This window comes from Schistocerca nitens, chromosome 4 (assembly GCF_023898315.1).
Source record: "Schistocerca nitens isolate TAMUIC-IGC-003100 chromosome 4, iqSchNite1.1, whole genome shotgun sequence".
Classification (NCBI taxonomy): Eukaryota; Metazoa; Arthropoda; class Insecta; order Orthoptera; family Acrididae; genus Schistocerca; species Schistocerca nitens.
In genome coordinates, this window is record NC_064617.1 from 869,620,979 (window position 1) to 869,687,421 (window position 66,443).

A 66,443-nucleotide genomic window follows, 5' to 3' on the forward strand; every position below is an offset into this window, starting at 1 on the left:
AACAAGAAAAGCAATCTTGCATAGAGGTCAAAGAGTTTATAACGCTGTCAATAATAATCACTGGTACAACTTTGAAATAAATAATAAAATAGATTTTCCTGAGTTCAAGCTTAAACATTAATTTAAATGTGCAGGATATAAGTATTTAAGTACAGAATAACTCATTTTTATGAATGTGTATCAAAATTATTTGTATCAAACTAAAAAGATCGATGCCTACTGGGATTGTACAGTTCTTTTTATATTATTGGCTTGATTCATCACAGTACTCATGTCTGACACTTTTGTTCACAGAATAGAAAAGTTGCATGTATGTTATGTATGTTTCTCAGTTTCCTATGGAAACATTTACAATAACTGTATTGTTGCACACTTGTCACAAGCCCAAAGGCAAATATATTTCTTGACATGAGATGAATTTTACATCACAAAAAGAAATATATTTCTCAAAGTGAAATAAATTTTCCCTATCTTAATTGTTCACATTCTGCTAAGGACATTCTGTTAAGGCATGGATGGGAACATCTTTTTTCACATTCCTAGACAGTTATCAACTGCCTTACACCCAAAAATCAAGAACAACAATGGTAACAGAAATCATAACCACTCACCATTACACATAGAGAGAATGATGGAGATAGGTGTAGGGCAACAACTAATGAATACAGAGGTCAGGAGGATTACTAAATTGCAGGATGTGTTGTAGTATATAGCAGCCTTCAAAAAGAGTTTGAAAATGTAAAGTGGTGCAAAATCTTTGAAATCTTTAGAAAATTGGATATAAGCTACATCAAAAGATATTCATTTAATGCATGTACAAGAACCAACAGGGAATAATTAGAATGGAAGATCAAAGGAGATGTGTTTGGATGAAAATTGAAGATGGTACATTCTTTCTCTTCTACTGCTCAATCTGTATTTTGGAGAAGCAATGAAGGAAATGAAATAATGGCTGAGAAACAGCATTAACTCCTCAACCATGCTCAATGAACTGGACTCAGGCGGGCTCTCCGATCTCAGTTTGGGCTGCCTGGTGGCACTGTGTGGGGTGCTCTACAAACAGTGTCCGGGACTGTAGTCAACTTTTGGGAGGCTCTACAACATGTATTTAGAGTTTTATATCAGATGCAAGGGTCGTAATACCTAGTGTAAGTGCTATCTAACAGATATTGCTGGCATATCTGTTGTTTGGAGATGACAACGATGACGAGGACTTTAATGACAGTGATACAAAAATGTGAAGTGGCAAAGGCAATGTCGAAGAAGTTGGGAATGCTGACAATTCTTCTGCAAGAACATGATCTGCTAATTATCATGCAGGTAGGATGTGCACAGGTGGGTACCAACAAACTATTGGGAATTCTGTTCTTTTTTGGCAATGTTATTGCTACAAGACGTAGTTCAGAAACCAGATTTTGAAATGTATTACTTGAGGAAAGAAATTCTTGAAGTGCTGGTTTCTCAAAAAGCAATGTCTATCCCTTTGCTCCTTTAGCAGAATCCTTCATGAGACTATCAAAATAAATCAAATGAAATGATTTCATAGTAAATATTCTGCTTCATAAATCTTCAAATTGTTTCAACTTAGAATTATTCAATTTGAGAAAAGTGTACCAAAACACATCAGATTACCCCGTGCTGCAAGAAAACACCACTAAGTGTGGGAATTACTACATGGGTGAGCGTGTCATAGGATTAATATTCAGAGTGAAATCACTGCGAAGATTTGTTGATGTTACCATCCTGAGGAAGAATTACAGAACCTATAGAAGGGAATGAACAGTCTATTAAATGTAGATATTGAATTGAGAGTGAATCAAAGAAAGATGAAAGTCTTGAGGGGCAGCAGAAATGAGACTAGCAACAGAATTAACATAAAAACTGGAAACAATGTAGTAGAGGAAGCGAAGGCATCTACTAGCTTTGAAACAAAGTAAAGGGTCACATAAGAAAGAATCCAGCCAAGGAAAATAGACATTTATTGTCAAGACAAGTCTACTAGTACCAATTACAGGTCTCAATATGAGTAAGAAATTTATGAGAATGTACATCTGGAGAACAGCTTTGTGTGGGAGTGAATCATGGAGTTTGAGAAAACAGGGAAAGAAGAGGAGCAAACTGTTTAAGACGTTGTGTCACAGTAAGATGCTGAAAATTAAGTCTAGTGGTAGAATCATCAAGTAAAGGACTATATGGAAAACATTAGTTACAAGAATAGGCATGATAATAGGAGATGTGTTAAGCATCAGGGAAAGACTCCCATGGAGGTGGAGGAGGAAAATTGGGGCATCAAGAGACCAAGGGAGGTAAGAGAAAGTTTTCAGATTCTGAGAAAATGAAGGTCAGAATTTACAGATTATTATTACTTTGGATAAATGCATCATAATTCATCTTTATATTTTTATCATCACTAACGTTTTTTTCTTTTATCTCTTTCCAAACATATAACATTATTCAACTAATGGTATTGCTACTATCAGCACATTTCTGATAGTGTGCTGCACTTACCACTGTTGGCCTCTAAGTGAAAATGCTGAATTAAAGAAGAAACAATGAGTTCTTCGACATATTTTGGGGAATTCTTACAATATTAATATTATGATAATGTGAGAAAAGAAAGGCAATACCACAGCGAAGCATTTTAGGAAATACTGTAATGGGATGACTGGAGCGGGTGACATAGTCGGGGTTGTACGGCGTGGCTGGGTAGAAGAAGGTGGCTGTTTTTAGCAATCTTCCTCTTTATTGTTGGTTCTTCCAATACATTTTCCGGTAGCTCAGCCCCACCGCTCGTGTTGTGGTGGAGACGTGCTGATGCACGCAGCCCCGGGGAACGAGATGCCACACTTGGTCAACGGCTGCATAGGTGGTAGGAGGTTAGCGGCACAAGACCTGGCCCAGCTCGCCCCCTGCAGACGCAGCGGCTTGTGATGACGCCGGGAGTCGCTGGTGCAGCAGCGGGCAAGGCCCACCGCCAGCCGGTCCTCAGGGACAGCGTCACTGATGACGATGATGTGACAGCAACCAAACGCCCAATCGGTCGAACCAAACGCCGACGCCCACCTCTGATGCCCTCAAATAGTGCAGACCGCTGCTGAATCCACCAGTTACGCGGCAGCGTGTTTATTAGAAGGTTCTCGATAAGTTGGCTAACGCAACCGCGCCACACGCAGCCCGCACCTGTGTAATTCTGCTAATGCTGCATTCTGGGTGTTGACAGCTGCTGAACACGTACACACATACCGGCGCTCGTTGCAAAACTGTGTCACCTGCATTACGCGCTGGCCAGCCTTCGTCCGCTGTCTGTTGTGAGGCTGGCGCATTGCGCACTGAAACACACTAAATCACAATTTTGCACCATATTTCCTAAAAATAACCCCTTGTCCTCTACAATTCCTCCCTCATACGAAAAGAATTCATCCCCAAATTCAACCAAAAAGTCAAAACGAGTACAGTTCACTTCACAAACACCACAAAATGCGATTGATTCACTATTTACACTGTGTTCATTCACTTCTATCCTCAGTCTAACCTTTGTCCATAAACATTACTCAGTGTTCTGCTGCAGTGCCTCACAACTGTTCAGTGATTTTGTCTGGACTCTTATGTTGAAGGTTGGAAGAGCCGGGATTTGAGCTAGTACACTAATCCTACGACTAAGATAAAAATACAGGTGGTGATGGTTGATGATCCAATAAGTAGTAAGCATTGCTTATGCTCATTACGGCACTCATGCACTTGTTGAAAAAGATGTTCCATAGTTATACGTCCATCCTGAGCTGCTAGCATCCGGTCGAAAGAGGTGAGCAAAGTCGGGTCTAATGTGTTATTCGAAAGAGTGACATTTTCTTTCATGACAAATTGCACCGGTTGGTTGGGTACATAGATCAATGTGCATGTTATGTTCATGATAGTAGCTCCAGTAATCACGGCTGGTAAATGGAAAGTTGGCCCTGAAATGTCACACTGTGTGCCGTTAATTAACAGTCCCTGCCCCTGCAATTCTATTCTTTGCGTACTCCCTTGCTTACCCTGCTCGTAACAAACGCAAATGACAACTGTGTTTTCCATTACTGAAAGTACCCAATGTGGACTCACTTGCTGAAAGAACTGCACCGTGCCTGCTATAATTTCCTTAGGGCACTCTGCAACTGGTTCTTGAGAGCAGAATGGAGAATACTCACAAGATTTGGGAACAGTGTGTAACAATTTCGCGGGGCAGATAGTAACTGGACCTGTTCGACAACACAGCAAGTCTTGTGCAGTGAGGAACACATGAGCTTGTCTGTTATGTGCCACTAACAGTATTTACCGTACGGTTAATTGTACGAATTTCTGCAAAATTTCCCACTTCACTGGATACGTATACAAGGCGTAACATTCAAATTTACAATCCTTACTTGTTAATGGTATTATGATATGAATTCTCAGCAGGGTACCCGTCTGCATACTGGTAACAGTGGCCATTTTGTAATACAGAGATAAGTGTTCGTCTGTTAAAGTCATCAGTAGCTCCAGGGATGCGGGCAATTCCAATTGAACTTTCCGTAATCCTTGCCGAAGTTGTTCCGAAGGTAACAGTACTGGGGTTAGGTGCCCGCGCTTTGTGTGCAAAAGCTGATCATAGTATCTGGTATTCCCCCTGTGTGTCATTAAACCTTCACTGATTAGCCATCATGGAATGAAGTTCATTAAATGTATTCTCGAATTTACAGATTTTGTCTTCAACCGCCCAAATATTACAGTCTACCCTTAAGGTCCATTGATGTTCAGACATAATTACGTCCGCTTGTCACGAGAACAAAACACCACTTGATATTGGACGTACCTTCAAGGCTTCAGCTAAATTGCAACAGCAAAACAGAATAAGTATGCTGAGAGATAGTGCTCACCTTCCCTCTTCCCTCTTCAGCGCAACCCATGATGCTGGAACTACTGGTCTTTCCAGAACGTCATGCCTCCTCAGAAAAAAAAGAAAAACAACTCATATTAGCTCTTCCTTTTTATGCGTGGACTAAGAGCATAATAGCATGTCTGATCGCTTCCATAATTAACTTGGTTCTCTTGTTTATCTACTCCTTTCTTATTCTTTTTCTTAGATTCATCTTTCTCTACACTAGACGTTACTGCAGACAATGAAGGAAGTTCCTCAAAATTCCCCTTGAAAGGCCTAATTCGGCTCACATGCACAATAGTAGGGCAAGTTGGAAGCTGTAATTTTACATTCACTGGCTATGTCATCTCGATCACCTGGAAAGGACCTTGATAACGGGATACAAATTTTTTCATTTTGCCTTTTGGCACATACGGATTAGTCATCATCACTCATTGTCCTATATGATATTTGGGTAAAGCCGCCTTTCTATTGTGAACTTTGTCCTGTCTCTCTAATGCTTTAGTATTCATTTTTTTCACCTGCCGCACCCCAGATTGTTTTCAACTTTGTGGATAAATCCTTAACAGCCTAAATATCGGTTCTGGTGGGGCTTGAGCAATTCAAACGGAGATGGCATCTTCCGACTGAACAGTACTTCATATGGAGGCAATCCTGTACTTTCATGCACTTCTGAGTTATACGCCGTGGTTACGAAGTCCAATAGGGTATCCCAATTGTTGTGTTGTGAATTTACATAATAACTTAACATCTTAGCTATTGTACAATGAACTCGCTCAGTCCGAGCATTAGCCTGTGGGTGTAACGCGCTCATTCTCAATTTCTTTACATGCAACAACTTGCATAACTGTTTCATCAAATCGGATATAAAATTTGTCCCTTGATCTGTAATTATAGTTTCATGTGTTCCAAATTTCTATATCCATTGATGTACCATGGCATGAGCCACTGTTTCGGCTCGCTGGTCCGGAATAACTGTCATAGACACATAGCACAAAAAATGATCTATTATTGTTAAAATATAGCGATTACCCACTGGTGTTTGCACAAACGGTCCTAAGACGTCTATGCCAAGTAATTGGAGTCATCTATCCGCTTCTGGTAGTCGTTGCAACACAATTTTCTGATGACTCACTTCCGCCCGTTGAGCACACGGAATGCAATTCTTTACGTACTGATCGACATCTTGCCTATGCGTTGACCACCAATAACTCTGTGCTACCCTCCTTTCCATTGCTCTTTGACCTGAATGACCAGAAAACATTGAATCATGTGCTTGCCTTAAAATTTTGCTTCGCAATTTTTATGGTACGACTATGCGTGGACTGTTCCTAGTTTTACGGTACAATATCCCGTCTCTGGAAGGTAAATCATTGACAATCTGTGTCAGCGGTTTGTGCCTCCACCCATTCGTTCTCATTTATTCCTGTGTATTCCATGGCGCATACTTTACGACTCAGACCATCCGCGTTTCCGTGTGATTTACCCGGTCGATGAATCACTTCAAAATCGTACTCACTAAGACGCAAAGCCCACTTAGTTAATTTACTCATTCAGTCTTTAAGCCCTAGCAACCACTTAAGTGCTGCATGGTCAATAATCACCTTGAAACGTCGTCCATACAAATAACACCAGAAATAGGTTATTCCAAAAATTAATGCCAATAACGCCTTCTCGGTTGTTGAGTAATTTTTTTCTGCATTGTTTAGCTGTCTGGAAGCATATGCTATCAGGTGTTCCTCCCCATCTATTTCCTGAGATAATACAATACCCAAAGAGTCACAAGATAATATAAACTGTTTACTAAAATATGTAAAAGCCAAAACTGGACTAGATGTTAACAAATTTTTTAACTTTTGAAAAGAGTCTTCGCATTCTGCTGACCAGTGAAATTTTGCTCCCTTCTTCAACAACCGTGTGAGGGGCTGTAAAAATTGGCAAGACCTAAATAAGACTGCAACTCTTTTACTTTTGTAGGTTTCGGAAAATTCATTACTGACTCTACAAGTTGTGAGTCCGTGCGGACACCCTCCTGTCCTATAATATGACCTAAATAACGGACTTCTTGCAACAAAAAATGACATTTTTCCATGTGAAGAGTTAACCACGCTGCTTTCAGACGGTCGAAAACTTCGCACAAATGGCGCACATGTTCTTGCACGTCCATTGAGAAAACAATTATCTCGTCCAAATATACCATACACTGATTAGGTTTCAGCCCTCGTAACATGCTGGAGCATTTTTGAGTCTGAAAGGCATTCGCTGATACTGAAAATGACCTTTAGGTGTTGAAAAAGCTGTCTTCGGTCAGTCTTCTGGGGCAAACTCCAATTGGTGGTACCTGCTTCGAAGACCCAAGGTCGTGAAATACCGACACTGACCCAAATTATCCAGAGCTTCAGTGATATTAGGCATTGGGTATGCATCTGATACAGTTTTTTGATTCAGGAAACGATAATCACAACAAAAACGATATGCCTTACCCCATCAGGTGATTTTTTACCCACTATTAGGACAGGAGCGGACCAGGGACTACTACTGGTTTCTATTATCCCATCCCTAAGCTGTTGATTAATAAATTCTTCCATGACAGGCTGTAAACTCTTTGGAAAATGATATGGACTTTTATACACTGGTGCTTCATTCCCAGTGGGGATGTAATGCTGAACTAACGGTGTGGCGGGCAGTGGACCATGAGAATTAAATAACTCTTTATATTCCGTCAAAAGGTTCTCCATGACTTCTCTGTCTTGCCCTTCTAAATGTGCTACTTTAGCCCTCAGTGCAGACCAGCTGACAGACTCTCCCAGCATTGTGTAATCTGCTGTGAAATCCTTATCCAGTTCATCTTCCCCTATTATCTCCAGATTCACTATTACAGTACCCCATGCTAACTGCACCTCTTCAAGGCCAAAATTATCAATACTGACAGGCACAACCTTTTTCCCTTCTATTTCCCACATGTAGGACATGCTACGGTGCGTAAAACACTTCATTTTATCCATCGGCTCATTCTCAGACAAAGATTCAATGACACACAACGAATTTACCGGCACACTAGCTCCAACATCTGCCCAGATTATTTTCCCTGTACCCTTCGGTATAGTATCCCGTGAGTTAACCCTAAGAGACCTCGTATGCAGTTTAGGTGGCCCACCCGATGTCTGGGCGGTTCCTTGTGACAGTAATGGTTTTTCGGCCACAGAACCTAGGCAAAATTGTATTCCATCCAGTTCAACTGTATGCCGTTCCAGGTTAACTTTTGCGTGATGCGCAACTAGCAAATCCAATTCGAGTATGATATCGTAGCTGCTGCCAACAACTGGAAGAACTTCTACCTTCACCTGGAAGTTCCTCATTTCCACTCGGAAGTTTAACACTGCTGATCCGAGTGACTTCACCTGTCCCCCACGCACGCAATTTAACGCCCAGCGTGGTGGTTTTAATTCTACTTTACCAAGTACATTTCTACTCACCACGGACACCTGAGACCCGGTATCCAATAAAAATTTGCACGGTCTGCCCCTCACCAACCCGGTCAGAAAAAAATCTGCACTAGCATTAATCCTTACCGGGGGTGTTAGACAGTGGACACACCACCCCCTGCCCTGTTTAACTGAGGGGGGTGAGGCCCACCTTGCAGTTTCCTATAATGTTTCTGCCAGGACCCATTGCAATTACGCTCCCGATGACCCCAAAGTCTGCATTTCCTGCACAGCACTTCCTTGCAATCACGTCTAATGTGTCCCATCCAACCACGTCTGAAACATTTTATTTCTGCATTAAACACTGCTTTCCTGTCCCACGTCTTTGTTACTGCTTCAACTTCCTCTAACGCCACAGCGATTCCGACTGCCTCATTCAGAGTCTTAGGGAATTCCATCCTAATCTTGTGGGAGTTTTCAGGTTGTATTCCCCGCAAAAATGCGTCTTGTGCCCTCTGCTCAGCTTTCTGCAGAATGGCTTCATTAACCCTATCAGAATCCATTAGCTCATAGGTATTAACATTAATTTTTCGAATTCGATCTACAAAAGCTTCTATTGATTCCCCATTCCTTTGATACATTCTATTCAATTGTTCCCAATAATATCGAGACGTATTTTTCCTCCTATATCCTTCCAGCAACCCTTTTTTGAATACTTAAAATGTCTGAGCATTCCTTAATTCTTCATGGCATGTAACGTATGCTCTGGCATCCCCAGTTACTTTCAACTTAGCCACATGCAAAAGTGTTTCTGCACCCCAATTTCCCAATTTAGCAGCTGTGCTAAGGTTCTCAAAAAAAAATCATAACATCCTCCCCAGCTTTTCCCAAAAAAGGGGTGACCAGAGACACAGCGTTAGTGTCAAGAATTAATGCGTTAACAGGAAACCATTCCTTGCTCGCTTCTTTAAACCGAGCAAGCTCTATCTCTAATTCTGACACTCGCTCAGTTAGCTGCTGAATAGCCACCTTGGCTGACACAGACTGCTCCATCACTACCAGCTATCGAATCAAGACTACAGTAAGCCCAGAAAGAAGAACGGGAAGGGAAGACAGACTATGCTACAGGTTCAGACAAACCATCAAATGAAAAATTGGCACTTATTTGTCATGTTTCAGGAGTTGCTGATCCATTGTTGCCCTTCTCAGGTGCCACATATCCTCATCGATTACCAGCCACCATTTCCTCCAAATCCAGGGAGAAGACCACTACTGTCACCAATTCTAACAGGAGTGTGTGATACGTAGGTTGCCCAACTGACACCACTTGTAATAGGATGACCGGAGCGGGTGATGTGGTCAGGGTTGTAGGGCGTGGCTGGGTAGAAGAATGTGGCTGTTTTTAGCAATCTTCCTCTTTATTGTTGGTTCTTCCAATACGTTTTCCGGTAGCTCAGCCCCACCGCTGGTGTCGTGGTGGAGACGTGCTGATGCATGCAGCCCCGGGGAACGTGACACCGCGCTCGGTCAGCGGCTGCACAGGCGGTAGGAGGTTAGCAGCACGAGGCCCAGCCCAGCTCACCCCTGCAGACGCGGTAGCTCGTGACGACACTAGGAGTCGCAGGTGCAGCGGCGGGCAATGCCCTCTGCCGGCGGGTCCTCAGGAACAGTGTCACTGATGACGACGACGTGACAGCGACCAAACGCCTTATCGGTCGAACTGAATGCCGACACCCACCTCTGATGCCCTCAAATAGTGCAGACCGCTGCTGAATCCGCCAGTTATGCGGCGGCGTGTTTATTAGAAGGTTATCGATGAGTTGGCTAACGCAACCGCGCCACACGTGGCCCGTGCCTGCGTAATTCTGCTAATGCTGCATTCTGGCTGTTGATGGCTGCCACGCATGTACACACATACCGGTGCTCATTGCAAAACTATGTCACCTGCATAACGCGCTGGCCAGCCTTCGTCCGCCGTCTGTTGTGAGGCTGGTGCATCACGCACTGAAACACATAAAATCACTATTTCGCACCATATTTCTTAAAAATAACCCCTTGTCCTCTACAATACTTAAAATAATAGTATATGATAAATAACAATGGTTGTCTTTCTATTTATTAGGGGGCCTTTTACTCTTGATCAGAATCAATAAAATAAATTTGATCTGGTCACTCACAGTTTAGCTTTTCTTCAGCATCACCATTCCCTTCATATTGCTTTTCTTTCTCTTCTTTTCCTTCCTTTCCTGGCTCTCTGCTACATGTTTTTACTCTTTGTAGAATTTGTGGTGAATTTGTGGAGGGGGGGGGGGGGGGGGATGAAAATGAGAAGCTTTTAAAGATCATTGTATTTTGCCAGTTTCATAGGATTTGATATGGTTTTTTGTTGAAGTTCTGGAAATCTTTGAAGTTGTCTGCCCAATTTTTTTGTAGGTTTAAGATCTTTTTTGGCAAGAGGCATGGTTGCACTGAAAGAGGCTTTAAAAAGTAAAGTAAAAGGATTTTTCCAGAATGAAATTTTCACTCTTTAGCAGAGTGTGCACTGATATGAAACTTCTTTACAGATTAAAACTGTGTACCAGACCGAGACTCGAACTCGGGCCCTTTGCTTTTCGCGGGCAAGTGCTCTTCTGACTGAGCTATCCAAGCATGACTCACGAGCCACCCTCATAGCTGTACTTCCACCAGTATCTTGTCTGTGGCTGAATACCTCACTCCTTTCTGTATCGTGTTAAGCCTGAATGGTGAAGTGTGTAATCATCACTCTCTGGAGAGGCAGTGATCAAATCTTTGTCACATCATTTAGATTTATGTCTACATCTACACATATACTCCACAAGCCACCTGGTGGTGTGTTGCAGAGGGTACTTCTGGTACCACTAACTGATCTCACCCCCACCCACTCCCCTCCCCCATTCCACTGACGAATGGTGTTTGGGAAGAACAATTGTTGGCAAGCCTCCGTTTCAGGTCTAATTTCTCAAATATTCTCATCATAGTATTATGTTTGTGAATGTTACTGTTGTGTTACAGCTATGACTGGCTGTTGACAACAATCTTCATAAGAGAATAAATGAACTGTAAAGCCTCAAAAAATAATTAGTCTCCCGTTAATCTGTATTATCATATTTCTAATTTCTGTGATTGTTTGGTGGAATTTAACATATTTGCTGCTGGCAACCTGTTTATTGTCAGAAATACCAGCTTGTTGTATCTTCCCAGATAATTTGTACATACTTGTTCCATTGCACTATTTCCAGTGACGTAGTGATAAACATACTGTGGCTATTAATACCTCTGTTGCCCTTTCATTTTCTTGCATTGATATTTTTATTCTTGTTGTGTATAAATCTTCATGCATTTTTATGAAAGATATTAAGTAAATTTTCTCTCAGATCTACTGATTTGCGACGGCTGTAGTGTATTGTTTTGCTAGGAGCACTCATGTCCACAAAAAACACAACACCTCAAATGACTATAGATAGGCTGTTCATATTCACAGGACATCTACATCAGTATGTACTACAGAAATGATTAGCATTTCAGTCAGCTGGATGCAGCATGTGTCCTGTTGCCTGATGGGCACAGGGTCCGCCATGGGCCCTGATTGATAACTTGTTCCATATGTAATGGCATCGGCACATAAAGGCGTGAATGGCATCCTGTGATATAGTCCTCCATGCTGCATTCATCTGGTTTCAAAATTCATCTATAGTGACTGGTATTGGGTCACAGCACTACACCTGTCATTTCACTGTATCCCGCACATTTTTGATTGGCAACAAGTCTGGTGATCTGGCAGGTCAAGGCAAAAGGCTGACATGCTGTGACACCAAGAAGACGTGTTTGTGCAGCAACATGTGGTCATCCATTGTCTTGGTGAAAAATGATGTCTGGGGCAGCGTGCAGAAAGAGTACGGCTACAGGTCGCAGGATGTCGTTCATGTAGGTCACACTGGTCACAGTGCCCTGAACATACACCAACCATGATTTGTGTTTGTACCCAATAGTACCCCAAACTGTAAGGCCTCAAGTTGGCACTATATGTCTTGTCTGAATGCAGTCACTGTGATGCTGCTCCCGATGTCTGTGGCGAACAAAAACGCAGCCATCATTTTCAAACAAACAGAACCTGGATTCGTCCAAAAACACTGTCTGATGCCATTCCTGTCCTCAGTGATATTCCATACACCATTGCTGTCTAGAATATTTCTGCACAGTCATCAGAAATGGATAAGTGGATGACATGCATGTAACCCAGGCCATAATAAATGGCAACAGACTGTCAACACTGATAGTGTATGATGTGTTATGCTGTTCCACTGTTGCACCAGAGGTCCCACACGAGCAGCAATTTTCCAGATGGATGCATCACGTTCTCTCATGCCAATAATGTGCCCTCTTTCAAACTCACTGATTTCATGGTATGGTTTGTGCATATGCCTGCATGGCTTCCTGCATGTCTTCTCAGGTCACACTGATCCATTACTTTAGGTTTACAGAGACAATGAGAGCTGCAGGCACATTGTACCAGTAGGTGCTGTTGTGCCACAATATTGATGTTGACATTGAACCTGCGATCCGACATGGTTCAAATGCTAATTATTTCTGCAAAACATACTAATGTAAATGTCCTGTGAATAAGATCATCCTGTCTCTAGTCATTCAAGGTGGTCTGTTTTTTCTGAGCAGAAGTGTTTATTTACCATGGAGTTCTGGCTGCCAGATGATTTTATGCTAAAAATGTCTATTCAAAATACTGAAAATCACTGGGGTGCGATAGCGTGAATACAGCTTTGGTCAGCCTGGGTGCCACAGGCAGATAGCTGTGCTAGTAACTTCTTATCACAAACATTCAGATCTCAAATAGTAGACATGAATTCTGGTCATCAGAAGCTAAGAGGATTTTCTGTAAAGTCATTAACATTAAAATTTTATCACTTAACACTTCCGGGCTGAGATGCCGTGGTCCATACATAAGACTCTCCCCTGACGTTTCACCTTCGACTGTGGAAGGCAACCTCTGAGGACAATCAGTGTACTGCAACGAGAGCACAAGTGAGCGCCATATATGTAAGCCATCCAGAGGGCGCTGCTGTCAATCACGTGATGTTAGCTGTGCTATGATCTCTGATATTGCCAACTTTCTCAATTTAAATTAATCAATTATCACACTGTTGCTGCAATGTTGACATCCATGTCTTATCCAGCTTAATTCCTTCATCTTTTCTATTAAAATTTTTTCAGTGTTTGGCAATCTCAATGGCCTCTCTGTACACTCATGCATAATAATGTGATGTATTTGCCATGACGGTTGTCTCACTAAACTTTATTTCATGATCACCTTCCTGAAACACATGTTCCACTACAGCCGATTTATCAATATGTCTGAGACAGCAGTTCCTTTTATGCTCACCCAGACGGGTGTTGATAATGCCTCTTTTTGTTGTGCCTATATAGACCTTTCCACAACTGCACTGAATTTTATAGACACCTAGTGTAGCTAGAGGATGTCGTTTATCTTTTGTGGATCGTAAACATTCTGTTATTTTTGTGGTGGGTCTGAAAACAGTTTCCACATTGTACTTGCTTAAAATTTTTCCAATGCGATCAGTGACCTTACTGATGAATGGTAAGAACACTTTCCCCTTCGGTTGGTGTCAGTCCTCGACAGTCCTGGTTGTCAGTCTAAGGTGTAGTGCACGGTCTATCTCTCTGTTGGAATACCCATTCTTCTTGAATGTCGCTCTAAGGTGTTCAATCTCATCATCTAAGTGAGCTGGTTCACATATTTTGTGTGCCCTGTCTATTAATGTTTTAATCACCCCTCTTTTATGTCATGGGTGGTGATTAGAATCTTTCTGCAGATAACGATCAGTGTGTGTGTCTTTTCCAAAAACCTTATGACCCAATGAGCCATCCCTTCATTTGATTACAGTCACATCTAAGAAGTTCAGGTGACCATCGATTTCCTTTTCCACAGTGAATTGAATTCTTGGATTAATACTATTCAGATGTAACAGGAAGGCATCCAGTTCCTCTTCCCCATGGGTGCATATAACAAATGTATCGTCTACATAGCGATACCTCTGGCTGGTCTTTTTCTAGCTGTTTGCAGCACCCGTTGTTCAAAGTTCTCCATGAACAAGTTAGCCACAGCTGGACTAAGAGGACTTCTCATAGCCACCCCGCCAATCTGTTCATAAAAATAACATTATTATATTGAAAATAAGTTGTTGTAAGGCAATGTCTGAATAATGCCAAAATATCACTAGGAACAATGTCCACTATACATGTGATCACTTCATTCACCGGAATCATGGTAAACGACGACACCACATCAAAACTGACCAGGATATCATTAGGGCCCACAATAATTTCCTTAATAATATTGATGAAGTGATATGAATTTTTTTCACCAACATGAGGTTTCAGCAGTGAGGCAAGGTGTCCAGCTAGTTCATAATTCAGAAAAGACACACACTGATCGTTATCTACAGAAAGATTCTAACCACCACCCAAGATATAAAAGAGGGGTGATTCAAACATTAATAGGCAGGGTGCACAAAATATGTGAACCAGCTCACTTAGATGATGAGACTGAACACCTTAGAGCGACATTCAAGAAGAATGGGTGCTCCAACAGAGAGATAGACCGTGCACTATGCCCTAGACTGATAACCAGGATGGACAAGGACTGACACCAACCCATGGGGAAAGTGTTCTTACCATTCATCAGTAAGGTCACTGATCGCATTGGAAAAATTTTAAGCAAGTACAATGTGGAAACTGTTTTCAGACCCACCACAAAAATAACAGAATGTTTATGATCTGCAAAAGATAAATGACATCCTCTAGCTACACTAGGTGCCTATAAAATTCAGTGCAGTTGTGGAAAGGTCTATATAGGCACAACAAAAAGAAGCATTATCAACACACGCCTGGGTGAATATAAAAGTAACTGCCGCCTCAGACATATTGATAAATTGGCTGTAGCGGAACATGTGTTTCAGGGAGGTGATCATGAAATAAAGTTTAGTGAGACAACCATCACAGCAAAGACATCACATTATTATGGGCAAATGTAAAGAGACACCATTGAGATTGCCAAACGCTGCAAAAATTTTAATAGAAAAGATCAAGGCATTAAGCTGGATAAGATATGGATGTTAACATTGCAGCAACAGCGTGATAATCAATTAATTTCAATTGAGAAAGTTGGCAATATCAGAGATCATAGCACAGCTGACACCACATGATTGACAGTGGCACCCTCTGGATGGCTGATATATACGGCACTCACTTGTGCTCTCGTTGCAGTTCGACAATTGTCCTCGGAGGATGCCTGCCAGAATCGAAAGCAAAATGCCAGGGGAGAGTCTTATGTATGGACCACAGCATCTCAGCCCAGAAGTGTTAAGTGATGACAACACCTGCCACGAAAGCCTTCATTCTATGATTAAAATATTAATTGAAATAATGTGTTTCAGCTTCCTTTTTTTTCACTTATTTCCACACACTACAACATTTCTGCATACTTTAATGCAATAATAGTTTTAATTTTGTCTGTCCAGGACCAAAAAATTCATCCTCTTCATTAATGCTACTTTTCTTTCCTTTGCCACTCACAAAAATTAGTTTTTAATGCCACAAATTAATGCTCACAGTTTCTGATGATATTTTATCCAACACTGGACATGGTGTGTAAGAAACCTGTTATAAAATCTGACTGTGGTCACGGAGTTCCACATTTCTGGTACTGTAAGAGGCAAAGACTTCCACAGTCATCCTAATTATGAACTATCATGTTATCATTTTGCGAGGAGGAATGGAAGAACAAACAGTATTACAAACAAAATACATACTAATAACAGTTTTCTAGTATTTGTGCTGTTTCTAGGCTGACACAACATTGTATAATTTATTGTTAAGCATCACAGATCATGGATAAAAATATGGAAAGACCAAAAACGCAACACAATACCATGCCTAATATGGTGTAGGAAACCAGTTACCATTTAAAACTCCTTCCAATGATCTAAGAATGGATACAAATAGGTCCTCTATGGTTTTCAGTGGAATCCTATACATACCATTCTTTCTGCAAAATAGTGATAATTTCAGGTAATGATGATGGGAGATAGGCAGTGATCACACACTGTTTTCTCCAAATGTAGACCACCAAGGCTCTATGGCTGTGTGCATATACTGTACACTGCTGTGTAAGGCGGGTGACCTTGAGCGGGACTTAGCCGCTGGACGAGGCAGCCGGGTAACATGGGCCCTAGTATTACTAGGCCCGTGTTGCTGGAAAACTCACTTCCGGTTGCGCAACAGGCGCCGCCATTGCGCCGCGGAGTGCACTGACTTCCTGCCACGCCCTTGTTGCTTGATAACAGACTACACAGGCAGCTGCACGCTCAGTCGACTTGTGGCAGCCGCACGAAGCACACAGCCATGCCTTACCATCGTAGAAGATACTACAGGAGGCTAAGGATGCCAGTGTATAAAACCGTGGACACTTTTGGTTTTGTTCCTAATAATGTTGTTCAAGAAGAGCTTCTGAGTGGTCCTATTACATTTGTAGGTTGCAATATATATAGCTTCCAAATTTCTTCGAGGTCGGCGACGTAGGAGCGGTGATCGAAGCGCTGATGGTGTCTGGGGTCGGCAAGTAGCTGTGCGCCGCCATGATGGAGACGGAGGGCGTGAAGCAGCTGGTGACATCTGGTGACAGGAAGTTCTCGAACGACTGCTACCTGGCGTTCGCCCACAAGTACCGCGTGCCCGTGGTAGGGGCGGTGGCGCTGGGCGGCGGGCTCAGCTGGATGACCGACATGGTGGGCAACCCGTTCCCACACGCCTATCTGCCGGAGCCCATGCTGCCCCTCAGCACCGGCATGAGCTTCCTGCAGCGCATGCACAACTCGCTGTTCGGCAACTTCCTCAGGTTCTACCAGCAGATCTATTACCTCCCGTCGTTGGACTCCGTGGTTCGCCAGCATTTCAATGGCCCCAACGTGCCGCCCCTGGCAGACCTGGAGCGCAACACGTCACTCCTGCTGGTGAACACTCACATCAGCATCTATTACCCCCGGCCCCTGGTGCCGAACATAATAGAGGTTGGAGGCATGCAAATCAAGCCTCCGAAGAAGCTACTGCAGGACCTGCAGAAGTTCATGGATGACGCAAAAGATGGAGTCATATTCTTCAGTTTGGGCAGTAATATAAAGTGCTCAGACATTCCCGAGAAACAAAAGGCGGCGATTCTCAGCGTGTTCTCCAAACTGAAGCAGAATGTTCTGTGGAAATTTGATCTGGAAAGTATGTCCAACCAGCCAGCGAACCTAAAACTGAGCAAATGGTTTCCCCAAAATGATCTGCTCAACCACAAGAACATGAAGTCATTCATAATGCACGGTGGGCTGATGAGCATACAGGAGTCGATATCGGACAGTGTGCCGCTGCTGGGGATCCCGGTGTTCGGCGACCAGAACGCCAACCTGGCGAGGGCGGAGGCCGACGGCTTCGGAATGAAACTTAGGGTCAGCGAGCTGACTGAAGAGTCCTTCAGGAGGGCTGTCAACAAACTCCTGACCAACCCCAAGTACAAACAAAACGCGGAGAAACGTTCCGTCCTGTTCCACGACCGGCCAGAGAAGCTGATGGAGACGGCGGTGCACTGGACGGAGTACGTGATATGGCACAAGGGCACATACCACATGAGGTCTGCCTCGCTGGACCTGGCGTGGTACCAGTACCTGCTGCTCGATGTCATCGTGGTGCTGGTGGTGCTGCTGGGGGCGCTGCTGCTGCTTGTGGCGCTCACTGTCAGAGGTCTGTACAGGGCCGCCAGGGCGGCGCTGTGGTCGCAGCCAGCGGGCAAGAACAGGCCCAAGTGGGACTAGGGCCACCATTTCTGTAAACACACACACACGTACACACACATGCTGCAACGAGCTTTACATAACAAATAACAAAGAGGTGCACACTGCATAACACACAAGCAGTGGAGCTAATTTTTATCATTATTTGTATTGTTATTATTACTCATCCATCTCCTACTGTTCAAGAAGCAAAATGTATTGTGTGTATGAATGTGGCCTTTAAGTATGTCTGCTTGTGTCTGTATATGTGTGGATGGATGTGTGTGTGTGTGTGCGCGAGTGTATACCTGTCCTTTTTTCCCCCTAAAGTAAGTCTTTCCACTCCCGGGATTGGAATGACTCCTTACCCTCTCCCTTAAAACCCACATCCTTTTGTCTTTCCCTCTCCTTCCCTCTTTCCTGACAAAGCAACCGTTGGTTGCGAAAGCTGGAATTTTGTGTGTATGTTTGTGTGTCTATCAACATGCCAGCGCTTCCGTTTGGTAAGTTACATCATCTTTGTTTTTAGATATAATTGTCCCATGTGGAATGTTTCCCTCACATGGTACCAGCTACTAGGGCTCTTTTCCATCTCCATTCATGTATAGAGCACAGGATGAATGATTGCTTATATACCAATGTGCACACTGTATGTAGTCTAATCTTGTCTTTGTGATCCCTGCATGTGCAATATGTGGGGGTGGGAGGGGGTGGGCGTTGTAGTATATTCCTAGATTCACTACTTAAAGTTGGTACCAGAAACTTTCTGAGTAGATTTTCTGTCTTAAAGTGTCTGCCAGTTTCGTTCTTTCAGCATCTTCGTGACACTCTCATGTGTCTCGAACAAATCTGTAACTATTTGTGCTGTCCTCCTTCATATCCATTCAATAACCCCTGTTAGTCCTGTTTGGTATGCATCCCACACACTTCAGAACTATTCTAGGATGAAAAACTTTTGAGGCTTTTGTGGCCATCTGTTGACAAACTGCCTGTTCGCTTCTGTCTTGGTTTCTTCGGGTGACATTTATTTGATGATTTTTTAGATATTTCACCAGAATAAGTGGCTGGCATTGTCAAAGCTTCATGCTCCATGCTGGTGCCTCAGCTACAGATTCTATGTACCTGCTGCACAAATGTCTGAGGGAATTTCCCAAGTCATTATCATTGTGGTTCTCTCATTACAACCTGCAATGGTCATTCACTGTACCATGTGATGATTCCACCCAGAGGCTTTCCTCGGGGCTAATGGATACTGGATTTCCTTTCTCCAGTGAATGGCCATTTCAGGTAGCAAGAGGAGAAACAAAGTGGTAATACCAGGGAAAAGCCTTCATGTGTTGGTGTGCCAGATACTTATAATCTGCAGCTATGAGCTTGATTCCAGTCTGCCACCAACAGTGGTGGGTTTAGTTTCAACAATGCCAGCCACTCATGCTGGCAAAATGTCAGAAAAATCATGAAACAAACATCAGCCAAAGAACCTGAGACAGTAGCCAACAGTCTGTTTGTCATTATAGGACAGGTTGTACAAGTGTTTTTTTTATGCAGTCTGCCTGCTTTACCTATGACTGAGACTATGTGATAAGTCTGTGATGTTTGCCTGGTTTATTTCTCTGCTGATTGTCCTCGGTGTCGACGTACTGCATTGGTACACTGGCTGAAAAATGTGGTTTTTAATTTCGACACTGATTACTGTATGTAATGTAGTCAACAGGTGCACAGTTGCGTTTCACAGTTCTTTACTTTTACTGTTCACGACCCCCCAATAATACACAGTGCTATATTGTTTAACTTTCCATAAGCCTCATTAATAGGTTGCAGGCAAACATCCACATACTGCTACAATAGTTTCCTGTTGAACATCTACGAGCAGTAAAAGCCTAACCACACAGTTCACTGTTCTTGTAGAATAATAAGGTATGTATGGAACAGACACTGTCACTGTTTTAACACATGACCTACTGGTGTAACTGGTGTAACATTTATTTCACAGTTAAGTGGATGCATTGTTGTTAATCTAACCAATACAGGTTTCTTGTCTGAAACTTGGCCGTGGACTAGCTGTCTCAGGACCAAAAATTGTGCCCTTATATATCCTCACAATAATAGGTACTGAAACTACACATTGTTTGATGTTTAATTTACAGAAATTACAATTAAAACTTAACTCATTTGATTAACTGTATACATTGAAAACTAGTTCTTTTTAACAGTTTCTTCAACTACAAGAGTTAGGACAAATTATTTTTTTAAATGACAAAATTAACAGATATTGTTACACAATCAATACTTTTGACAAAACTGTTAATTACTTTGGAATTAATTAAGGGCTGGCTTTGCTAACATGTTTTCAAATAGAGCCAAATAGATCCTTTGAGAATACTATTAGTTGTTCCTCCAAATGTTTATAATTAGTACAGAATTTATATTTGTTTATAAGTCAACAACAGAATTTAAGTTATGAAACAATTACTAATTTCGCCCTATAATGAAAGATACTAACTAGGAATAGTCAAAATAAATTAGAAAATCAATTACATGCATAAAACTAAACACAAAATTCGATCTGGTGTTATATTCTGTAAAACTGAGGGCCAACCTTTCTTTTATGAAAATGCAGATTATGCTCACGTATGTTAATGGTAATTAGTTAAAAGTGAAAAAAGAATTTAAAGAGTCAGATGGCAAAACAAGAGGGGAAGTAAAATTATCCCAGCTTGCTTCGTCAAAAATTACATTTCATATCCCTACAAATTGTTATACCCACATATTTGTATGAGTTGACCAATTTCACTTGTAACTCATTGATATTAAGGTCATGGGACCCTATATTTCGTGAAGTGCACATTTTTACATTTCAGAACAGTTACGGAAAGCTGCTAATCTTTACACTACTTTGATGTGTTATCAAGATTTGACTGAATATTTGTGCAGCTTCTTTCAGACAGAATTTCGTTATAGATAACCGCATCATCCACAAAAAGTTGGAGGTTGCTATTAATATTGTCCGCAAGGTCATCAATATACAACAAGACCAGTGAGGGTCTCAACATGTTTCCATGGGGCACACCAGAAGTTCTACATCTGTCAGTGAATCCCCATCCAAAATAACTTGCTGCAATCTCCCTACAAAAAAACACTCAGTCCAGTCACAAATTTCACTTGCTTCCCATTAAAGTCATATTTTTTATAGTAAATGTAGTTGTGCTACTGAGTGAAGTGCTTTTTCAGAATGTATCTGATTACCTTGATTCATGGTTTTTAGGATGTCATGTATGGAAAGTATGAGCTGTGAGCCATATAATAAGTGTTTTTGGACACCATGCTGGTTGGCATGGAGGAGTTCATTCTGTTCAAGACACCTCAATATGTTTGAGCTCAGAAAATGTTGTAAGATTCAATAAAAAATTGGTGTCAAGGTCACTGGACAGTTCTTTTGTGGAACATAAAATGCCACCCTTAAATGTGTGAGAGAAGGGAAGCATTTTAATTACCACTGATGCTGAGTGAGAAAAAATATACATTTTATTTAGTTCTGTTTATAGTTGAACAGTGAACAGTGGTACTAGTGAATTCTCAGTCATACTATTGGAGCAACTTAATAGTTTGGGCCTCCATCATTCACAAATATGAAGATGAGTGAAAACTAGAAAATTTTAATCACGGTTAATGGAAGCTCACATAATAACTTAGCTGCTCCGTATAATGAGATAGTCAACTTTGATATCCTCAGGTGTTGTTGCTTCAGAAAGTGTAAAGGGAGATGGCATCAATAGTAACGAGCACTAACAACCCCAATCCCCAATTCCCATGGCCTTACTGCTACTGAACACTACCTTTCCCAATGCCCAACAAATTCAAAACCTACAACCTCCTTCCTAGTCGCCATGACCAACTATATCTTCACCCACAATTACTTCTCCTTTGAAGGCATTACCTACAAATAATTCTGGGATATGGCTATGGGCACATGCAAGGCACCATCCAATGCCAACCTTTTCATGGGCCACCTAGAGGAGTCCTTTCTAAACACCCAGAATCCTAAACCCCTCATCTGGTTCAGATCATTGATGACATCTTTGCAATCTGGACTGAGGGTGAGTACACCCTATCCACATTCCTCCACAACTTCACTTGGTCCTACTCAACCCGACAAGCCACTTTCCTAGATGTTGACCTTCACCTCAAAGATGGCTACATCAGTACTTCTGTCCATATCAGACCTACTAACCACCAGCAATACCTCCACTTCGACAGGTGCCACCCATACCAAGAAGTCCCTTCCACACAGCCTAGCCACGTTGTGGTCATCCCATCTGCAGTGATGAGCGGTTCCTCTTGAAATATACTGGCGGTCTCACTGGAGCCTTCACAGACCATAATTATTGTCTCAGCCTTGTACAAAAACAAATCTCCAGTGCCTTATCTTTCCAGTCTTCTACCACCTCCCAAAGTCCCTCCATCCGGCCACAGAGGAGCATTCCCCTCATAACTCAGTACCATCCAGGACTGGAGCAACTGAATTATATCCTCCACCAGTGTTTCGACTACCTCTTGTCATGGCCTGAAATGAGAAATATCCTGCCCACTATCTCTTCCCACCCCTCCAACAGTAGCACTCCACTGTCCACTGAACCTACATAATATACTCATCCATCCTTACACAACCCCTGTCCATCCTTACCTCATGGCCCATACCCCTGTAATAGACCTAGATGCAAGACCCGTCCCATACATTCTCCCGCCATCACCTTCTCCAGTCCAGTCACAAACATCTCATATCCCATCAAAGGCAGGGCTACTTGTGAAACCAGTCATGTAATCTACAAGCTAAGCTGCAGCCACTGTGCTGCGTTCTGTGGGCAAGACAACTAACAAACTGTCTATCTGCATGAATGGCCACCGACAAACTGTGGCCAAGAAACATGTGGACCACCCTGTTCCTGAGCACAATGCCAAACTGGACATCCTTCATTTCAATGGCTGCTTCACAGCCTGTGCTATATGGATCTCTCCCACCAACACCAGCTTTTCTGAAATACGCAGGTGGGAACTTGCCCTGCAATATATCCCACATTCCCACAACCCTCATGGCCTCAACCTTCATTAGTCATTGTCCTCACCCATCCAGCCCCTTCCCTGTCACCATTACAGTGCTACACAGCCCTCATTCCACCTTCGAACCCAGTCTTTTTACTTCTCTCCTTTCCCGGTACCCCCCACCCTTCCCCAGCTCACGCCTGACCTCCATCTAACTTCCAGCACTTCACTGTCTGCCACTCTTACCCTACTGTCCCTCTCCCTCCCTGCCTCAACTTCCTCCTTACCCCCACCCAGTCAACACTTCTGTCATGCACTTGTGCTGCTGCTTGCAGTGTGGGTCAGTTACCTGAGACTACAGTCATGTGGGTGAATTGAGCATGTGCTTCTCTCTCTCTCTCTCTCTCTCTCTCTCTCTCTCTGTGTGTGTGTGTGTGTGTGTGTGTGTGTGTGTGTGTGTGTGTGTGTGCGTGCATAAGATGGGCCACATATTGCCCTACATGTTCTGATATTCAGTTTGTTTAAGTTTACTCAATTTCATATACAATTTCAATGAATTTTACAGTACAACAATTTAAATTACATTTTAGTTAACTATAAACAAATCACTTTGAATAAAGTATTGTTAACAGTACTTTGGTTTGCTGTCAAGTAGAGCTATCATTATATAGAATCATAATGAATAAACATCATAGCTTTTCAGAAGTGGGAGAGAAGTAAATTTTCAAGAATATTTGGAGCAACATGACTACACAGTTCATATCACGAAATTTCAAAGTTGGATTATTACCAAATAGCTTACTCCCTTCGTTGCTAATATAAAATGGGTAGCATGCTAATGTAGGTTAGTGAAATGCTCTTCTACAATCCTGAAGGTGGAATGTAGACAATTTGTAAAAGGATTACAATCCAGCACACAGAGATATAATATCAAATGTAGGTGTAAACGTCAAAAATAATGAGATGCAGGTGGTGTGAAGCACCAAAAACATTAAATCACCAAACCACATAAGAAAAACACCCAAAACATATAAAATTACAAAGGTATAGCATTAATAGTGGGTAACACTTTAAAAACAAACAATTCAAAATATAGAAACTTACAGTGTTATTAGTTACCAATTACAACAATATATCCTAAAAGTATATATGAGATACTCTCATGGTGTGAATCAAAACAAAGTTCAAAAATGTGTAACATAGGATTCCTATCTAAGTAATACAAGATACATTTCTGCATTCATCTTGAAACTTCATTTTCCTGTGCAAGTTATTTCTTCTGGTGGGATCTCAACCCTCTATAGTTTAATGTGGCATTTCAAGCAACACTGTCTTTTTCAGTGCCTGAAACCCCACACTGTATAAGTTTCCACCTTGATGGATGACATCATGTACAGTAAACAAAAGATTCTGCTATTTATGTACATTTATGATAATGATTTTCTGTTTAACTCATTTTTCACTTCAGAATGCAGTTCCTGAAAAAGGTTATTTCACCACAAAACTACACAAAACATGTAGTAGAAACCGGTAGCAGATACAGGAAAACCTCAAGGAGGGGGTGCTAAAGATATCTTAAGCTACCTTTACTTTTACTGTAATAAAAAATAATTGAGTGACATGCAAAGTTTAAGAAAATTTAATTAAACTTCTATAGCAACAGTAGAGGTGGAAGCAGCAATTGTACCTACACACATAACAAACGCTGCAGCAGCAGTACCTACCACACTTCATCTACAGGATTCAACAGCAGCAGAAGAAGAAGCAACAACCTTATCTCCTCAGTCACCAGATGCCACAACTGTGCCTCCACACACCATAACAGCAGTTTGATCAATTCCTGTAGTAGCAGCCTCATCTACAATATCATCACAAGAAGGGAAGAGTAGGCATACAACAGCAGCTGTGCTACCACTCCAAGTGAACAATTTTTTAGTAAAAGGCAACAAGAGGCAGAAATCCGATAGATAAGCCTTGTAAAAGGTTTGAAAACCAATCACCATAGTGTTCAGTGTGTAAGCGATAAAAGTGTGGATCTTAAAATATGTTACCGTAACATTCAAGGACTGAAAGATAAAGAACTTATCATAAATGAGTTTGGTCTTGATAACCAGTTTGATATTTTTAGTCTGAGTGAACACTGGGCTAATGAGAATGAACTTGCAAATTTGACAATTTTAGCATAGTAAATAGCTAGTGTAGGAAAGAGCACATTAGAGGTGGTGTGGCAATTTATTCCAACCAGTCACTCAATTGTACAATAACCAAACTATACCTAAATTCCTTGTGTGAAGTTACGGGTATAATCATTAATAGTCATAAGCTAATAGTAGTATCCATGTACAGATCACCAAAGGGAAGTGTTAACATATTTTCAGAAAAAATGGACATGCTACTGAGTGAATTAAGTAATATTAAATGGCTACACTATGATATTGCAATAGGAGGTGATTTGAATGCTGATTTTGATGTTACTAAATGTAAGGGTAGTGCTGCAGATCTGGAAAACTTACTAAGAGAATACAATTTACATCATGTAAATAACAGGCCCACAAGAAACAAAGCATGTTTAGATAACATCTTTGTAAACGTCAAGACCACTGAAAACACATGCGAAGTTGTAGTGTTCCCATTCTCTGACCATGACTCCGAATCCCTAAAATTATGCAAGTAAAATTCCCCTCAATAGGAGCAATGCAAACAGACCTGTCCCAACAGTTGTGATTACCAGACCCGTAACTGAAGATAAAATTAACACATCAAGTAATGACCTGCCAGCCAAAATAATATTTGATAGATTTTTTAATGCATTCTTGACCCTATTTAACCATAGTATTCCCATAAAGAAAATCAAAATAATGGACAGCAGCCGCAAATCCAGATCTCAAAACAGACAAAATATATGGTACACTAAACAGCTGACAGATCTGAAGAAACCAGTTTTGTTACTGTACAACATATACAATAGTATGACGTCTGACTATGCCAAATCAGCCTATGTGGAATGCAGTAATGAATACAAAAAGCCATCCTGCAAGCCAAAAAAACCTACAATGCCAACAGCATAGATAATTCCACCAATAAATGCAAAACCGCTTGGAAAGTAATTAACAGTGCTGCCACAGATACTAAAAAAGACAAAATTAATATCCCACCTCAAACACTCAATGAGTTTTTTATTAATTCTGTGAAAGAAATACGAGATGCAATTATCAAACCAGACATTAGTCCATCAGAGTTACTCTCCCATAATTGGGGTAGACAGTCACTAAATACAAGCATGTTAACCTTCTCCGAAGTATCACCTAGATTTGTACAGGGGGTCATAAAACAACTGAAATCATCTGATAGCTTAGATATATATGGCATATCATGCAACTTTCTAAAAAAAAGTGTGTGATTGCATTCTGTACCCTTTAACCCATTGCATAAATAAGTGCTTACTTGGGGGATATTTTCCTGATGAGTTAAAACTGTCTAGGATCGTCCCAGTATACAAAAAGGGAGATAAAGACTCTCCATCTAGTTACAGGCCTATTTCAATAGTACCCGCATTCTCCAAGGTAATAGAATACATCATGTACCAACAATTACCATCTCACTTTGAAAATCTAGGAATAATTAATGCTACACAATACGGGTTTAGGAAGAATCTGTCAAACATTGATGCAATGGACATGGTAGTCAGTTACATCCTCAAAGTTTTTGAGGACAAAGGCTTTGCTCAAGTCTCATTCTGCGACCTAAGCAAGGCTTTCGACTGTGTTGAGCACACGCCACTACTAGAGAAACTAGAATTCTATGGCATCAAAGGAAACAGTCTCAGACTATTAAAAGCTTATCTCAAAAACCATAAACAGGTAGTTTGTGTCGGTAAGGAAATGTCAAACATAGAAAAATGTTAAAGTAGGTGTGCCTCAGGGATCTGTACTGGGCCCCTTCCTGTTTCTGATAATGATCAATGACCTCCCCTCATTTATTCGATCCACCACTGTATTGTATGCAAATGATACGACTATTCTTCATAGCAGTAACAATCTTAATGATCTTAAAACCTGTGCTGAAAATACACTCACTCACGCAGCATATTGGTTCAGAGCAAATGGTTTCCTGCTAAATGAAAATAAAACTCAGCAGATAATATTCACTCTAAGAGACAAGCCACTATCTGATGACCCTAGTTCTGCTAAATTCCTGCGAGTTTATTTAGATGAAAAGTTATCCTGGGGCCAACATATAAACTATATTAGTAGTAAGCTATCTAGAGTAATTTATTTATTAAGACAACTCAGAAATTGTGTACCTGAAACATACATCAGATCATCTTATTTTGCATTTTTCCAAAGTATAATATCCTATGGCATTATCTTGTGGGGTAACTGTAGTGATATACATGACATCCTATTATTGCAGAAGAAAGAAATTAGGATAATTACAAATTCTTCACATAAGGCTCACTGCAAACCCTTATTTATTATACAAAAAATTATGACAGTAATAAACCTCTATATATACAATGTCTTAATCTTTACGAAGAAGAACCTACAAGATGTGAAACGTAGAGAAAATGTACATTGTTACAACACAAGAAGCATCAAACACATATACATACCTTACCACAGATTATCAAACTCAATAAATAGCTATAAAGTCACAGGGCACAAACTACTTAATAAGCTGCCACATGCTATACAGGATCTTCCTCAACATACATTCAAAGAAAGACTGCATGAATGGTTTATTGCCCACCCGTTCAATGATATCAATGAATTCTTCACCTTTAAAATGCAGTAATCCAACAGATGACCCACTGTACAGTTATTGTAATATAAGCTAAAATATTTCAGTAGTCAATACCTTATCACACTGTATTATAAATTGTATCTTCATTTGATGTTGTCAATTGCTGTAATGGCATAAACACAATAAAATCTTTATTATTATTATTATTATTATTATTATTATTATTATACACATACACAAGACAATGCTATCTTATGATACAAAAAAGTTACGATTGTGGTTCTCTTCCTTAAATTTGTTCATTACATCATCAATAGGAAAATCAATTTCAGGGTGAGTGTTCACCAGAGCTAAACCATTAAATCGATCCTCCTTCATTGTCGACCTCGGCCATGTCTTTGTACGCTGCAATGTTGAAAAAATTTCTTTCTACTGTAGCAATAGATGCAGGTAGACAAGCAAATATTTTGTACAGTTTGTGCAATGCAGGATATTTTTACTGAGAAATTAATATTAATTACTATTATTAATACTTCACAATCAACTGCTCACTCTCACTCTTTACTAATTTTTACACTCGTACTTGCTACAACTAGGACTTTTTACTTATTCATTCTTCAGTCTTTATGTTTCTGCTTCTGAATGTAAACTAGCTTTCTACTCAGCAAAGATTCCATATTTATAATGCTATATTTTGAAGGTTCTCTGGACAAGAAAACAGTAGAATACAACGGTTGGAACTTAAATAGTAAATACAGTAAAATGTGGAGTGCCGCAGGGCTTGGTGCTTGGTCCTTTACTTTTCTTAATCTTTGTAAATGACCTCCCATGGTGTGTGACCCAAGAAGCACACTTCACCCTATTTGATGATGACACAACCATTATGACTGACAAGGTACCCAACTGCAATCTAGAGAACACTGTGATCACTATATTCCACGACGTTCTAGATTGGTTCGCTGCAAATGGTCTGTCCCTCAATGTTAATAAGACTCATTTCATTCAGTTTCAAACAGTAAACAAAAAACTGGAAAATGTTGAAATAAAATGTGGAGACAAAGAAATAGTGAAAGTTGTATCTTCCAAATTTCTGGGTTTACATATTGATAACAAACTAAACTGGTCTGTCCACATCACTGACCTATGTAAAAGACTGAATTCAGCAGCATTTGCCATTCGCTCAATTGCATCTGTTTATGACATGGAAACAATCAAAACTGCATATGTTGGTTATTTCCATTCACTTATGACATGTTGTTGTTGTTGTGGTCTTCAGTCCTGAGACTGGTTTGATGCAGCTCTCCATGCTACTCTATCCTGTGCAAGCTTCTTCATCTCCCAGTACCTACTGCAACCTACATCCTTCTGAATCTGCTTAGTGTATTCATCTCTTGGTCTCCCTCTACGATTTTTACCCTCCACGCTGCCCTCCAATGCTAAATTTGTTATCCCTTGATGCCTCAAAACATGTCCTACCAACCGATCCCTTCTTCTTGTCAAGTTGTGCCACAAACTTCTCTTCTCCCCAATCCTATTCAATACCTCCTCATTAGTTACGTGATCTACCCACCTTATCTTCAGCATTCTTCTGTAGCACCACATTTCGAAAGCTTCTATTCTCTTCTTATCCAAACTAGTTATCGTCCATGTCTCACTTCCATACATGGCTACACTCCATACAAATACTTTCAGAAACGACTTCCTGACACCTAAATCTATACTCGATGTTAACAAATTTCTCTTCTTGAGAAACGCTTTCCTTGCCATTGCCAGTCTACATTTTATATCCTCTCTACTTCGACCATCATCGGTTATTTTACTCCCTAAATAGCAAAACTCCTTTACTACTTTAAGTGTCTCATTTCCTAATCTAATTCCCTCAGCATCACCTGACTTAATTTGACTACATTCCATTATCCTCGTTTTGCTTTTGTTGATGTTCATCTTATATCCTCGTTTCAAGACACTGTCCATTCCGTTCAACTGCTCTTCCAAGTCCTTTGCTGTCTCTGACAGAATTACAATGTCATCGGCGAACCTCAAAGTTTTTACTTCTTCTCCGTGAATTTTAATACCTACTCCGAATTTTTATTTTGTTTCCTTTACTGCTTGCTCAATATACAGATTGAATAACATCGGGGAGAGGCTACAACCCTGTGTCACTCCCTTCCCAACCACTGCTTCCCTTTCATGCCCCTCGACTCTTATAACTGCCATCTGGTTTCTGTACAAATTGTAAATAGCCTTTCGCTCCCTGTATTTTACCCCTGCCACCTTTAGAATTTGAAAGAGAGTATTCCAGTCAACATTGTCAAAAGCTTTCTCTAAGTCTACAAATGCTAGAAACGTAGGTTTGCCTTTTCTTAATCTTTGTTCCAAGATAAGTCGTAAGGTCAGTATTGCCTCACGTGTTCCAACATTTCTACGGAATCCAAACTGATCTTCTGCGAGGTCGGCTTCTACCAGTTTTTCCATTCGTCTGTAAAGAATTCGCGTTAGTATCTTGCAGCTGTGACTTATTAAACTGATAGTTCGGTAATTTTCACATCTGTCAACACCTGCTTTCTTTGGGATTGGAATTATTATATTCTTCTTGAAGTCTGAGGGTATTTCGCCTGTCTCATACATCGTGCTCACCAGATGGTAGAGTTTTGTCATGACTGGCTCTCCCGAGGCCATCAGTAGTTCTAATGGAATGTTGTCTACTCCCGGGGCCTTGTTTCGACTCAGGTCTTTCAGTGCGCTGTCAAACTCTTCACGCAGTATCTTATCTCCCATTTCGTCTTCATCTACATCCTCTTCCATTTCCATAATATTGTCCTCAAGTACATCGCCCTTGTATAAACCCTCTATATACTCCTTCCACCTTTCTGCCTTCCCTTCTTTGCTTAGAACTGGGTTGCCATCTGAGCTCTTGATATTCATACAAGTGGTTCTCTTCTCTCCAAAGGTCTCTTTAATTTTCCTGTAGGCAGTATCTATCTTACCCCTAGTGAGACAAGCATCTACATCCTTACATTTGTCCTCTAGCCATCCCTGCTTAGCCATTTTGCACTTTCTGTCGATCTCATTTTTGAGACGTTTGTATTCCTTTTTACCTGCTTCATTTACTGCATTTTTATATTTTCTCCTTTCATCAATTAAATTCAATATTTCTTCTGTTACCCAAGGATTTCTATTAGCCCTCGTCTTTTTACCTACTTGATAGTCTGCTGCCTTCACCACTTCATCCCTCAGAGCTACCCATTCTTCTTCTACTGTATTTCTTTCCCCTATTCCTGTCAATTGTTCCCTTATGCTCTCCCTGAAACTCTGTACAACCTCTGGTTCTTTCAGTTTATCCAGGTCCCATCTCCTTAAATTCCCACCTTTTTGCAGTTTCTTCAGTTTCAATCTGCAGTTCATAACCAATAGATTGTGGTCAGAATCCACATCTGCCCCAGGAAATGTCTTACAATTTAAAACCTGGTTCCTAAATCTCTGTCTTACCATTATATAATCTATCTGAAACCTGTCAGTATCTCCAGGCTTCTTCCATGTATACAGCCTCCTTTCATGATTCTTGAACCAAGTGTTAGCTATGATTAAGTTATGCTCTGTGCAAAATTCTACAAGGCGGCTTCCTCTTTCATTCCTTCCCCCCAATCCATATTCACCTACTATGTTTCCTTCTCTCCCTTTTCCTACTGACGAATTCCAGTCACCCATGACTATTAAATTTTCGTCTCCCTTCACTACCTGAATAATTTCTTTTATCTCGTCATACATTTCATCTATTTCTTCTTCATCTGCAGAGCTAGTTGGCATATAAACTTGTACTACCGTAGTAGGCATGGGCTTTGTGTCTATCTTGGCCACAATAATGCATTCACTATGCTGTTTGTAGTAGCTAACCCGCACTCCTATTTTTTTATTCATTATTAAACCTACTCCTGCATTACCCCTATTTGATTTTGTATTTATAACCCTGTAATCACCTGACCAAAAGTCTTGTTCCTCCTGCCACCGAACTTCACTAATTCCCACTATATCTAACTTTAACCTATCCATTTCCCTTTTCAAATTTTCTAACCTACCTGCCCGATTAAGTGATCTGACATTCCACGCTCCGATCCGTAGAACGCCGACATATGGCACCTTATTCTGGGGAAATCAACCACAAGCAAATAAAATCTTTGTTGCACAGAAGAGAGTTATCAGGATTATGAGTAGGTTGCATCCTAGATCTTCTTGCAGAAATTTATTCAAACAGCTGGGGATCCTCACCATGCCTTGTCAATACATCTTCTCACTAATGTGCTTCGTGAACAAAAATTATGCAATTTACAAAATGAATAGTGCGTACCATGATCACAATAAAAGAAGAAAAAATGTCTTCACAATGATTTTAAAAAATCTCAGCATGGTACAGAAAGGAGTTCATTATTCAAGTATAAAAGTGTTCAATAAACTTCCTGTCCATATCAAATCAGCCATTGGGGAGCTTACTAAATTCAAAACAGAGCTAAAACTTTATCTTTTGGATAATTCTTTCTACTCTTTACAGGAATTCTTTGATAATGTGTAATACTTCTTGAATTTGTGTTTAATTTCATTCATTTCTAATAAAACTGGTTACATAGATTAGCATATTACTTGTTGGCAGAATAATTTTTTAGATGAAGTACTTTAAGTTTGTTTATGTAATCATCTACATCATTACTGTACTATTATTTATGCAATCACCTATGTCATTACTGTACTATTGTCTGTGTTGTTATCTGAATTTTTGTGTGTAATTATTTGACATGTGGATGTACTTTTTCATGTATCTGCTTATATATGTTAAATTGGTTGCCTCATGGTCATCTACATGTGACGATTACTGTAATAACCTGACATGTTCTACATCCTAGCAATACACTCGCATCAAAGATCCATGGAACTCGAAAATAAATAAATAAATTAATTAAATAAATAAATAAACTATTTATTTACAGCTCGTACAAAACAGATATATGTTTCAAAGCTTTACTGACCTTCAAAGTAGTCACCAGCATTGTGTATAACCCATTGCCAGCAATGTGGAAGTCATAGGATACTCTTAGCAGTGCCAGTTGTGTTGACAGTTCAAGTGGTGTGGTCTGTTGCCCGACAATTTGTAGCAGTTCTGAAGCGAATGCCATGAAGTGTTTCCATCGGTTTAGAAATCGAGTTGAACTCACAAGGGCCTAAGTCAGGGGAGTGCAGTAGGTGGTATAGCACTTGGCAACCCCATCAGTCAAACAGATCAGTAACAGCTTGCACTGTACATGCTTGAGCATTGTCCTGCAAAATGATGGTCATGTCCTGCAGAAAGTATCATCACTTCTGTCTCTAAGCTGGTCATAGGTTGTGTTCCAAAAATGAACAGCATTCAATTTTTGGTGGCAGAGGGAGTTGGAGGCCGTGAAATGTATTGACAGATGAAGGCTGTGTACAGTGAGTACCGTCAGAGTTGTTCAAGTGTTGTGGAATGGCACAAACAATTCCTTGAGGGGCACAAGTCACTGGAAGACGATGTTCATCCTGGACAGGCTCTTGGTGTCATCACACATGGTTGCTGAAGTGACTGCTTTAGTCTTGGACAACCGCAGAATCACCGTGGACAAGATCCATCTGTTACTGGGTATTAGCATGAGCACCACCAACACCATAATGCATCAACACTTGAACTTTTGAAAAATCTGGGCGCAGTGGGTTCCCCACCAACTGATTGCTGAACAGTGCAATACTCAAATGGTGCTGTCTTTGAGTCATCTGTAATTTTATCATGAGGAGGAATATGGCTTTCTGCCATGTATTGTCACAGGGGACAAAACATCATGTCACCATTTTGAACCAGAAAGCAAGTGTCAGAGCAAGCAGGGGAAACATGTGACTTCACCACCTTCATAGAAATCAAAGGCCGTGCACACCAGTTCTGATAAGATCATTATGTCCTTATTTTTTGACCACAAGGACCCACCGCTTGTTGAGTTCCTGGAACAGTGAACCATCATAAATGCCCAGTGTTATCAAGCCGCTTTAGAGAATCATCGACGAGCCATCAAGTCGAAACACTGACGCATGTTGTCCAATGGCGTTATCCTCCTGCATGATAATGCCTGCCCACACACGGCCAATGCAATGAAGATGACATTGCAGCACTTTTGGTGGGAAATGATGGAACATCCACTGTAAAGTCCTGACCTTTTACCGTGTGACTTTCATGTGTTTGTACCTCTAAAATTAGCTATTCGCAGACATCGATTCACAATGGACAATGAAGTGTGTGACTGGGTCCAGGCCTGAATCTGACAGCAGCCTACTAGCTTCTTCACAGATGGAATCAACTGGCTATTGTCACAATGTGATAAAAGTGCCAACAGTTTTGGCAACCATTTTTGAGTATGTGTAGCGTGTGTAACTACATTTTTGAGTTTCTAAAATCATTACTGTTACTTTACACTAGTGACCAGGTTTCATTTGAATGCCTCTTATACATATCATAGGCTGCTGCTCCTTGCTGGATATATAACCTCAGTTCCATTATATCCCTCAATTAGACCTTATCTCTGTTGCCATTGGACTCTACATGGGAATCTCTTCTGCTTGAACCAAAAGTGTAATGCTTCATTTAGTTTCGCAAAAGTTGAACTTCACAGGCACTTGTGTTACAATGGTCTGGCTAGGTTGTCAGCTTTGGTTCCAAAAATTATCAGTTTTTCTTTGTGTCTCTTTGTTTGTATGTCAAAATTCTGACAAATGTTTACTGCAGATTCGCCCATTTCAACTTTTCTATAACTTCTTATTTCTTCTCAGTTCTTTGAACAGCATGTCTGCAGTTATCTGTCATCTTCCAAGCACATGTAAAGTGTCCTTCAATAACAAGAGGAAATGTGACACATGTTAATCATCCGTTTTAAAAACTACATTATCATAGAGGTCTGTCAGAGTTAGAAAATTATGATGATGAACTAGTTCCTCCAGGCAATGTTTAAAAATTTGTTTTTATTTGGTATCAACACATAGATGTAGTCCGAAGGGAACTCTCTCAGAAGAAAATCCAAACCATTTTCTTTTACTGTTGGCTTTAGCAAGATGGAAATCAACAACATTTAGTGTCAAGGGAAAAGGCTAGGTAAACATACAGGGTGGAAATTGACCGTGGATATGTTGCAAGGGTAGAATCCTTCAATTTACTTGAAGCTCAAATTGGAAACAACAGAAAAATATTTCAGCAGTGTCCCATAGCGGGACTGGAGCCCCCATCATCTTTTGGTGGTGAAATGTGAAGCACTTCAATCATAGTGTATTTTAAATGAAAATATATACATTCTAATACTAACATAATACTTCAAACTTAATTTTGGTAAAACCACCAAATTGTGCATGGATAATACACAAAACTGATAATCTGCAGACAGATAACTGGAATCTTCCTGTACTATGCAGTAGCTGACTTCAGCACAGTAATGTTATCTACATAAGTAGGCCTTATGAACTGTTATGTTTTGATGATGCTCATCTGCAGTAGCCTTGATGTCATCTTATACTCATTAGTATATACATCTACATCTACATGACTACTCTGCAATTCACATTTAAGTGCTTGGCAGAGGGTTCATTGAACCACAATCATACTATCTCTCTACCATTCCACTCCCAAAAAGCACGCGGGAAAAACAAACATCTAAACCTTTCTGTTCGAGCTCTGATTTCTCTTATTTTATTTTGATGATCATTCCTACCTATGTACGTTGGGCTCAACAAAATATTTTCGCATTCGGAAGAGAAAGTTGGTGACTGAAATTTCGTAAATAGATCTTGCCGCGACGAAAAACGTCTTTGCTTTAATGACTTCCATCCCAATTCGCGTATCATATCTGCCACACTCTCTCCCCTATTACGTGATAATACAAAACGAGCTGCCCTTTTTTGCACCCTTTCGATGTCCTCCATCAATCCCACCTGGTAAGGATCCCAAACCGCGCAGCAATATTCTAACAGAGGATGAACGAGTGTAGTGTAAGCTGTCTCTTTAGTGGACTTGTTGCATCTTTTAAGTGTCCTGCCAATGAAACGCAACCTTTGGCTTACCTTCCCCACAATATTATCTATGTGGTCTTTCCAACTGAAGTAGTTCGTAATTTTAACACCCGGGTACTTAGTTGAATTGACAGCCTTGAGAATTGTACTATTTATCGAGTAATCGAATTCCAATGGATTTCTTTTGGAACTCATGTGGATCACCTCACACTTTTCGTTATTCAGCGTCAACTGCCACCTGCCACACCATACAGCAATCTTTTCTAAATCGCTTTGCAACTGATACTGGTCTTCGTGTTGTGGATTGGCAGGAGAGCCAACCCATGGAGTTTGGAGGAAGCCGAAAGGCAAGCGTTTAAGCTCACGCAGGCTGGCGTGAGGTCTGGAACAGGACAAGGCAATCAGAACCCAGAAAAACGGACGCAGATGGTGGAATACTTGACTTTAATCCATCAATGTTGAACGTAGCTCTTGTCTGTACATTCTTCACAATATCAATAGCAACTGATAATGGCGCCTTGCTAGGTCGTAGCAAATGACGTAGCTGAAGGCTATGCTAACTATCGTATCGGCAAATGAGAACGTATTTTGTCAGTGATCCATCGCTAGCAAAGTCGGTTGTATAACTGGGGCGAGTGCTAGGAAGTCTCTCTAGACCTGCCGTGTGACGGTGCTCGCTCTGCAATCACTGATAGTGGCGACACGCGGGTCCGACGTATACTAACGGACCCTGGCCGATTTAAAGGCTACCACCTAGCAAGTGTGGTGTCTGGTGGTGACACCACATTCCTCCCCCGCAAATCGGCGTACAGTTGTGTTATAAGGCTTCCGCCCGCCATGGAGAGGACCCCATGTTGACGTATGCGACGAGGTGGGGAGCGTAACAACAGGCGAGGCTGTGCCACCTGCACCCTGCCATTCGGTCTGAGGGGAGCTAGGAAATACCTGAAAACCTGCTCCAGGGTGCATGCCAACATGCAGTGTATGCGCCCGCAGAGAGACAGGAGGGGCCGATGGTTCGACCTCCATCGGGCCGGGGCACCCGACGGGCGAAGACGACATATGGTCCGGCGCGGGCAAGAGTTCCATATCAGAGGACAACTGGTCACGGGAAGCAATCGGCGGCGCGTGACCCAGGGAGGCGCCCGGCGGCTGCAGTGAAGCGTCCAGTGCGGGCGTCGCCGGCGGGAGAACAGGCAGCCGCGGCGGCGGCGCGTCGCCATGGGGCAAAATGGAAGGCAGCGTCGGTAACAGCTGGGGCTGAGGCGAGCCAGTAGATGGGTCCCCAGGGCGCTGACCGGACGGCCCCGTCGCTGAAAGCAGACGGGGAGCGGCAGAACCCGTGCGACGACAGAGGCGCAGCTGATTGAGATGCCGACGCACCTCACAAGAGGCCCCCAAAACCAGATAAAGAGCGCGTCCGAGGCACTGAAGAATGCACCCTTCAAGCCAACGCCGTGAACCTCGATAGTGGCGGTAGTAGACAACGTCGCCTGGAGCAAAAGCAGGTGTCTGCCACTGCACAGGAACCTGATGCGGCGGATGTAGCAAAGACATCAAGGTTCGATGAGGACGACCGTGGAGCAACTCAGCCGGCGAGCGACCATCTCAGGGCTGAGAGCGATACGAGGACAAAAAGAGCAACAACGCGTCCTCCCGAGAATGTGACTCTTTCAACTTCAACATCTGGGACTTGAAAGTCCTGACCAATCGTTCAGCGGCACCGTTTGACTGAGGCGAAAACGGCGTGGCTGTCAGATGTTGAATACCATTGGCCTTGCAGAATGACTGAAATTCTGCGGACATGAATTGTGGGCCATTGTCGGAAACAATAGTCTGCGGAAGACCTTCAATGCAAAAGATAGCAGATAACGCTTGGATGGTGGCAGATGACGTCGTGGAAGACATCTGGACAACAAAAGGAAAATTACTGAATGAATCTACCACAACCAACCATCGAGCATTCCAGAATGGACAGCCGGCCGGAGTGGCCATGCGGTTCTGGGCACTACAGTCTGAAACCGGGCGACCGCTACGGTAGCAGGTTCGAATCCTGCCTCGGGCATGGATGTGTGTGATGTCCTTAGGTTAGTTAGGTTTAATTAGTTCTAAGTTCTAGGCGACTGATGACCTCAGCAGTTAAGTCGCATAGTGCTCAGAGCCAGCCAGAATGGACCAGCAAAATCGATGTGTAAGCGTTGCCAAGGGGAAGTGGCTTTTGGCCATGCAAAGAATTTCCGCAGCGGGGCGGATTGTTGTTCGTTACACGCCATGCAAGAAGAGCACATATTCGTAATCGCGGCATCGATTCCGAACCAAGTACAGTGCTGACGAGCAAGTTGTTTCGTCTCGCTATACCCCAATGTCCCTGGTGGAGAAGCCGTAAGACAGAGGACTGTAACGAACGTGGGACCACGACCCTGGACCGATCATTATCAGAACGCAACAGCAAAACACCACGTCGTACAAAAAGTCTCTCTTTGTGAGCAAAAAATCGGCGAACCAACGGATCCCCGTTCCATGACTTTGACAAGGGCCATTGCGTAGCAACAAAACGCAGAACGGTAGCAAGGACAGGGTCAGCAGCTGTGGCTGTAGCTACACGACGAAAATCAATCGGAAATGATTCGACCACATCATCAGTTTCCGCATCAATGAACCTGCAAGCAAGTTTGGAGGAATCAAGTGCTCTATCCTCAGCAACAGGCAAACGGGACAATGCATCGGCGTTTCCATGCTTAGCAGTGGACCGATACAAGATATCGTAGCGGTACTGCGAGAGGAAAATAGACCAGCGAATGAATTTCTGGGCTGTACGCGGAGGTACAGGCTTGGTTGGATGAAAAAGCGATGTCAAAGGTTTGTGATCTGTGATGATGGTAAAGTGACGACTATACAAGAAATCATGAAACTTAGTAACACCAAATACGAGAGCCAATGCTTCTTTCTCGATCTATGAATAAGTTCTTTGCGCAGACGAGAGCAATTTGGACGCAAAGGCAATAGGGCGATTGTGCGATCCATCTGTGTGTGCAAGCACAGCACTGATCCCGAAATCCAATGCATCCACCATCAACAAAAGGGGTTTCTGGGGATCGAATGGCGTAAGGCAAGTATTGGAAAGCAACGCCGATTTCAACTGGCAAAATGCGTGTTCGCATTCTGTCGTCCAGACGAACGGAACACCTTTACGGCATAAGCGATGAAGCGGAGCTGAAAGGGAAGAGGCATGGCGCACATAGCGATGATAATAATTGATTTTTCTCAGCACACTCTGTAGCTGCTTCAAATTCTGTGGCGAAGGCAAGTCTTGTATGGCACGGAGGTGCTCGGGACTAGGATGTATGCCTTGGGCATTGAGTACATGTCACAGGTAGGGTAAGTCACGAGCAAAAAACACACATTTGTCCTTCCGCAAGCGAAGACCATTTTGTCGCAAGACCTGAAATAATGTTCTGAGATTGGCTAAATGTTCTTCTTCCGCCTTTCCGGAGACCACAATATCGTCCAGATAGTTTGCTGCAGTAGGGACTGACGCACAAACAGTTTGCAGATATTGCTGAAACAATGCAGGGGCGGACGCACACCCAAATGGCAGTTGTTTGAATCTATACAAACCAAGATGCATGTTAACCACCAAAACGCGCTGGGAGTCTTCGTCCACCGGTATTTGCAAGTACGCATCTGCTAGGTCCAACTTCGAAAAATATTTACCCGGGCACAGTTTGCCAAAAAGATCTTCCGGGCGGGGTAAAGGAAAAGTTGCAGTCACTAGTTGTGGATTCACTGTTGCCTTGAAGTCCATACAAAGTCTCAATTTTCCGGAAGGTTTTGGCAAAATTACTAAGGGTGATGCCCAGAGAGAATGCTGCACATGTTCAATCACGTCCTTGTGATTCCAAATCGTGCAAAGTTTTTGCGACCTCATCACGCAATGCGTGGGGAACATTGCGTGCTCTGAAAAATTTCGGTTGCGCGGTGACTTGCAGTTCCAAATGTGCTTTATAGTTCTTAGCGCAACCAAGGCCCGGTGCAAAAATGTCTGCAAATTCTTCACATAGACGAGAAACACTGTCTGAAGGGGCAGTCTGGTTCACTGATAGGACCTGATTGACTATAGACAAGTTAAACAACTGAAATAAATCGAAACCAAACAAGTTCACTGCAGAAGAAGAACGAAGGACGTAAAATGACACAAGTTTTGTTTGTCCTTTGTACGTTGCAAGAAGGCTGCACTGTCCTAACATGGGGATAGCTTGTCCTGAATAGCTATTTAACTTAACATTCGCGGCACGCAACGGAGGTGTGCCCAGCTGTTTGTACGTGTCTTGATTGATCAGTGAAACTGCAGCTCCGGTATCGAGCTGGAATGGTATCACTTTGCCGTTAATGTCCAAGTCGACAAAAAGTTTATTGTCCCGTTGACGACAAGAGCGACTGTCTCGTGCAACGTGAACTGACACTGGTACAGAATCACTTGCGACTTGATGGGATATCCGTCGATGTCGACGCACACTATTTGTGGGACGAACACAGTCACTGTTAGAGAGAGTGGCACTGGGCGGAGTGGAATGAACTACATGAATTTCCATGGGCGAAGTTTCACGAGCCGGAGTATCCTTGGTTCGATTCTGATTCCGGCGCGAAGCAAAGGGCCTGGAATGGTTGTGAGTGTCCGTTCTGAGCTTTTTCTGGCAAACACTATGAACATATCCTTTTTTATCACAGAAAAAGCAAATAACCTGACGTGACGGGCAATTCTCACGCGAATGTCTAGTAGCACACCGCGGACATGATTTGAGCACTGCATTTGCTTGCCTGTGCGGCACACGTGACTGAGAGCCTGGTGGCAGCTGCGCGGATGGGAGCGAGGGCTGTTTACGGTTCCATGCAGTGCGCCCGGCGGGCCGGTTAACATGACACACGGCTGGTGAAGTTTCAAGTGATTCCTGAGCAAAGTCAAGTGTGTCCTGCTGATCCAATATGTCCATCACTTGTTGAAGGGAGGGATTGACTAGTTTCAAAATCTGTTCCCGTATACGAACATCAGAAACGTTCTGTGCAATTGCATCACGGACCATAGTATCTAAATAAGGAAGTCCACATTGACACTCAAAAGCACAATCCCTAGTAAGGCCTTGCATGGTTGCAACCCACTCCCTATTAGTTTGACCTGCCGCACATTTTGTACGAAAGAAGGTATACCGTTTGGCAACTACATTGACTGATTCTTGGAAATATGCATCTAATGCAGACAAAATTTCGTTGTAGGACAGAGTTGCTACATCGCATCGGGGAAATAATTTGACTATCACACGGTACATGTGCACCCCTACGGAGGAAAGGAGATAAGGCTGCCGCTCATTACCTTGAATTCTGTAGGCGGCAAGAAAGAATCCAAATTGGCGTGACCACTCCATCCAGATTTCCAGTGCAGCATCAAAAGGACGAAAAGTTGGTGCAACAGCGTGTTGTGGCTGCGTTAGCGGTGAAGCGGCGGCTGCCGCATCGTTTTGCATTGCACTTTGACCCTGGACGAGCTGTCCAAGGGCATCCAGTAAGGCCTGCGTCTGCTGATTCTGTAAGCGATAAAAGTCGGACAATACATCCGGAGATTGTGGCGAAGCCATTACACAAGTAAATCAGGGCAGTATAGTTAAGAACGCAGAAAACCTCGTCGCCAAAATGTTGTGGATTGGCAGGAGAGCCAACCCACAGAGTTTGGAGGAAGCCGAAAGGCACGCGTTTAAGCTCATGCAGGCTGGTGTGAGGTCTGGAACAGGACAAGGAAATCAGAACCCAGAAAAACGGACGCAGATGGTGGAATACTTGACTTTAATCCATCAATGTTGAACGTAGCTCTTGTCTGTACATTCTTCACAATATCAATAGCAACTGATAATGGCGCCTTGCTAGGTCGTAGCAAATGACGTAGCTGAAGGCTGTGCTAACTATCGTATCGGCAAATGAGAACGTATTTTGTCAGTGATCCATCGCTAGCAAAGTCGGTTGTACAACTGGGGCGAGTGCTAGGAAGTCTCTCTAGACCTGCCGTGTGGCGGCGCTCGCTCTGCAATCACTGATAGTGGCGACACGCGGGTCCGACGTATACTAACGGACCGCGGCCGATTTAAAGGCTACCACGTAGCAAGTGTGGTGTCTGGCGGTGACACCACGGTTCGGATGACCTTACTACACAGTAAATTACAGCATCATCTGCGAACAACCTAAGAGAACTGCTTAGATTGTCACCCAGGTCATTTATATAGACCAGGAACAGCAGAGGTCCCAGGACGCTTCCCTGGGGAACACCTGATATCACTTCAGTTTTACTCGATGATTTGCCGTCTATTACTATGAACTGCGACCTTTCTGACAGGAAATCACGAATCCAGTTGCACAACTGAGATGATACCCCATAGGCCCGCAGCTTGATTAGAAGTCGCTTGTGAGGAACGGTGTCAAAAGCTTTCCGGAAATCTAGAAATACGGAATCAACCTGAGATCCCCTGTAGATAGCGGCCATTACTTCGTGCGAATAAAGAGCTAGCTGCGTTGCACAAGAATGATATTTTCTGAAACCATGCTGATTACGTATCAATAGATCGTTCCCTTCGAGGTGATTCATAATGTTCGAATACAGTATGTGCTCTAAAACTCTACTACAAACCGACGTCAATGATATAGGTCTGTAGTTTGATGGATTACTCCTACTACCCTTTTTAAACACTGGTGCGACCTGCGCAATTTTCCAATCTGTAGGTACAGATCTATTGGTGAGCGAGCGGTTGTATATGATTGCTAAGTAGGGAGCTATTGTATCAGCGTAATCTGAAAGGAACCTAATCGGTACACAATCCTGACCTGAAGACTTGCCCGTATCAAGCGATTTGAGTTGCTTCGCAACCCCTAAGGTATCTACTTCTAAGAAACTCATGCTAGCAGCTGTTCATGTTTCAAATTCTGGAATATTCCATTTGTCTTCCCTGGTGAAGGAATTTCGGAAAACTGCATTCAATAACTCCGCTTTAGCGGCACAGTCGTCGGTAACAGTACCATCGGCACTGCGCAGCGAAGGTATTGACTGCGTCTTGCCGCTTGTGTACTTTACATACGACCAGAATTTCTTGGGGTTTTCTACCAAATTTCAAGACAATGTTTCATTGTGGAACCTATTAAAGGCATCTCGCATTGAAGTCTGTGCCATATTTCGTGCGTCTGTAAATTTTAGCCAATCTTTGGGATTTCGCGTTCTTCTGAACTTCCCATGCTTTTTCCGTTGCCTCTGCAACAGCGTTCGGACCTGTTTTGTGTACCACGGGGGATCAGTTCCATCTCTTACCAATTTGTGAGGTATGAATCTCTCAATTGCTGTTGCTACTATATCTTTGAATTTGAGCCACATCTCATCTACATTTGCATAGTCAGTTAGGAAGGAATGGAGATTGTCTCTTAGGAAGGCTTCTAGTGACACTTTATCCGCTTTTCTAAATAAAATTATTTTGCGTTTGTTTCTGGTGGATTTGGAAGAAACGGTATTGAGCCTAGCTACAACAACCTTGTGCTCACTAATCCCTGTATCAGTCATGATGCTCTCTATCAGCTCTGGATTGTTTTTGGCTAAAAGGTCACGTGTGTTTTCGCAACCATTTACAATTCGCGTGGGTTCGTGGACTAACTGCTCGAAATAATTTTCGGAGAAAGCATTTAGGACAATCTCGGAAGATGTTTTCTGCCTACCACAGGTTTTGAACAAGTATTTTTGCCAACATGTCGAGGGAAGGTTGAAGTCTCCACCAACTATAACCGTATGAGTGGGGTATTTATTTGTTATGAGACTCAAATTTTCTCTGAACTGTTCAGCAATTATATCATCGGAGTCTGGGGGTCGGTAGAAGGAGCCAATTATTAACTTAGTTCGGCTGTTAAGTATAACTTCCACCCATACCAATTCACACGGAGTATCTACTTCGACTTCACTACAAGATAAACCACTACTGACAGACACAAACACTCCACCACCAATTCTGCCTAATCTATCTTTCCTGAACATCGTCTCAGACTTCATAAAAATTTCTGCAGAACTTATTTCAGGCTTTAGCCAGCTTTCTGTACCTATAACGATTTCAGTTTCTGTGCTTTCTATTAGCGCTTGAAGCTCAGGGACTTTCCCAGCACAACTACAACAATTTACAACTACAATTCCGACTGTTCCTTGATCCAAGCACGTCGTGTATTTGCCATGCACCCTTTGAGATTGCAGCCCACACCGTACTTTCCCGAGGCCTTCTAACCTAAAAAAACCACCCAGTCCACGCCACACAGCCTCCGCTACCCGTGTAGCCGCCAGCTGAGTGTAGTGAACTCCTGACCTATTCAGCGGAACCCGAAACCCCACCACCCTACAGCGCAAGGCAAGGAATCTGCAGCCAACACGGTCGCAAAACTGTCTGAGCATCTGATTCAGACCCTCCACCCGGCTCTGCACCAAAGGTCTGCAGTCGGTTCTGTCAACGATGCTGCAGATGGCGAGCTCTGCCTTCATCTCATAAGCAAGACCGGCAGCCTTCACCAAATCAGATAGCCACTGGAATCCAGAGAGAATTTCCTCAGATCCAAAGCGACACACGTCATTAGTGCCGACATGTGCCACCACCTGCAGCTGGCTGCACCCTGTGCTCTTCATGGCATCCGGAAGGACCCTTTCCACATCAGGAATGACTCCACCCGGAATGCACACGGAGTGCACACTGGATTTCTTCCCCTCCTTAGCCGCCATATCCCTAAGGGGCCCCATTACACGCCTAACATTGGAGCTCCCAACTACCAATATGCCCACCCTCTGCAATTGCCCGGACCTTGAAGACTGAGAATCATCCTCTGAAACAGGGCAGGCAGCTGCATCTGGCTCAGCCAGAGACAGTACCTGAAACCTGTTTGTCAGACGCACCGGGGAGGCTTTCTGATCAGCCTCCGGGGATGTCTTTAGCTGCCTGCCACGCCTTGGAATGACCTTCCAATCAACCACAGGCGAGGGCTCAGCCCCACTGCGGGCAGCAACCGGGGCAACCACAGTGGCAGACCGATCTGGGGACAGACGGGACGAGGTTGACATCCCCATGATACCCAAGTGATACACACTTAAATGGTTCTGGTCTCTCCTTAACTAATGTGTAAATGAAGAAAAACTTTTTTGATTTGTGCCACATCACTGTATGTGTGGAAGAAACATTAACTTTCAGTTCTGTTGTAAATTATATGTATTACACTTATCTGTTCTTGTGACATGTTTCTTACGCTTGGGGAATCTCCTCATGATGAGGCTAAGGAATGAACAGTGTACCTAATCTAAGGTATATCAAAAGTGTAATAGTGTCATTTCAGTGAATGTCCTCGAGGTATCACATAAATGACAGGTATTTGAAAGGAGGGGAGCCCAAATGTTAAAGAATATTCATTACTAATTTTGAAATGTGTTATATTCCATTGCCACAAAAAAAGAACCGAGTGTAACACAGCAGATTGTTATGGGTTGTCACCTTGTATTTAAAGCACAGCTTTCCGTGGAGCAGGAAGGTACACAGTTGTTGGTTCTCACGCTGGCACAGCTGACGCTGGCTACTGGGCTGAGTGAACTGAGTACTAGAATGAACCTGAAGTAGCACTATTAAATATTAATTGATCTTTTCCATATTTAGTATGCCAAATTCTATGGATAACAAACATACCGTTAAAATTTCAAAGCAATAACTTGCATACTTTCGGAGATATAAAGTTTTACCTAAAACACATAATAACTGTGCTGGAATTGTTAAACTGAGTTAGGCACTGTAAGGTATCCATCTATGCTATCAATTGAAACTACAACTAAGAGGATAGGTTCAAATAATCTAATTTTCTGAAATTTTCTTTAGTTTCATTGCCACAGATTTCTGACTGAATAAAAGGTAGTTTGGAAAATTACTATTTCATCATGCTTTGGTTGTGTTAGTGTTTTGGAGAAACAGAGACTGAATAGACTACATATGTAAAGTGAGATTGTGATACTATATTAAAACAATGTAAAGTTAAGCATGAGAAAGTTATTGTGCAATTGGGGAATTTGTGACGTACACTATGTGATCAAAAGTATTCAGACACCTGGCTGAAAATGACTTCCAAGTTCATGGTAATGCTGAAATTCAATATGATATTGACACACCCCTGGCCTTGACGACAGCTTCCACTCTCTCAGGCATATGTTCAGTCAGGTGCTGGAAGGTTTCTTGGGGAATGGCAGCCCATTCTTCATGGAGTGCAGCACTGAGGAAAGGTATCGATGTCCGTCGATGAGGCCTGGGATGAAGGCAGCATTCCAAAACATCCCAAAGGTGTTCTATAGGATTCAGGTCAGGACTCTGTGCAGTTCAGTCAATTACGGGGATGTTATTGTCATATAACCACTCTGCCACAGGTCATGAATTATGAACAGGTACTCAGTTGTATTGAATAATACAATCACCATCCCCAAATTGCTCTTCAATGGTTGGAAGCAATAAGGTGCTTAAAATATCAATGTAGGCCTGTGCTGTGTTAGTGCCACTCAAAACAACAAGGGGTGCAAGCCCCCTCCATGAAAAACACAACCACACCATAACACCACCACCTCCGAATTTTACTGTTGGCACTACACACACTGGCAGGTGACGTTCACCGGGCATTCGCCATACCCACACCTTGCCATTGGATCACCATACTGTGTACCGTGATTTGTCACTCTACACAATGTTTTTCCACTGTTCAATCGTCCATGTTTATGCTCCTTACACCAAGCGAGGCATCGTTTGGCATTTACCGGTGTGGCTTATGAGCAGCCGCTCGACCATGAAATCAAAGTTTTCTCACCTCCTGCCTAACTGTCGTGGTACTTGCAATGGATCCTGAAACAGTGGACCTAGGTATGTTTAGGAGTGTGAAAATCTCAGGTACAGATGTATGACACAAGTGACACTCAATCACCTGACCAAGTTCGAAGTCCGGGAGTTCCATGAAGCACCCCATTTCACTCTCTCACAATGTCTAATGACTACTGAGGTTGCTGGTATTGAGTACCTGCCAGTAGGTGGCACCACAATGCACCTAATATGAAAAACATATGTTTTTGGGGTGTCCGGATACTTTTAATCACATAGTATATGCCTGAGTGAGCTCAATTTTGTAAAAGGCAGCCAGAAGAGGAGTTGATTGTAAAATTTATTAGTAATTTATTTTGTGGAAAGAAAATGCGTTTCGTTTTCATTAAATTTTATTTAGTTTCATAATTATGTGATTTTCAGTCTAAATTACTAGTGGTAATCTGAATGACTGACATTAGAAATATCATGAGTATAGAAGTGCTTGAGATGATCTGATTGGTTGCTTAGCATACTAGCCAATAGGAGTTCAGCATTTTCTCATGCGTTTGAGTAGGGCTTCATGCTGCAGCTCTAAGAGTCGAGATAGTCGCTTGGGAGCCGGCTTCTGGTAAACACCTATGTTACACGTGACGATCAAATCTGTACCAAAATAAAGAAATTCATATGTTTGATTGGTTCTTGTGTCGTTAACAAAAGGTAACTACAGTGTTCAGTATTTTTTGAAAGTTTCAGCTTTGTGAGTGGTTTATTTAAGGAGATGTTTGCATCTGAACATTTCATGTCAAACACAAACTCTGCATGATGTCTTTCATGCAGATTACAAGAAATTATGGCAAGCACTTATTTACGAGAAGCCTACTGAATGACTGAATGCGTTAACTCACAAGTAGTCGTGGGTCAATGACTGTTTAGGATGTTCAAAATGTCATTTTGAACTAAATATCTTCTGGCTGATTTCAAGGTGTGAACTTGTAACAGAGATATATTGCATAATAGACACTGGGATTTTAAAATGGGCTTGACACCCATTTTCTGTGTTTTAAAGACAATACATCAACTTACAGGAAATTTTTGGAAATTTTTCAGATGAGTCTTACAAGAATCCAAAACGCTCAATAGTTCAACAAACTTTAAGCCACTGCCTATGGACGTGGCTTTTGTGTGGTAGGTATTTGGTTGAATTTTTGTCAATGCTGCTATTTTTGTTTCCCAGCAGCATATTTTGATCTGCTAGATAACAGCCCAATGCTATAACGAAAAGACAGATTGTTACTCACCATGAAGATAACATTTTGTGTTGCAGACAGGCACAACAAAAAGATAGTTACACTATACATTTTGGGCAAAGCCTTCTTCAGAAAAGGAAAACACATACTCATTCATTCACATGATTAAACACACCTCATGCATTTGACTACCACATCAGCAGCTTGGACCGAAATGTAGCTTTTGCGTAGAATGGAAGCAGCAATCTGGAGGGGGCAGGGATGGGGAAGGGATAGCAAGGTATTAGTGCGTGGAGAGAAGAGCATTGGCTGGTGAAGCATGCAGGGACTACATTGCCAACATGCACAGTGTCAGGCAGTACATCTGTGGTATAAAACAATGGACATAGGCCAAATAAAGAGTATTTAGTTTTTCATTTTTCCCTTAAAAATTAAATTGTTAAGTTTTCTCACATTGGACATGAAAACAGGAATTTCACGTGCAATATGTAATTAAAACAAGAACATGTGCATTATTCATAAAAAATGATGCTGAATTTTACAATTATGAGATGTAGGTGTTTCAAATTCAACGAGAAAAAAAATTTTCTCAGGAGGGACTTGAAGCAGCAAGCCGTGTACTGCAATGTGTTTTTCAAGCTGTTGTGCTACCAGTCCTGCTATACACCTATGTACATTTGTGACACAACTGTATCTAATATTAATATCACTCGGAAAACTTCAAAACCGATTATCTCTGTAAATTTATGACAAACGTTAAGAACAACCTATTTCGTGGTACTTTTTAACAGTGTCCCACATGTGTATTCCACTACAGCCATTTTTATACTGCATACTAAGAGTGAGACAATCAGTGTGCAATGCTACTGAAGCTGTGACCGTACACAATTTTTTAAATAAAAACTACATAAATAAAGTGTGATTAAGAAAAACGTTGATGGCTGTTAATACAATTGAATAACTTAACTTCATAACTTCATTTAATGTAACTTAGCAATAATATATCTAATACATAAGTAGTACCTACTTCCAAGAGCATAACACCACCAGTGTACGTGTACTACAGCTTCTGACCAATGATCACGTTTGGTTTGTTTACGTCAGGTGTACTCATATGATGAGTGTAGGCTAGTCAGAATTCTAATACCTACTAGATTGAGTGTCGGTGCTGTTACAAAAATCACATACCCAATTACTGACAATTAAGTTTTAATAGACTAGCTTATTCTTCCATTAATCTCTCACTAAACTGTTGATCAACATAAGTTATTATGATGAACTGATCAAACAGTTCGAGCACCCATTATAGTGAAAAGCAACTCATTATATAAATTTAATAAAGAAGTTGGAAAACACCATATCATGCCCACAGTTATAAAATTACTGAACTATCCCCATCAATAAACTGATAATGTTTCACAGTGCCAAATGACGGTCATTAAGTCCCATAGATCATGAAATATTTCAAACACCTTTATGTACTTCTTATAACTACTCCAGGAACTATTATAATGCTTTGGATCAAGTAATTCAAGCATTAACTTTTCTTCTGTGATGGGAGACAATTATTTGCTCTCAAACCTTTCGCACAAATCATCTCAGGACTTGAAATCTTCAGAATGGGCGTTCATCCAATCTGTTGAATCACCAGTCAAATAAGTGAGTGTAAAATCTATCTTTCTGGAGTCCTCCACTTTTTAGACAAAGATCTGGAGGATAACCTTGAAAGATGTAGTGGATGCACCTCCTCTTCTGGTATGAACTTTGGAACCTGTTTAGAAAAATTTATACTGCTTCCCATTTGAACACCCTCAAAAAATACTCATGAGGTACACTAACATTATTATTAGTCTGATTAGTTCTAAATTCTATTTTTGCAGCTTTGAAGGCACTCCACAATTTCTGTATTTCCTTTGTGATATACAGTATCTTCCAAAGAATTGTTTTTAATTCTAGTGGATTTAACCATCTGCTGTACTTTTTGTTGTACAGACTCCTGTAATCACAGGTGCGCTGCCATCAGCTGCACAGACAACGCTGGTGCGTCGTGTTGAGTAGCTGTGGTGAGCAGCTGCTACACTGGTGGTGAACCATTGATGTGTTGTGCTGCAAAGACTTATGCCGCCATAGTCGGTCAGTCATGTTGAACTGCCTTGTCTGCTTGCTGCTATTTCGTTATTACTCTTCCTCGACAAACCCACTGCAAACTCTTCCATGCCATAACTGATATGTATGTGCATGTCATTTAAATAATTTACAATTGCATGCAACCTTCATCTCAGTGTAGAAAACTGCGATTATTTATCTTCTGAGTGGGATTTTTTTTTCTTTTTGCTATCTAGAATATCATTAACTTGTTTTCATTAGATATTTTTTTGGAGCACAACACAGCATGCATTCACTCATGAAAGTTCCAATGTTGATTCTCGAGTTATACCTACTAACAAGTATTTCTTCAAAATAATTTCAAAAAAAATTCCCAAAACACTCATTTCCTGCACAAAAGTTGTCTCATCCTTCAGTAATGTTGTCAAGTATGGTGTTTCCATTTCTCCTGTGTGCGTGTGTGGTGACTTGACTGTAATACTATGAGCAGAGAACACTTTGTGCCGGATCTGTCAGTCTGATGTGGTCTAAGTTACTTTTTACTACTTTTCTTCCAATAACGTAAGGGACACACTCCATGTGCGATATAGGTATGACAGTAAGGGGGATATGCTCTAGAAGAGTGAGAACCCTGTAAAATAAGTCTAAGAACTAGGATCTTAGTATATGAACAGTTGGAGACTTGAGAAGCAATGAGTTTACAGCGGATATGCTACATGAAGAGTTGAATCCGGGTGCATGACAGACTCACACTAGAGTATTCTTCTTCGGCACTTCAGCATCAAAGCATACTAGTGTTGAGTTTGTATCTGTTCTTGGGCGCCATGACCGACCTCATTTGAACTCTTCTGTCAAGAGAGTTAATTTGGAGCTGGAACAGCTGCTTATGTCGGGTGCAGGGTCACACATCGGTGTGGTTCCTGTTGATTCTCTCAATAGGTGGGATTATACTAGGCATGGCCTTCACCTCAACAGGAATGGGAAGGGTAAATTGGCTGGGAAAATAGCAGGAAAGTTAAAGGGGGGAGGCACACTCACGAGTGGTAAAATACCAGTGGTTATAGGGTTCAGAAAAAGACCCTTTTTTAGGGTACGGAGGACAGAAACAAACCAAATTTTAAGAGAGGTTAGAACTGAGACAAACCTTCAGAGAAAGAAACCAAAAAACATAATTCTAGCTTATTACATCAGCATAAACAGCTATTGGTTAAGAATTTTCCACAGTCATCAGATATTTTAACCCTACCCAATTTTAACTCAGTCAATGTAAAATGTCAACTATCTTTATTGCATCAAAATATTCGAGGACTGAGAAATAAAATTAATGAATTAACTATCTGCATAGATGAATTAGAGTCTTCAAACCCAGCTGACAATCTGCCTCTCTGAACATCATGTGACCACTGGTATAGAACTTTTAAGTGTTACAGGGTTTAGGTTAGCATCTCACTTTTGTAGATCAGAAATGGAGAAAGGAGGAGTTGCCACATTCATCAGGAACTGTCATAAATTTAAGAACATATACATTCATAAATTTTGCCTAGAACAGCATATGGAAGCATTTGCAACAGACATAGAATTACACAAAACATCCTTCACAATATTAAGTGTATATCAAGCATCTGCAGGTAACTTTAATCTGTTCGTAAACCACCATGAAGCTGTACTGGCCCATTTAACAACCAAAAACAAAGAAATAGTGGTTGCTGGTGATTTCAATGTAGATTTCCTTAAAGACTCTCCCAATAAGAACTTATTTGAGTAAGTAACACTATCGTTCAACTTAATTCCCACTGTAAAGTTCCCCACTAGTGTAGCCAATTCCTCACAAACAGCCATTGATAATATATTTATAGAAAAGTCATATGAACAAAATTATATTACAAAACCAATAGTCAATGGCCTCTCAGACCATGACATGCAGTTCCTTCTGCTAAATGTTAATACTGAACAGGATATAAAATCTGTTAAATCTGTGCTCAAGAGGGTAATCAATAAGCCAAAAATTGATTATTTTAGGACACTTCTCAGAGACATTCACTGGAGTGATGTTTACAGTGTTCATGGCATGAATGAAAAATATAACACTTTTGCTAATAAAGTGCTTACCTTATTTGAACACTGTTTTCCCCCAAAACTTACCAAGGTTAGAGCAAAGTCTACAAAGAAGCTATGGATTACTCAAGGAATAGGGGTATCTTGTAAAACAAAAAGAAAACTGTATCTGTCAATCCGAAACAGTTCCGATGTTGATGCTATAGCATATTACAAGAAATACTGCAAAATACTAAAGACTGTAATACAGACATCAAAGCAAATATATTACAAGGAAAAGATAGTCATATCAGATAACAAAATAAAGACAATATGGGATATAGTGAAGGAGGAGACCGGTAGAACCAGACATGAAGAGGAACAAATAGCATTAAGAGTAAATGATACATTGGTGACAGATATGTATAGTGTTGCAGAACTTTTTAACAAACATTTTATAACTGTTACTGAAAAGATGGGGTTGTCAGGTTTGGTAGATGCTGCTATGGATTACCTTAGACCAGACATATCAAGTAACTTCCATAATATGAATTTGACCCTCACTACCCCAACAGAAATAATGTCCATCATAAAATCTTTAAAATCAAAAACATCTAGTGGGTATGATGAAATATCAACAAAGTTAATAAAAGAATGTGATTCTAAGCTAAGTAAGATATTAAGCTATCTGTGTAACCAGTCATTTATCAGTGGAATATTTCCTGAATGGTTGAAATATGCTGAGGTTAAGCCACTGTTTAAGAAGGGAGATAAAGAAATAGCATCAAATTTCCATCCAATTTCACTGTTGTCAGCATTCTCAAAAATTTTAGAAAAAGTAATGTACAATTGGCTTTATAACCATCTTATCTCAAATAACATACTGTCAAAGTCGCAGTTTGGATTTCTAGAGGGTTCTGATATTGAGAAGGCTATCTACAGTTACAGTACAAATGTGCTTAATTCGTTAGACAAAAAATTGCAGGCAACTGGTATATTTTGTGATCTGTCAAAAGCATTTGACTGTGTAAATCACAATATCCCTTTAAATAAATCAGAATACTATAGTGTAACAGGAAATGCTGCAAAATGGTTCAAATCTTATATCTCTGGCAGGAAACAAAGGGTGTTGTTAATAAAGAGACATGTATCAAGCTATCAGGCATCATCCAACTGGGAACTAATTACATGTGGGGTCCCACAAGGTTCCATTTTGGGGCCCACACTTTTTTTTTTTTTTTTTTTGTGTATACCAATGACCTTTCATCAGTAACATTACCAGATGCCAAGTTTGTTTTGTTTGCCGATGATACAAACATTGCAATAAATAGCAAATCAAGTGCAGTCTTAGAAAGATCAGCTTATAAAATATTTGTGAACATTAATCGCTGGTTCCTAGCCAATTCTTTGTCACTAAACTTTGAAAAAAAAAAACACACTACATGCAGTTCAGAACTTGTAAGGGGTGTCCCACGGGTGTATGCCTAACGTACGATGACAAGCAGATAGAAGTGGACAGTGTTAAATTCTTGGGATTACAGCTTGATAATAAATTCAACTGGGAGGAGCACACCACAGAACTGCTGAAGCAACTTAAAAAATCTCTATTTGCAATGTGAATTGTGTCAGACATAGGGGATATAAAAATGAAAAAGCTGGCATACTGTGCTTACTTTCATTCCATAATGTCATATGGGATTATTTTTTGGGGTAATTCATCAAGCCAAGCTAAAGTTTTCCGGGCACAAAAACGTGCAGTAAGAGTTATATGTGGTGTGAACTCAAGAACATCCTGCAGAAGCCTGTTTAGGGAACTAGGGATACTAACTACTGCTTCCCAATATATTTATTCCTTAATGAAATTTGTAATTAAAAATATATCACTTTTTCAAACCAACAGCTCAATTCATTTAATCAATACTAGAAATAAGAATAATCTTCACAAGGATTTCAAGTCACTTAGTCTTGTACAGAAAGGTGTGCATTATTCAGGAACACACATTTTCAATAACTTGTCAGCAACCATAAAAAGCTTAACAACTAATGAAATTCAGTTTAAGAGAAGCCTAAAGGATTTATTGGTGGCCAACTCCTTCTACTCCATTGATGAATTTCGCAGTAAAACCAACAGATTTGTGTATATATATATATAAGTATTATATAACTTCTGCACAATTTCAGTGCAGTAATGTGTTCATTGTAAATGTGTATGTGTGTGTGTGTGTGTGTGTGTGTGTGTGTGTGTGTGTGTGTGAAGTACAATCTAACTTCTGCACCATTTCAGTGCAGTAATGCTTTCATTGTAAATAAGTATTTAGTAGTTGTACTACACATTTATTACCTTATAAATAAATAAAAAAGCTTCTTTATTTTAAATTCAGTGCATTAGTATTTGTAAAATGACTCTTTCATATAGTGTTCGTTAAAAAATGTCGACCATTTCACTTGGGACCTGTGGAATGGTACATTAGCTTATTTGTTTTAGTTGTAAATATTTGTCATGTATTGTTGTTTTTCTGACATGTTCTACATCCTGGAGGACCTCCTCACTACGGATTAATTGGAATGAAAGTAAATCTAATCTAATCTGAGTGTAGAAGTGTGCACAGAAATAGATACGTGAAAAATCTGTGCAATTCACACATCTATTTATATATAAAAGCTGACTCTGGGATTTTTCCTTGTGAGAGACCCTGTGTACAATATTTGTGTGTCGATTTGCAAGTGCTAGATTCACATATTTTACTGTTCACATCACTTCTGTGTAATCTTTCATTGATTGTATCAATACTTGTTTGTATAGTGATGTGAAATTTCAAACATTTTTGAGAACAGCAGGCCTGTCCTTTTTCAAAACAATCGTTCTCTAATTTCATTGTACAATTACATGAGAGAGAATGGGTTATTTTTACAAATTTTCAGACACTTACAAAACTATATTTTCGTAAGTTAACGGTGTAGTGATTTGGATAAGTTACCTTATTTTGTAGCAAATCAGCATTTGTGGTTCACAACTCTGCCAAAGAATACATCAACCCTGAATTTCATTGTATATCAATGCAAATGAACATGACTTTTCGAGAATTTTTGGAAGCTACCATTGCTCTTTGCATAATCTATGAGCAATGTGTAGTAAATTGGTGTTTGTGATTTAGTTACTATAGCAGATATACTAACTGACATGTTGTGTTACATCTAGTTTTCTCATGAAGTGGAGTCGATTTTGCTAACAACTATAATTAACCTCAAAAAGTTTTACAAAACTATTGACTTTTACCATAAGTTTGTGTGTTCCTTGATAGAGATTTTGTGTTGTGTATTTGCTTCAGTTCTTAAAGGGAAGTAACAACTTTTTAGTTCAACACATTAAAAGACAATCAGTGGGTTTAATGTAAAGTTAGTTGTTCAGTGCCCTGTAATACATTGCACCAGTTAAAACACAGCCCTACTGTGAATGCTGTTCTTGAAGATGGGATGAGTTGATTGGTGTTCGTAAGCAGCTGGAAATTGTCCTGACTACTGTCAACCAAGTAGCAGCTGCTGTGAATCAGTTTGTGGGAAGAGTTTCCAAGAGTCGTGTACATGTGATAATGGTGTCAGAGGTACCTCAAGTACTAACCTCTCCTTTGGATTGTGTCTCCTCTGCAGAAAGTACACAATCTGTCATTACTCATCCATTTGACTGCCAGTGGCATGTCAATTGTAGATATAGGCATCCTGTACAGGGTGGGCGGGCACCAGGAAGGGCTCAAGATGTTGTACTGATCCCCCTAATGGACAAGTCTGAGGTGCCGTATTTCACTGAAACTGATCCAGCGGGACTCACTTCACCAGTTTTGGGAAAATTGGTTTTGTCTGGTGTCAAGAGGAGGCAAACACAACAGGGTAAGGGTCTATTTATTATTCATCCACAGTTCAACTATATAGGGAATGATGGTATCCCTAAAAGAAATGGCAGTAATGGAAAGGAAGGACACCAGGTGCACTCAGTGTCAGACTTTGAAGGTTCGGTGACAAACTAGGCTTTGACTTTCTGGACTTGCACTATAGGGTTGAGAAGTGTACGGCACTCCCAAATAGGTTAGATGTGTACTACACATCAGAGGTGGTAGGTAGCTGACTGTGTGTGGGGTGCACACAACTCCCCTTTTTTTTAGATTAGGCGATTCTCCATACAATCCAGATAATGATAGTTGTAGGAAACCCCCTAATGGACAAGTCTGAGGTGCCGTATTTCACTGAAACTGATCCAGCGGGACTCACTTCACCAGTTTTGGGAAAACTGGTTTTGTCTGGTGTCAAGAGGAGGCAAACACAACAGGGTAAGGGTCTATTTATTATTCATCCACAGTTCAACTATATAGGGAATGATGGTATCCCTAAAAGAAATGGCAGTAATGGAAAGGAAGGACACCAGGTGCACTCAGTGTCAGACTTTGAAGGTTCGGTGACAAACTAGGCTTTGACTTTCTGGACTTGCACTATAGGGTTGAGAAGTGTACGGCACTCCCAAATAGGTTAGATGTGTACTACACATCAGAGGTGGTAGGTAGCTGACTGTGTGTGGGGTGCACACAACTCCCCTTTTTTTTAGATTAGGAGATTCTCCATACAATCCAGATAATGATAGTTGTAGGAAACCCAGAAGCATCGGTGTAAGATCGAAAATGCCTCCCAGAGGTGGCAGTGTTAAAATCCTAATGGTAAACCGCAGAAGTATTCACAACAAAGTGACAGAGTTTGAAGTGCTCCTGAAAAGTGATGAAGCTCACATGATACTAGGTACATAAAGCTAGCTGAAAGAGGAAATTGATAGCAGTGAGATTTTTGCAGGAAATTTAAGTGTATATTGAAAGGATGGCCAAATGTGTAATGGAGGTAGTGTACTTGTCACAGTGGAGCTGCACGCTAAATCGTTTGGGCAAGACTCAGTGTCAGGGGTGGGCATAAAATGATAATTGGATCCTCCTATCACCAACCAGGTTTATCTCCTGATGTAACCAAAAACCTCGAATAAATGCTCATTTCACTTGTACATAAGATCCCAAATCATACAGTAATTATTGGTGGAGACTATAACTATACAGCGATTAATTGGGGAAATTACAGTTTTGTTAGTAGTGGGCATGATAAGACATCGTGTGAAACATTACTAAATGCATTCACTGAGAACTACCCAGAATGGGTAGTTAAGAACCCCACTCATGATGGAAATATATTGAATCTAATGGCGACAAGCAGACCTGACTTCTTTGAGGATGTACATCATAAATGGTACACACACACACACACACACACACACACACACACACACTCTCTCTCTTCTTTCAATTGTGCTTTGGTATATATAATGGAAAATCCAGGATGGAATGTAACAATACCAGAGAAGGAAAGTTGCTACTCACCATATAGCGGAGATGCTGAGTCGCGATAGGTACAACAAAAAGATTCACACAATTATAGCTTTTGGCCATTAAGGCCTTTGTCAGCAGAACACACACACACACACACACACACACACACACACACACACACGTCTGTAGTCTCAGAGCGCTGAAATCACAATGCGAGCAGCAGCACCAGTGCATGATGGGAGTGGTGACTGGGTGGGGGTAAGGAGGAGGGTGGGGTGGGGAGGGGGAGGGATAGTATGGTGAGAGTGGTGGGCAGTGAAGTGTTGCAGTTTGAACGGAGGGCAGGAGAGAAGGTGCGGACAGGGGAGGGGGTACGTAGCGAAAAGGAGAGAAATAAAAATAAATTAAAAGACTGGGTGTGGCTATGAAGTGCTGAAGTGGGAACAGGGCGGGGCTGGATGGGTGAGTCAATGACTAACGAAGGTTGAGACCAAGAGGGTTACGGGAACTTAGGATGTATTATGTATTGCAGGGAAAGTTCCCATCTGCGCAATTCAGAAAAGCTGGAGAGAGAGAGAGAGAGAGAGAGAGAGAGAGAGAGAGAGAGAGAGAGGGGGGGGAGGTGGGGGGGGGGGGGGGGAGGAGAGAAAACTAGATAAAAAAATCGGTAGTCTCATATCTCAATGAGGAACTTGAAACTCTCAGCACAGGTCAGAAGTATGTAGGGGAATCGCGGCTCAAGTTTAAAAGAATAGTTGACCTCTCACTGGATAGATATGTACACAGTAGAACAGTTCGCAGTGGGAGGGAACATTCATAGTATACAGTCACCGTAAAGCAACTTCTAAAGAAATAGAGACTACTGCACAATACAAGTAAAAGAAAACATTGGACAAGAGATGCTTAATGAAACACGTTGGGCTGTCAAGAGAGCAATGCATGATGTCTCCAGTGACTACCATAGCAGAAAATTGTCAAATGATCTTTCACAAAACAAAAAGAAATTCTGGTTGTACATAAAAGCTCTTAGTGGCACCAAAGTTTGTCCCCTGTCCCTAGCGAATGAGACAGGAACTGAAACTAAGCAACGCAAAACCTAAAATGCTTAATTCTGTTTTCAAATGTTCCTTTTAAAAAGAAAACCCAGGAGAGTTGCCCCAATTTAATCTTTGTACCACTGAAAAGATGAATGAAATAAAATGATAAAGATGAATAAAATTAGTGTCTGTGGAATTGAGAAACAGCTGAAATCTTTAAAACTGAACAAATATGCATGGCCCGATGAAATTCCTGCCAGATTCTGTACTGAATTTGCAGCTGAGTTAGCCCCTCTCCTAACTACAATCTATCATAGATCATTCAAACAAAAAAGCATGCCCTGCTCTTGGAAAAAAGCATAGGTCACACCCATCCACAAGAAGGGCTGTACAAGTTACCCACAAAACTACTGTCCAATAGCCATGACATCAATTTGTTGTAGAATCTTAGAACATATTCTGTGCTCAAACATAATGAGGTATCTTGAACAGAATGACTTTCTCAAAGCCAGCCATCATGTATTCTGAAAACATTGATCATGTGAAACCCAACTTTCACTTTTCTCACGTGACAAAATGAAAGTTTTGGATCAAAGCAGTTGGGTAGATGCAGTGTTCCTCAATTTCCAAGAAGCATTTGACTCAGTGTCACACCTACACTTATTACCGAAAGTATGATCATATGGGGTATCAAGTGAAATTTGTGACTGGACTGAGGACACAGCATGTTATCATCAATAGTGTGTCATTGTCAGATGTAGAAGTAACTTCAGGTGTGCCCCAGGGAAGTGTGTCGGGGCTATTGCTGTTCATGTTGCAAATTAACGACCTTGCAGAAATATTGATAGTAACCTCAGACTTTTTGCAGATGATGCAGTTATCTATAAAAAAAGTACTACCTGAAAGAAGCTGCATCAATATTCGGTCAGATCTTAATAAGATTTCTAGGTGGTGCCAAGATTGGGAACGTGCTTTAAATGTTCAGAAATGTAAAATTGTGCACTTCGCAAAATGAAAAACACAGTATCCCGTGACTGTAATGTCAGTGAGTCATTGTTGGAATTGGCCAACTGAAACAAATACCTGGGATCACACATTGTAGGGATACGAAATGGGATGAAAGCATGTGGTAGACTTTGGTTTAGTGTAGAATACTGGGGAAGTGCCATCAGTCTCCAAAGGAGATTGCTTACGAATCACTCGCACAACCGGTTCTAGAATATTGCTCAATGTGTGCGACCTGTACCAAATGGGACTAACAGGAGATAATGAATGCGTACAGAGAAGGGCAGCACGAATGGTCACAGGTTTGCTTGATCTGTGGGAGTGTGTCACTGAGATGTTGGAAAGCAGCAAACTGGAAGACTCTTGAAGCTAGAAGTAAACTATCCTGAAAATGTCAAGTAACATAGTTTCAAGAACCGGCTTTAAATGATGATTCTAGGAAATACTACAATCCCCTGCATATCTGTCACATAGGGATATTGAGGACAAGATTAGAATAATTACTGCATGCCCCTTCCCCACCTCCTCCAGATTGCTGCTTGCATCTCACGTGACATTTGCATTCTGGCCTGAGCTGCCAGAGTTGGTGGTCATGTGGCATGAGGTGTGTTTGCTTGTGTGTATGAATGGCGTGTATTTCTCTTTTGCTGACAAAGGCTGTGGCCAAAAGCTTCATGGATGTGTCTTTTAATTGTGCTTGTCTGAAATGTAATGTGCCTTATTTGCTGTAAGTAGCATAGCAAGCTGTTTTTTCCTACATTGTTTATAAGTTATAATAGTCATAAGTAAAAGAAAATTATGTTCTATTTGGACTGGTGTGGTAGTGATTCATGGTGGAGATATTCTGGGGGCTTTGGACGGCTGCTTGTGATATCAGAGTAGGCAGGGGCTCATAGTCTGCAGAGATGTGCAGCATGCCATGGAGCTCCATCCATGGTGACATTCCGTGATTATGGGACTCTGTAGCTAAGGAGATCTATGTACAACAAATAACTGAATTTGACTCAGAATCATAATGGGAGTCTGTTCACATCATACGTGGTAGGATGAATGTACTGTTGTCTGGAAGTTAAATTGGTTTGTAATTGGGATAGTAAACACTGTTTGTGAACCTAACAGTGCCTGTTCTACCTAATAGTATTCATTTCATAGGAAAAGTCTGCTCTGAAACAAGCAAGAAGAGCATTTCAAGGAGGACAGAATTCATGCATAGAACTGCGGCTGTTCACAACATACAGGGTGATCCACTGGTGTGGAACCACCATTAGAAAACTGAAAATAGGGGGATAAACAGGAATTTAAAGTCAAGTGGAATTAGGTGCAGAGATCCTGTGTGGCTGTGTTACCAACATGGCAGTCATTTTGCAATCTGCTACTTTAACTCTTAATATTCATATGGAAAGCGAGTCATGTGACATATCAAACAAATAGATGATTGCACATGGGAAATAATGGGTCTTTCCCCTGAATATACCTTTATTTATTCTTTATTTGCACAGAGCATGGAAAATGCTGGACATAACATGTAAAAGATGTGCTCAGCATGTTGTGAGGTGGTTATTATCTGCTCCACCCATTCTTCCATGATTTTAACTGACATATATACTGGAATGCAAGCACAAGCTTCAAAAAATTACTTTCTAAGGAGACCAAGAATAAGATCTCTTCAACATATCCTGGTCCAGGGAAAACGAATATCTGTGTATACCTGGACATTTAGCCCATAACAAAAATGGGACACTATTGAGCTGAAAGTTAAAAATGTCCCATCTTCAGACAGCAGCTTGTTTTCATCTAACAACTGCAGATAATGTAATGACCTGCTGCTAGTATACCCTGAACAAAGAAAAGCCCAACAGTAGGATAACACCATATTCCACACCAAACTATCTATCACCTTTCATGGACATCTACATAAGGTGGATCCATCCTGTGAGAATTGTCATCTGACCAATATCTGTGTTTCTGTTTATTTACCTAACCTAATTACATTTCATTTCAGAAGCGAAGCAGCTGCAGGCCTCGTTTTGCAATACATGATGGAGTTGACAGTCTTGCCTCCCAGCGTAGTAAATGGCATAAGCTATTGCTAAATCAATAAAGATGGTAAACAAAAATAAAAACTTAATATGTGAACAATTTTCAGGCTGCAAATCAGGAAGCAGAGTTTGCAGATTTCAGTTCATTTGAATACGTGAAGAATATGAGAGAGCCCTTGCAAGAAATGTCGCAGTTTAGAGGAGACTATTTTTCAGAGGTATGCAAGCAGATAAGCTTTGCACATCTGCTGCAATATCACTAACTGGTGTACACTATAGTAACACTATCATGCCACTGGAGATGGTAATGTTGACAGAATGCACAAGTTTCATTAAACACTTTTCTCAGCAGTAAAGATTGATCATAGTCTGTCAGCATTATAGTTCCAGTTTTAATGTTTTACAAATTTCATTATCACGTGGTGGGATAGTTCTTCAAGTTGAATTATTTTACACTTGTACTATGCTGTTTACCATACGGTATGGAGATGGGGGCATTGTTTACCATTACCATCCCACCCTATACCCTTTTCCCAGTTCCACTGGCAATTGTTGCATGGGAAAAACAGATGTCTTTTTAGCCCTTACATTAGTACAAGATTGAATTTCATTGTTTTTACAATTAGAGAAATTTGAGCCTGCTTATTGTAATCATGTCTTTCACTTTACACGTATCCCTATTTTCATCCCACTTGCCTGTTGCAGTCTTTACTCTCTCACAATTTTTTCCCCAGAATGCCTTCTATACAGTTCCATACTGGTGCCTAGTAAACTATACACTATATGCACGTATATGGAATACCTGAGCAGAGATTTTCACTGCTGAGATCATGCCAGTGGTGTGCCTGCTCTATGTGGCATGGCTCACCTTATGCCTGTCTCAGCTGTGCTGGTTTCCACACTAAATTCTCTTCACTGATATGTCTATGCACCTGTTTATCAATGTTAACAAAACTTTACAATGAAATAAAAAGTTATATTTCATACGAGGGTAGTTTGAAAAGTTCTCGTAATCACCACGAGAGGTCAGCGCTCCCGCAATGAGTTGTTCACGTGATATTCATTGGACTGTTGCCTGTAAACATGTGCCACATCAGTGCTCTAAAAAAAAAAAAAAAAAAAAAAAAAAAAAAAAAAAAAAAAAAAAAAAAAAAAAAAAATCGAGATTCAAGCAGTGATTAAGTACTTCATAAAGAAAGGTATGAAAGCAAAGGACATTCATGCTGATTTCCAGAATTCACTGGGGGACTCTGCTCCTTCACATTCAACTGTTGCCAAGTGGACAAATGAATTTAAATTTGGTTGGGAGAGCTTAGATGATGATATGCACAGTGGTCAGCCAAGATGTGTCACTGCTCCAGAAATCATTGCTTAGGTGCACAAAATGGTTATAGAGGATCGCCGATTGAAAGTGCATGAAATTGCTCATGCTTGCCAGATGTCATCTGAAATGGTATATCACATTTTAAGTGAAGAATTAGAAATAAAAAAAATTATATGCAAGGTGAGCACTGCACCTCTTGACGCTGGATCAAAAACGTGTGCTGTCGCCATGGCAAAATTACATGAACTAAGGTATGAATTGTTGCCACACCCACCTTATTCACCTGATATGGCTCTGTCAGACTTCCATATCTTCCCAAAACTGAAAATTTTTCTTTGTGCACGAAGATTCATTTCAAACAAGGAATGTATAGCTGGAGTTGACAACTATTTTGCAGGCCTGCAGGGAACTCATATTCGAGATGGAATCAAGGCATTGGAACAGTGTTGGACCAAGGTCATTAATCTACAAGGAGACTACATTGAAAGATAAAAAAAGTTTTAGTTATGTAATTACTTTTTTTTTTATTCCGTTCCAAGAACTTTTCAAACCACCCTCGTAAATTATTCCACGAATGGTACATTTTGAAATATGGTACACAATGTATTCCCACATCATACTGATTACAACAATACTATGATTCCTTCTGCTTGTTTTTATTGTTGTAAATGACACATCTTCCCACAAGGTGGCTTTCTTTTCAAGATGATTCAACAATGATTGAAAAGTGCCCTCCATATCAAGTATTTATTCTTCCGATCTCTTGACTTCGTTCATTCTTTGTGATGACTCACTTGAATTTCTCAAATAATAGTTGGTACTGCACTGGATCTGAAATTATATACCAGTTGCTAAAATATAGTATGTGTACTCATTCAAAATTAAGTTTCGAAAAGTGTGGTTACCACATTAAATTTTTTTAAAAATTTTGTAACTAATTTTTCTAAATGAGTTTCTATAGTAACTATATCAGTCATCACAAAAAAATGAACTAAGAAGCCTTGTTTCACAATGACAGAGAACAAACATCTTTTATTCCAAACTGGCTTCTTTTCAACAAAATATACTGCTTGAAATCAAAGCAGCCTCTGAACAGCAGAAGGTTCTCATTAGTACGTAAATTTTTGAAGTGGAGTGATAGCAGATAGGAAATTTTCTGACACTTATTTACAAACACACCTCATCTTCAACATTTTCACTCCTGAAAGGCAAGCACTGGAAACATGAACAATGATTTTCTTGGTCTTAAGATGCCGAAGGCCCAGGATCAAGCATAGCCACACATTTATCCTCTTTACCACAATTCATATGTAATGTTTCTGTTACTGTGTTTGACATTCCATGCATGCACATCTTTGAACAGCTTTGTAACATGACCCTGCACTGTAATACTGCCGAATAAGTATTTCCCCTGTCATGTAAGACCAATATTAATATTTATTAGTGTGACTACCAACAATATGAAGTACTGTAGGTCACATTGTTTATTCATGTCGTGAGAAAACACGGATACATTGAAATTTTCGAATATGGCATCTTAATTATTAGCATATATCATATCCATGACTATTCAGCTACATGTGCATTTCTGGACAAATTTGAAACCTTGCTGTGTAGGTTGCATGTAGAAAAGTTATGTAAAAAGGTCATAATTTGTGCTGACTTCAACATAAATGTAAGAGCTGATGACAGGTTTGCTCTTTCTCTGGAGGACATGTTATCTACAAACGGCTTAACATTAAACTTTAGTGAGTACACTAGAATAACAGCATCTTCTGCAGCATGTATAGATAATATAATGAGCAGTATCAACTATGGTGCTACAGAAAAGTTCATCTAAGAATTAGGTGTATCGGAACATTCAGCCCTTTTTATCTCATTGCCAAATTTAGATAAGACTGTAATAGTGAAAGGAGTCAGGAACCTCAGCCATCAAAATGTGAATAAATTTGTCTCAAGACTAAATGAAACTTCCTGGTCATTCAGTAAGTGATACTCAGTAAACATAAACTACAATGCTTTGGTATCAGAATTCATTGGTGTTTTCAATGAACGTTTCCTGCTCATAACAGCACGTGACAAAAACTGTAAAAAAAGTCATAGATAACTGAAGGTATCAGGATCTCTAGTGTTAGAAAGAGGATACTGCACATGGAAGCAAAGAACAACCATGATTAAAAGTCTGTCAGCTATGTAAATAAATACAAACAAATATTTGGTAGAGTAGTTAAACAGGCAAAACAAATGGCAAACAGTAAATACATATCAGATGCCACAAATAAATCAAAAGCTGTATGGCAGATTGTCAAGACTGAAATAGGTCCTGAAAAAACCAAAAGTTTTAATCATAAATTAGAAATAGATGGGGAAATGATTCCAAACTCCAGACATATATGCCAAGAATTCAACAGGTAATTTATAAATTCTAACCTAACTTATGATCTCCCTCCTCCACACCCAAGTGCCTATGTGATGCGGCACAGTTCAGAATTCAAATTTACCCATGTATCCTGCTATGAAGGGGCTAAAACTATAAAATCCCTAAAAAATCTCAAATCTGTGGGCTGGGATGAAAAAAAAAATGGCTCTGAGCACTATGGGACTCAACTTCTGAGGTCATTAGTCCCCTAGAACTTAGAACTAGTTAAACCTAAGTAACCTAAGGACATCACAAATATCCATGCCCGAGGCAGGATTCGAACCTGCGACCGTAGCGGTCTTGCGGTTCCAGACTGCAGCGCCTTTAACCGCATGGCCACTTCGGCCGGGGCTGGAATGAAATTCCAACAAAAATAATAAAGGCAGGATGTGATAATATTGCACCCCAAGTCTGTCACATAATAAATCAATTGTTTGATAAGGGCTGCTTTCTGGTCAGACTGAAGTATGCGGAAGTTCGACCTAGGGCAGACAAGAGGAGACAGGAAATTTTTGCCTCTTATCAATACTATCAATTATTTTTAAAATATTTGAGTGAGTAGTGTGTAACCAACTATAAAAATATAACAAAAAAACATAACATTATTCTTCACACTAAGTATGGATTTGGGAAGGGTTAAAGCACTGTGCATGCTATTAATGAACTAATCAATAAAATAAGCAAATGCCTAAATAACAAGGAGAGCATATTTGGAATCTTCTGTGACCTCAGCAAGGGATTTGATATGGTAACCCATAAGCACCTGCTCGTCAAATTAGCTTCTTATGGCCCCCATGAAAACTCCTTAAGTTGGTTCATGTATTATCTCAAAAATAGGAAACAGAGGGTAATTATACAACGTAAGGGCAAGAAAGCTTTCTCTAGTGGAAGAAAATACAAGCAGGTGTAGCCCAGGGGTCTATACTAGGCCCACTACTATTTCTACATTATATAAATGATATGCCAGGTAAGGTAACTTCGATACAA

At 41.0% G+C, this 66,443-nt stretch overlaps 1 protein-coding gene across 1 annotated transcript; it reads left to right on the forward strand.

Annotated features, from left to right (window-relative positions):
• Window positions 1-17,009: 17,009 nt before the first annotated feature.
• Window positions 17,010-50,196, forward strand: LOC126252626 (UDP-glucosyltransferase 2-like). The gene is made up of 3 exons (XM_049953526.1): window positions 17,010-18,137; window positions 18,843-18,857; window positions 50,131-50,196. Exons 1-3 carry the CDS (start codon window positions 17,010-17,012, stop codon window positions 50,194-50,196), a joined length of 1,209 nt encoding a protein of 402 aa, XP_049809483.1.
• Window positions 50,197-66,443: the final 16,247 nt, after the last annotated feature.

Excerpts from the sequence above, each read along its gene's own strand:
- LOC126252626 (XM_049953526.1), top strand. The coding sequence starts at position 17,010 with ATGATGGAGACGGAGGGCGTGAAGCAGCTGGTGACATCTGGTGACAGG.